The 72089-nt window shown below is 44.0% G+C and overlaps 1 protein-coding gene across 4 annotated transcripts; it reads right to left on the minus strand.

Moving 5' to 3' along the window:
- Nucleotides 1-26822: 26822 nt before the first annotated feature.
- KHDRBS1 (KH RNA binding domain containing, signal transduction associated 1) lies at nt 26823-59599 on the minus strand. Of its 4 annotated transcripts, none has more exons than XR_011319287.1 (11): nt 59212-59415; nt 45315-45442; nt 44349-44465; nt 44056-44202; nt 41915-42054; nt 38450-38645; nt 38233-38300; nt 37523-37581; nt 36678-36849; nt 30929-30963; nt 26823-27142 (listed from the first exon to the last, which is right to left on the minus strand). XR_011319287.1 is itself a non-coding variant. In XM_069757022.1 (9 exons), the coding sequence occupies exons 1-9, from the start codon at nt 59303-59305 to the stop codon at nt 36749-36751; spliced, it is 1026 nt and encodes a 341-aa protein (XP_069613123.1). In that variant the 5' UTR covers nt 59306-59599; the 3' UTR covers nt 36237-36748. The 4 variants fall into 4 exon arrangements, 2 of the variants coding, with proteins under 2 accessions (XP_069613123.1, XP_069613122.1); XR_011319288.1 differs by having other exon boundaries at nt 41915-42030; nt 59212-59414; XM_069757022.1 differs by lacking the exons at nt 26823-27142; nt 30929-30963 and having other exon boundaries at nt 36237-36849; nt 41915-42030; nt 59212-59599.
- Nucleotides 59600-72089: the final 12490 nt, after the last annotated feature.

The raw sequence follows: 72089 nt of genomic DNA on the forward strand, positions 1-72089 counted from the left end.
AGTTATTCAACCCATGCAGGTCCAACCAGTAAAGGAAAAAGAAGAGGAAATGTATCACACCTGTATAGGAGACTTTCCCAAAACCCTACTAACATACCATGGTGCAGTAGTGGTTCCCATGGTGGCCTTTTACCCAACACCGAACCCAATACCAGAAGTCCCAAGACAGGAAGAGGCTGACCCCGTACTACGGGAGGTTACAGGCCAGGAAGAACAGATTCCTGATCAGAGTAATCCCATTCACGGTGGACTTGCCAACTCCATAGTCGTGGAATTATCTTTAGCAGAGCAGGCAGATACTACATCCGCAGTAGACAGTAGTACACCACATGAAGAGACACCGCTATTACGTAGATCACAGCGTAGTACCCAGGGTCAATTACCGGCCAGGTATGCGGATTACCAACTATAAAACTATAGTCATTGTTATCATTCTGCAACGTTTAAGCCCAGTACCTACAGAGACTTGTCTGTATGAACTTATTGCATATTCTTGAACTTTTTATCAGCCCGGAGGCACTAAATCAAAGCTCCGGAAAGACTGCTTTTTGAACTTTGCTTTTTGCTCTTTTTGAACTTTCTTTAGACTTTATATTGGTAACTCCGTTGGAAAAATGGAACTAAATTCTTGGACACAAAGTGCAGTGCCTTTCCTAGTACCTTCAAGGATAGAACTGTATTAATGGACGCTATTTGGAGTGACTTTTTACAGAACTCTATTTTTGTTTCCTTGAGTGGTTTTTGTAACTTTTCATTTTTAAGACTCTGTACATATTAATTGTTATTTCAAAATGTTATCGTCCCACAGTCCCGGAGTACTGTTCTTAACTAAGGGGGAATGTGGCACCCCTAGGGGTATTTGCCACAAAAACAGTTACTGACACTGGATACAAATACTAAAATAGCAAGACTGCACTACCACCTCCGGCCAGAAGGGGGAGCTCCAGAGACTCCCCTTGATCTATTCTGGTCTGAGAGAAAAACTGGCAGTTGGGCTAAGGAGCTGAAAGTGAGAGGTCATACAGCTGAATTTCTAACAGCCCTATGACGGTTTCCAGGCCCAAATCACCGGCCTGAGGAGAAGAGGGATAGAGAAAAAGGACATTGTGAGAACCGGGTAGCATTAATCACTACCCAGAACAGGCGCAAAGATGGATACCGGATCCGTGGCTGTATTCATTACATATAATACAGCAACCGGAAAAACGTGAGGTGATATCAGCTTCACTAGGGTCGGACGCAGCAACAGACACAGAGTTCAGCGGTACTCCCGGAGGGGGTAAGCCGATAAAAGGACTCGGGTTGCCCGTCGAACCAGGACCCGGAGGGGACAGATTGGGCCGGCAGCCAGTTCACATACAGCAGCAGGGCCACACAGATATTGCGTACAATAAGAGGCGAAGACCCCGGCAGGGTCAAAGTAACTCAGAGTTCCCATACAGACTCCGGTGACAGGACTGGTTGTAAATCCTTTTTTGTTAAAGTAAACTGATTAAACGTTTCAGTGCCTCAGTCTTTCATTTGGACAATAGCCATCTATCCAGGATTGGGATCATCACCGCTGGGAGAACCTGCTGCTGATCAAGTAAGTGCCTGTTCCCTCACGATACCCTTTACACTGTGCATTGCCTGAGGCCACAGCACCGGGTCAAGCCACCCGTGACATCCCCCTCAAGAGACAGACCCCATTGGTCCGGTGCTGGGTACCCCGGTCTCTCGGGCGTCACACAACCACATCAGGTAGTGTAAGACAGATACAGGAGTATTATCCCTGGAAGCCCTCTGACTAGCTAGCTATGCTAAAATAATTGGCTGACCCTGAGAACAAACCTTTCCCATGTTACAAAGACAATATGATGGACGTATAAGTGCACCTGAGCAGACCTAGAGAGTTGGTGAGCCAAAATGATGGTCAGATGGTATTTATGTTATATTTGAACTTAATGAGATGTGTATCTTGTAAAAAAAAAAAAAAAAAAAGGGGGGGGGGGGGGGGGGGAGGGGATAGTGTCTCTAGCCCTGGCAGTTAGAATATCCTTATTTCACGCTGCTTCAGTATGTGGGTAATTTTTTTGTTGTTGTGTGCATAGACAGAGCAGGAAGCCATTGTTGCCACTGTTAGTTTTCGCAAGTATCTGGCAGATCTGAACTGTCGGGTTTCGGCCTCGAAACTTCGGTTCTGCTTTGGTCAAGTGATATTTTTGGGTCACTGTCTCCTTCAGGGTGCCAGACACCTCACAGAAGAAAGGAAAATAGCCGTCAGCTACAAAGGATGTGACTGAGCTCCAGCGTTTTCTTGGACTATGTACTTATTGTTGTCAGTGGATACTGGACGCATCCCGCATAATGCAACCTCTCTTCAAGGCCCTGAAAGACTGTTCAAGATATGGTGATGATTTTGGCAGATTCCACACCGGATACACTGTTACCATGGAAGATACTGTATTGCTCGGAGCTGCACTCCCTCCCTCCCTGTCAGCACAAGAAGCAGAACGTCAGGCTCTGTCTACTGCATGTGTTCTGGCCAAAGACAGGCGGGCTAATATATACGGACTCACAGTATGCATTTGGTATTGCTCATGATTTCGGAGCCCTATGGGCCAATCGAGGATTTGTTACTACCGCCGGGACTCAGTGAAGAATGCTGAAGCTGTTAAAGCCCTCATGGACTCAATCGAATTACCTACTCAGGTGGCCATTATCAAAGTTAAGGAGCACGGTACTATGGAACAGACCACAGACTGTTGGTAACGCCTTTGCGGATATGCAAGCAAAAGCTGCTGCTCTCCTGCCTGTTGAACAGCCCATACCAGCTATGGTGACCACACGCTCTCAGCGTAAACAGTTACAAGAAACACTGACTCTACAGGAACCTGATGATCTACGACAGACTGAGGTTTTCTGCCGGACCCCGCAAGACCGCTTAATGACGATGCAGAGAATGTCTCCAAAGGAAGAAATGAAGCAGTGGAAGCTGATGGAGCACGTATGGACAATGGTCGCTGGAAAAAGGACCAACTTGTGTGTCTCCCTAAGCAGATGTACCCTGCTATTGCCACATGGGGGCATGGGCCCACACATCGAGGTATCTGTCAGACCTGCAATCCCGGTCAACTTCAACGTGTACCCCCGAAGCATCTTGCTAAGCCCGACTATCCTTTCCAAAGGCTCCAGGTGGACCACATCACGTTGCCTAAGTCTGGAAGGTATGAATATTGTCTGGTGGTTGTCGATATGTTCTCCAGTTGGCCAGAAGTATTCCCCGTTACCAACGTGACTGCAAAGACTACAGCAAAGAAACTGGTGATGGAAGTTATATGCAGATATGGTGTTCCAGAAGTTGTTGAAAGTGACCAAGGCCCGGACTTTTCTTCTCATGTGTATCAGGAGGTTCTGACAATGCTTGGATCACTGTAGCCCTCCATACTCTCCACAATCCAGTGGGAAAGTTAAGAGGCTGAACGGCACGCTGAAGGGACAATTGACCAAAATGATGCAGGAGACTACGGCTCCATGGCCAGGGCTCTTACACGTTCGTACTACCCCTAAGGCAAAACATGGCCTGTCCCCATATGAGATATTGTTTGGTGCTAGGTTCTCAGTTGCAAATTTTCAGTCTCAGTAGTTGTCAGAAGAAACTTACCGTGCTGTTCAATATGTTATTCAGCTTAGTAAAAATGTTGCTAACACCCATGTTTTAGTTTCTTTTTCCCTTCCAGATTCAGCAGAAACCGATATTGGTCACAATTTGAAGCCTGGTGGTTTTATGGTCGTGAAAAGCTATGTCAGTAAAACTTGAAGGAAAGAGCACCTGGATCTACGCTTCACACTGCAAAAGAGACTGAACCAGCGCTTAGTCACAGTGGTGATCGAAGGAAAATGTTGCTGTTGTTTTTGGTCCTGAGGCTGGGGGCCATCTTCGCCCCTACCTTTCCGGCCCCTATTGTAAATAAGAATTCCGGTGCCACTATTCTCTGGGTAAATCTAACGGCCCCGATAAATATCTGGTGATTTGATTTCTGCAATGTAGTCAAGTGCCCCGAAACTCAACGGGTGGTAGAGGGAATCATCCAGTATTATATATGTGTTAGAAGTTTTCTCCATAGAAACACAAACAGCCCCAAGGAAAAATTTATGGTTAGAATGGGTAAGATACAATGTACGAGTCCAGAATATCTCTGTAGGATGTATTGCTTGTGCTGCAGCGAATACACATCTATACACACATGCATTGTTTTTTCCTGATGACAATACCACTGCCTGTGTTATGAATCTATTGAAGGGTCTAAAGCCCACTGATTGCTCAGATTATGTTCCACTAATTCATGAAGAACCCAAACTAAAGGTCCCAGGAGGCATAACTGTGTTAGCTGATAATTATACCTGCTATAATTCCCACGACACTACAGGTACACCAGTAGGGGTCTTCGAGACAGGTTTCTGCAAAGAGAACAGTTCCCTAGATACTGACTTGCTAGTTAATCATATACAGTACATGTACGACATTTATTGGTTATGTGGAGATGGTAAGCTCCGTCCTAGGTTGCCTAATGCCTGGACAGGTCAATGCACCCTTGTTAAACTAGCCAAGAAGTTCAAGATTTTACCTTGGGATCCAGAGACACCTGAGGAATATACCAGAAAGAGGAGAAGTCTCGATCAGCTCCACATGAGTTATAAAGAAAATCCATTGGTATATGTCGATGGCATTGGAGTGCCAAGGGGGGTGCCTGACCAATTTAAAGCCTAGAACCAGATCTATGCTGGCTTTGCTTCCATAATCCCACAGGTGCAGATTAATAAAAATGTTGATTGGATCAATTACATATATTACAGTGAACAAAGGTTTGTCAATTTTATCTGTGATGCCTTCCAGGGTATAGTTGAGGAGTTAGTCCCTAACACTAGAATGACCCTTCAAAACCGACTCGCCCTTGATATGATCTTAGCTGAGAAAGGAGGATTCTGTGGGATGGTGGGAGAGGAATGTTGTACCTATATCCCTCAGAACTCTGGGGTAAATGGAAAGACCATGATAGCCCTTAAAAAGATAAATGGGTTAGCAGCAGAATTAAAATCTAATGCTGGAGTAGACACATCTTTCTTTTCCGGTTGGTTGGGTGGGCTCAAAGGATTCCTTCAACAAGCTTGTCTAGTACTGATTGCTCTTCTTGTAGTTGGATCGATAATTCTCTGTTGTGTTATTCCCCTGTATAAAAAGGTTATCAATGAGGCAACTTCGACTGGCACCTTCCTCAACCAAGAAGTAGACCCACTAGAGTACGATGGCACTGATCCAGGGGAGATCCCTAAGCATGTCCCCCTCAAGAAGATAGACAATACCCCTTACTCTCAGATGATGCTAAGAGATTTAGTTTAGGGACAGCGGGAGAACTCCATGTGAAGCTAGTGAAGGGTTCAGCTGCCTGGAGGCCTCTCACAAGGGGAGAGCTTCTGAGGTGTCTGGATGAAGATATCCACCTCCCCTTTCCCCATCACATGGACAGTCTCGAAGGAACTTTCTTTTTAGGGAAAAACTTAGTGTTTAGGGGGGATTGTCAAGGTGAAAATATATGTCTTTATACACTTTTGTACTTTTATATATTCTTATGCTGTGAAACAATAAGTTTTTCCTACATGCTTGCTAATGTATATGTAATTGTATTTAAGATGGCTGCCAGTATTCACTTTTGCCTTAGTTTTTGTTCTTGCCAAGAATCTACTTTCGTTTCTGAAGCTAAAGTATCGTTTCTGGAGAAATGGAAAGTTAAAGTGACGTGGAGGAAGGAGGATCCATCATATGACGTCAGACCAACCAGAAGGACTGAATACTAGATACATTGCTTAAACCCTGCCTATCCCCGCCCTCTGCACACCTTCCCCCAATAGATCATATAATGTTGTGTATCAGGAAATAAAGTTCAGTTGCTGTGACGTTCCCACTACGTGTGGACACACGAGCATGCAATGAGTTTGAACCAGCATTGTGTCTGACTCATTCTTATCCGGTACCAACATGCTCTTAATCTGATTTGGAATGACTGGTGGATGAAGGGTATTGTCGTGACGACCCTGACACTTTTAACCCTTATAACTCCCTAACAAAAAAAAATTTTGGTTCCAAAATTGTGCTGATGTAAAGTAGACATGTGGGAAATGTTACTTATTAAGTATTTTGTGTGACATACCTCTGATGTAATTGCACAAAAATTCAAAGATGGAAAATTGCAAAATTTTCTAAATTTTCGCCAAATTTCCATTTTTTTCACAAATAAACGCAGGTAATATCAAAGAAATTTTACCAATATCATGAAGTACAATATGTCACGAGAAATCATTGTCAGAATCACCGGGATCCGTTGAAGCGTTCCAGAGTTATAACCTCATAAATGGACAGTGGTCAGAATTGTAAAAATTGGCCTAGTCCTTAACGTGCAAACCACCCTTGGGGGTAAAGGGGTTAAGCAGGCCACAGTTTTTAAGTAACATGGGAAATAAAAAAGATCTATACGCTGCCAAAAAGCATCAAATAGTACAATGCCTTGGTCAAGGGTTGAAAACATTAGATATTTCCCAAAAACTTAAGCGTGATCATCGTACTGTTAAGAGATTTGTGGCTGAATCTGAGCACAGATGTGTTCGTGCTGATAAAGGCATAATGAGGAAGGTTTCTGCCAGTTCATCGGATAAAGAGAGCAGCTGCTAAAAAGCCATTACAAACCAGCAAACATATTTGAAGCTGCTGGTGCCTCTGGAGTCCCTTGAACCTCAAGGTGTAGGATCCTTCAAAGGCTTGCTGTGGTGCATAAACCTACTATTCGGCCACCCCTAAACAGTGTTCACAAGCAGAAACGGTTGCAGTGGGCCCATACATACATGAAGACTAATTTTCAAACAGTCTTGTTTACTGTTGAGTGTCGAGCAACCCTGGATGGTCCAGATGGATGGAGTATTGAATGGTTGGTGGATGGCCGCCATGTTCCAACTAGGCTGTGACATCATCAAGGAGGTGGAAGAGTCATGTTTTGGGCCAGAACCATGGGGAAACAGCTGTTAGGGCCCTTTAAGGTTCCTGAAGGTGTGGGAATGACCTCTGCAAAGTATACAGAATTTCTTACTGACAACTTTCTTCCATGTGTAAAAAGCAGAAACGTGCCTTCAGGAGCAAAATAATCTTCATGCATGACAATGCACCATCTCATGCTGCAAAGAATACCTCTGAGTCATTGGCTGCTATGGGCATAAAAGGAGATAAACTCATGGTGTGGCCACCATCTTCCCCTGACCTCAACCCTATAGAGAACCTTTGGAGTATCATCAAGCAAAAGATCTAGGAGGGTGGGAGGCAGTCCACATCAAAACTGCAGCTCTGGGAGGCTATTCTGACTTCATGCAAAGAAATAAAAGCAGAAACTCTCCAAAAACTCAAGTTCAATGGTTGCAAGAATTGGGAGGGTGATGTCAAAGAAGGGTTCCTATGTTAACATGTAACTTGGCCTGTTAGGATGTTTTGGAGTTAAATAGCTTTTTTGTTCAGTGAATGTGACCTCCTAATGCTGAAAATTCCACAAATGAGCATTTTCAGTTCTTTAAAACATATCAAATGTTTAGAAATTCTACTGTGCCTAATAATTTGGAACAGTGCATTTTGAGTTTTTATTTATTTTGGAGATTATACTGTTATCAGGAGGTTTCTTCAATGAAATTCAATGTATAATCTAACGGGTGATGACTTATTAGACTGACTCACTTGCACCGACCATTTAGGAAAATCCGAGAAAAATTTAATTTGCATAATAATTTGGAACATAGTGTACACAGTATGCACACCACCCAAGATAATCTAATATAAAATATTAAAAATAGTTAAAAACAATGCAACACTCCACCACACCAATCCCGTTCCTGTGTAAACAATAGCAATACATAGTTATACAAACTAGAAAAGTTAATTAATGGCAACCAGAAGAAATATGTACATAAAGACATATAATAGTATGCGGATACTGAAATGCCAGACCGAGCACTGATCAAGTGGATGGTACAAAGCACCAAGGCAAAAGAGTGTAAACAAAAACCTTCAGCCAAATGATCAAACAGTATACAAAAGGGATATGGTAAAACCCTTTAGAAAGATGAATGTAAGGTGCTAAGGTGTAGGTGCAAGGTCCAACCCGTCAGGTCAGTAATTGCTGCTGGAGACAGAGCAAATCACCTATGAAAGCAATGCATGCTGGCGGCCAAACACAGGAGCGGAGGAGAGGACACCCAATGCGTATCGCTGTTACCGAGACAGCTTCATCAGGGGATGAGAGTGTGAGGCTGCCAATATCGTGTATAAATTCCTGTCGCTGTCCCAGTAACAGCGATAAAGTTTTCCTGTTTTACATTAGATTATCTTGGGTGGTGTACATAATGGATAGTGGCTTCTTTTTCTTCCCTTCTGCATTGTATTAGGACGGGCAGTTTTACACAGACAGGATGCCTTGTGTGCTCCTACCTTATGTCAGGGTCTAAATAGGCCTCTGGACCTGATCGACCCACGATTATTGTTTGATCTCTGGATGCCATGACTATCATTGGCATCACAGTCATAGCATGGAGGTGCTTTTTCTCCAATCCCATCTGAATGCAGCAGTTGCTATTAACCAGAGCATCTATATGGTCTAACAGCCATGATTTGGGCAGTCACTGGCCTTAACTGATGAGCTCTTGCCGCAGCAGCCAAGCTTAAATCTTTGGGTGATCATGCCACAGATCATGTGCCCACGATCACTACTGAAGCTCTGGAGAGGGACAGATGCAAATGCAAAGTGGGGTAATACAGTCTGGTAAAGGATAGGTATAAGCAATGGAAACCCTCAACTAAAGATGTCTGCAGGAAGAACACCTATAAAAGGCGTGGAAAGGCTGTGCTGCTGCCCCATGGCTGGAGAAAATGGTTCTTCCAGATGTATAATGGAAAAATGGAAGCTACAGATTAATAGGGAGGAGGGGGTATAAAGTTTGTGAATAAAATATAACTTGTTTTGTATTAAATACAAAATTAATCATATTTTAAGTATCACTTGCTCAGGTAAGGGTGTATATTGGACCACTGCTGCATAAGCGTTACAGTGGCATCCCTAGCAGACAAATCACTGTATCCCCTCAGGCTTGTAACCATTGCAATGCCAGTGAGTGTTTAGCTCAGACACCCATTCTATTATGGTCTCGTATGTCTAGTTTTGGTTATAATCAACCAAAATTCTAATTAACCACCCTTTCTCTACAAGTCATTACATTTAGATGACTCCTTACTACTATTATTTTTTTGCTACAACAAAGTCCTGACTTTTTACTTATAAGGGACATTGGTCAGGAACCCATTGATTTACCTTGATTTATATACTTACAACTTGGCATAACAGGCAGGACTTTAGTGGGTCACAGCGGCTTAATTTATACAGCAGCGATCCAATGTACCCTTGGTGGATGATTCTTTAATTTTCTTAATATATACTTACCTTGTAATGTCTTCACATTCTGTTCCGTCCAGATGTGTCCGGATACCAGAATTTAAAGCGGCAGAAGTTCACCAACCGCCATATTGGGACACCCAAGTGATGTGTCTCAATATGGAAACTGCTGGTGGTACCAGCCTCTTGCACGGTACCACCAGCAGAACACAGTCGCATCACACACACACTGTATACGCCGTATGCAGCTTCTTGCGCGGTACCACCAGCAGAACACCGTCACGAACACGCCGCCGCGATCAGCCGAATGATTCACTGACTGCCGCCATCTTTGTACAGGAGGAGTGCATGTGCAATTTTAATGTGCCCGCCGCTATCTGTCTGCACAAAGATGGCGGCGGTCTGATTTACTGCGCCTGCATGAATTCCGTGTCTACAGGCAGAGGAAGCCTATTACATTAAAGGGGTTTTCCCACAAATGAAAGTTCATTTTAAAAATGGTCTGCCTGACTGTACGGAGCATACCACATCCCCTGGGCAGGGGAGGACGCAAAAGACAATACTGACATTACAGCAGAGGTTCACAGAGGATTCATTTTGTCAGGTTTAACTCCTTCCTGACATGCGCCGTACTAGTACTGCTCTGCGGGAACGGAGTTCCCGCAAACCGCAGTACTAGTACGGCGGCACGATCGCGCGGCCTCACGATGAGCGCCGCGGCGATCGCGTGCAGGTGTCACCTGTATATGACAGCTGACACCCCGCAGCAATGCCCACGATCGGAGCTAGAGCCGATTGTGGGCATTTAACCCCTCTGATGCCGCTGTCAGTAGTAAAGCAACAGAGGGGCATCGCGCAGGGACGGGGGCTCCCTGCACTCTCCCAATGGAACAACGCAAAGCAATCGCGTTTTTTCGGTGTCCTGGAAGGAGTCCCAGGATCCAAGATGGCCACGGGGCTCCTTCCAGGTTCTGAATGAGGTGACTTGCCGGCGCCTGCTCTGAGCAGGTGCCGGAAGCCTCCTGCACTGCCTGTCAGATCGCTGATCTGACACAGTGCTATGCAAAGTGTCAGATCAGCGATCTGATCTAATATAGTGATGTTCCACCCTGGGACAATGTTAGAAAGTGAAAAAAAAATATATTTCCCAATAAATCCATTTATGTAAATAAATTAAAAAAACAATAAAAGTACACATATTTAGTATCGACGCGTCCGTAACGACCCGCTCTATAAAACTATCCCACTACACCATGTTCCAAATTATTATGCAAATGAAATTTTTCTCTGATTTTCCTAAATGGTCGGTGCAAATGACAGTCAGTCTAATAAAAGTCATCACCCGTTAGAGTATCGAATTTCATTTAAGAAACCACCCAATTAAAACAGTATAATCTCTAAAATGAATAAAAACTCAAAATGCACTGTTCCAAATTATTAGGCACAGTAGAATTTCTCAACATTTGATATGTTTTAAAGAACTGAAAATGCTGATTTGTGGAATTTGCAGCATTAGGAGGTCACATTGACTGAGCAAAACAGCTATTTAACTTCAAAACATCTGTCAGGCCAAGTTACATGTTCACATAGGAATCCTTCTTTGACCTCACCTTCACAATTCTTGCATCCATTGAACTTGTGTGTTTTTTGAGAGTTTGTGCTTGTATTTTTTTGCATGAAGTCAGAAGCCTCCCAGAGCTGTTGTTTTGATGTGGACTGCCTCCCACCCTCATAGATCTTTTGCTTGATGATACCCCAAAGGTTCTCGATAGGGTTGAGATCAGGGGAAGTTGGTGGCCACACCATGAGTTTATCTCCTTTTATGCCCATGGTAGCCAATGACTCAGAGGTAATCCTTGCAGCATGAGATGGTGCATTGTCATGCATGAAGATGATTTTGCTCCTGAAGGCACGTTTCTGCTTTTTATACCATGGAAGAAAGTTGTCAGTCAGAAACTCTATATTTTGCAGAGGTCAATTTCACACCTTCAGAAACTTAGAGGGCCCTATCAGCTGTCTCCCCATTATTCCGGCCCAAAACATGACTCCTCCACCTCCTTGCTGACGTCGCTGCCTTGCTGGGTCATTGTGGCCATCCACCAACCATCCACTACTCCATCCATGGTTACCTGATACTCATCAAAACAAGACTATTTCAAATTTAGTCTTCATGTATGTCTGGGCCCACTGCAACCATTTCTGCTTGTGAACACTGTTTAGGGGTGGCCGAATAGTAGGTTTATGCACCACAGCAAGCCTTTGAAGGATCCTACACCTTGAGGTTCGAGGGACTCCAGAGGCACCAGCAGCTTCAAATAACTGTTTGCTGCTTTGTAATGGTATTTTGGCAGCTGCTCTCTTAATCCAAAGATATTTATCTGGCAGAAACCTTCCTCATTATGCCTTTTTCTGCATGAACTCTGTCTGTGCTCTGTTTCAGTCACAAATCTCTTCACAGTATGATGATCACTCTTAGGCTATATTCACACTTTGCGGATTTTGCTGCGGATCCGCAGCGGATTTGACCGCTGCGAATCCGCAGCAGTTTCCCATGAGTTTACATTTCAATGTAAACCTATGGGAAACAAAAAACGCTGTGCACATGCTGCAGAAAAATCCGCGCGGAAACGCTGCGGATTACATTCCGCAGCATGTCACTTCTTTTCTGCGGATTTTCAGCTGCTCCAATAGAAAACTGCAGTTGAAAATCCGCAGAAGAAAACGCAGTAAAAACCGCGATAAATCCGCAGTAAAAACCGCGATGGGTTTTCACTGCGGATTTTGCAATTCCGCTGCGGAAAAATCCGCAGTGGAATCTGCAAAGTGTGCACATAGCCTTAAGCTTTCGTGAAATATCTAATGTTTTCATACCTTGTCCAAGGCATTGCACTATTAAACGCTTTTCAGCAGCAGAGAGATCCTTTTTATTTCTCATATTGCTTGTAACCTGTGGCCTGCTTAATAATGTGGAACATCATTTTTAAGTAGTTTTCCTTTAATTAGAATCACCTGGAAAACTAATTATCACATGTGTTTAAGATTAATTTCAGTGATCCATTGAGTCCTGAGGCACAATACCATCCAAGAGTTTATATGAAAAACAAAACAATTAAATCTTTATGACACTTAAATCCAATTTGCATAATAATTTGGAACACAGTGTAGTTAACCCCTTCAGTGAACACCGCAAAAAAAAAAAAGAAGCAAAACGCAGCACTTTATCATCATACCGGTTAACAAAAAGTGGAATAACGCGATCAAAACGACGGATATAAATTACAAATTACCATGGTACCGCTGAAAACGCCATTTGTCCCGCAAAAAAAAGCCACCATACATCATCATCAGCAGAAAAATAAAAAAGTTATAGCTCTCAGAATAAACCGATGCAAAAACAATTTTTTATATAAAATAGTTTTTATTGTGTAAAAGCGCCAAAACAAAAAAAAAATTATATAAATGAGGTATCGCTGTAATCGTACTGGCCTGAAGAATAAAGCCGCTTTATCAATTTTACCACACGTGGAACGGTATAAACGCCCCCCCTTAAAAGAAATTCAGGAATTGACATTTTTGTTCATTCTGCCTCCCAAAAATCGGAATAAAGCGATCAAAAAATTTCATGTGCCTGAAAATGGTACCAATACAAACGTCAACTCGTCCCGCAAAAAACAAGACCTCACATGACTCTGTGGGCCAAAATATGGATAAATTATAGCTCTCAAAAAGTGGTGATGCAAAAAAAGCGTCTTTTAGTGTGTGACGGCTGCCAATCAAAAATCCGCCAAAAAACGCTATAAAAGTAAATCAAACCCCCCTTCATCACCCCCTTAGTTAGGGAAAAGCCGGATTACTTACCGGTAATGCCCTTTTAATGAGCCACGACAGCACCCACAATGAGAGAGGGATCCGCCCATAGGAACAGGAAACCTACAGAGATAAAAGGGCGGTCCCCCTCTCCTCCTCAGTTGTTTTTCAGAGTACAAGAGGAACCGCCGTTGTTAAATTAGTATAAATATATCCACAATTTGTTTGTATGTTATCTATATTCACCCATGAGAATATCTTGTATAAATAACTATTAGGGTGGGAAGTGACAGGGTGCTGTCGTGGCTCATTAAAAGGGCATTACCGGTAAGTAATCCGGCTTTTTACCCTTCGCCACGACAGCACCCACAATGAGAGATTTTCAGAGAACCTTCACCTGGGTGGGATCACCGTACTAAGGACGGCTCTCCCGAATGCCAAGTCAGATGCAGAAGACAGATCAAGTCTATAATGTCTATAGAAAGTAGAAGGCGACGACCAGGTTGCGGCCTTACATATGTGCTCGATGGAGATGTCTTTATTCTTCGCCCACGAGGATGATACGGCTCGAGCTGAATGCGTCTTTACTCCCTCTGGAGGATCTTTGCCCTTTGACAAGTATGCAAGATGTAAAGCCTCTCTGATCCACCGGGACAAGGTAGCTTTTGTGACCCCGTGGCCTTTCCGGTGACCCTGAAAAGATACAAACAGAGCCCTACTCTGTCTGCAGGACTGGGTTCTCTCTATGTAGCTTAGGACTGCTCTTTTAACGTCTAACATATGCAGTTTCTCTTCCTCTGGATTTAGTGGATTATCGAAAAAGGAAGGTAAGAAAATTTCCTGAGATCTATGGTATTTTGTCGCTACTTTAGGGAGATACAATGGATCTGGTTTGAGAACCACCCTGTCCTGATATGTCATTAAGAATGGAGGGTCTATGGAGAGGGCTTGGATGTCTCCTACTCGTCTGGCCGATGTTAAGGCTATCAATAAAGCTACCTTGTATGTGACATTTTTTAGAGGGATAGAATCTAAGGGCTCAAAGGGAGGTCCAGTTAAGGTGTCTAGAACTAGATTCAAGTCCCAGGGTGGTAGACGTGGGACATGAACCGGAGTACATCGCTCACATGCCCTAACAAATCTTGCTATCCATCTATTACCCGCTACGTTAGCACTATAGAGGGCTCCTAGGGCAGACACTTGAACTCTCAAGGTATTAACAGATAATCCCATCTCATGACCTTTTTGTAAAAATTCAAGGATGGCTCTAATAGGAACCTTGTTAGAGAAGGGTTCCGTATGAAAGTTGAGAAACTTCCTCCATACTCTGCTATAAATAAGTCGTGGATCTCTTCCTACTTAATAATAATAATCTTTATTTTTATATAGCGCTAACATATTCCGCAGCGCTTTACAGTTTGCACACATTATCATCACTGTCCCCGATTGGGCTCACAATCTAGAATTCCTATCAGTATGTCTTTGGAATGTGGGAGGAAACCGGAGTGCCCGGAGGAAACCCACGCAAACACGGAGAGAACATACAAACTCTTTGCAGATGTTGTCCTGGGTGGGATTAGAACCCAGGACCCCAGCGCTGCAAGGCTGTAGTGCTAACCACTGCGCCACCGTGCTGCCCAAGGCAAGGCAAGATTGCCTTGTGCAGGCATGTACTACGGAGGACAGAGAATGAACTTCAATCCAATATTGCAGCCAGCATGCAGCCAGCGGGTAAGGAAAGGGTGAATCAAAAACCCCAAAATCCCGTCTCCATGGCTGAAGATTGTTCCCTCCAAATTCAGGTGACAGTGTCCCTTTAACAGTAAAGTATTAATTAGTTCTTGTGAGAACCCTCTTAATGTTAGTATTTGCCTTTCAAGTTCCACGCCGTGAGGTGGAGGCCCTTTACTTGTGGATGGTAGAATGGACCCTGAGACAGTAGGTCTGGTGTCATTGGCAGAATCCAGGGATCGCAGACTGACATCGCTTGAAGACAGGAGAACCAGGGCCTCTTTGGCCAAAAAGGTGCTATCAATATTACTCTTGCTTTCTCCTCCCTTATTTTTTTGATGACTAATGGGATTAGCATCATTGGTGGGAAAGCATATGCCAGATTGTAATTCCACGGATACTGGAGCGAGTCTATCATGTCTGGATTGTCTGCCACATTCAAGGAAGCGAATGCTCGTACCTGTCTGTTGTTCCTGGTTGCAAATAAATCTATCTGCGGAAGACCCCACATGTCCACTATGTTTTTGAATATTTGAGGGTTGAGGGTCCATTCTCCCTGGCATAGCGTGTGGCGACTTAGAAAGTCGGCCCTTGAATTTTCTATATCTCTGATGTGGAGAGCTGTGAGTGATAGAAAATTGAGCTCTGCTAAGTCAAAGATGTTTGCTGCTGAAGACATCAGACTTTTTGATCGAGTTCCGCCTTGATGATTTAAATATGCGACGACCGTCGTGTTGTCTGACAGGATTTTGATATGAGATCTTCGGAGCTGGGGAAGGAAAAAATTTAAGGCATAATGGACTGCGTTCAACTCTTTCCAGTTGGAGGACTGCTGGATCTCTGATGAATTCCAGCGACCTTGAGCTACATACTTATCCAGATGGGCTCCCCACCCTTCTGGTCCTGCGTCAGTAGTGACTAATTTAGATGGTGTTATTGACCATGAGACTCCTCTGGACAAATGGGTTATATTTAACCACCAGTGAAGTGACTGCAGCACATCTTTAGATAGAGTAATTTTCGTATTTAAATGACCATGGCAACGAGATTGCGCATGGAGTGTCTGGTGCTGTAGGGCTCTGGTATGGTATTGAGCCCATTGTACGGCAGGAATGCAGGAGGAAAGTGAGCCCAAGAGAGACATGGCATCTCTAAGGGACATTTGAGGTTTTGCCCTTGCCATAGAGATTTTTGAAATTATTGTTAATTTTTTGGATTCTGGTAAAAAGCATTTTTGACTTACAGAGTCCAAAACTAGTCCTAGGAAGGACTGACGGGTCTCCGGATGTAGTCTGGACTTTTTGAAGTTCACTATCCAACCCAAAGCCTGTAACGATGAAATAGTATTAGTCAATCGCTCTTACACTGAGAGGCTGAATTTCCAATTATTAAAAAATCATCTAGATGAGGTACAATTAGCGTCTCCTGATGACGCAAATAAGCCATCACCTCGAGCATAACTTTTGTAAAAACCCGAGGAGCCATGGACAGGCCGAACGGCATGGCTGTAAATTGAAAGTGACGGATCCGGCCTTGTAGGACTACCGCCACTCTGAGGTACTGTTGATGCTCCGCATAAATGGGAAAATGGTAGTACACATCCTTCAAATCTAGACCTGCCATAAAGCACCTAGGAAACAAAAGTTTAATCGTAGATCTTATTGATTCCATTTTAAACGTACGATTGTACAGAAAGGAATTTAGTCTTTTTAGATTAATTATAGTACGAAAAGTACCATCTGGTTTTGGAACCAGAAACAAAGGGGAATAAAATCCCCTCCCTTCCTGATTTTTTGGTACTTCTACGAGAACATTCTTAGCCAGAAGACTTAGAATTTCTAATTGAAGCGCTTTTTGCTGTTCCGGCGCCTTCAGTGATGTGATAATGAAAGTATCCTGCGGGAATTTAAAGAATTCTAATTTTAATCCGGATTTTACTAGGCGGAGAATCCACTGATTTGAAGTTACATGTTTCTTCATGGATGGTAAAAAAAACTTCAGTCTTCCACCCACCGGAATTTCATCATTGATGGTATCTGCCACGTTTAGATGTATCGGGATTACCGAATAAGGCACCTTTCGGTTTCTCCTTCGTTTCCCAACGCTCTCTTTGCGGCTCGTACGGCCTTCTCCTATTAAATGGCCGTCTCCTAAACGCTCTCCGATAAGAAGGAAGAAACTGTTTAGGGAATCCCTTCCTTCTTTCTCCTGCTTTATTAAGGAGGTCATCAAGAACTTTCCCAAACAGGAACTCACCCTGGCATGGGATTGTACATAATCTTGATTTAGATTGTGCATCGCCTTTCCATCCCTTTAACCAAAGGGCACGCCGGGCTGCATTGACAAGGCCCGCTGATCTTGCTGCCAGCCGCAAGGAGTCCACTGAAGCATCTGTTAAGAATGCTGTAGCGCTCTTAATTAAAGGAATTGCTTGCAAGATCTTTTCTCTTGCCACTTTACCCTTAATTTGCTGCTCCAGCTGGTCAATCCATACCAATAGTGACGTAGCTGTGCAAGTACCCGATATGGCGGGTTTAAAGGCCCCCGTGTTTGTCTCCCATGACCTTTTAAGAAGAGCTTCAGTCTTGCGGTCCAATGGGTCGAGTAAGATTCCTGCATCTTCCACAGGGAGGGACGATTGTTTTAAGGTGGATGCCACTGCTGCGTCCACTTTTGGCACCTTGGACCAGTTCTCTAACTCTTCGTCACTGAAGGGGTAACGCCTTTTTGAAGAGGAGGGAAGGAACCCTTTCCCTGCTTGTCCCATTCTTTTTTTACAAGATCTTTCACGGCGGAGACAACTGGGAAAGTTCGCCGTTTTTTGTGACCTATGTCTGCGAACATAATTTCCTGGGCCGATTTGACCCCCTTCGTGTCTGGACAACCCATGGTATTCCTTACTGATTTTATAAGGTTATTTATGCTGTCCAGCGGAAAACATGCTCCACTCTCATCCTCAGAAGAACCAGATGATGATTCAGAGGTGTTAAGAGGACCGGATTAACCCCTCTTCTGACTCTAAACTAGAAGGAAGGGGACGGCTTTTACTCCCATGTTTTTTCTGGGATTTCGATCCTAGAGACTGGATCTCTTGTCTAATTATGGCCCTGATGTTAGTGGTGGTAACTGCAGCCTCATCATTTAGGGTTTGCTGTATGCAATCTTTACACAACCTCTTTGGATATGAATCCGGCAAGGGTTGTATACACAGGGCACATTCTTTATGTTTTGTTTTACTGGTCCTTTTAGCCTATGGGGAGAGGGTAGAGAAGGAAGGGATCAACTTATAGGTAGAGGATTAAATACACTCACCCAGTGAAGCATTCATTGTACCGGTCTTGGAGGAGGGGACGCTGTGCGGCTTCTAAGTAGATCCGAATCTCTACTCATTCTAACATGAGTGTCAGACTCCATAACAGGGCGAACACTCTTCTTTCCTGCTGTGGACTTAGAGGCTTTACCGCTGCTGTCTTTTCCAGCGCTCACCTGCTCCACCGCTGGTGGATGCTCCTCATGCGTTGGGGACGACATTCCGAGCACAATCGCTCTGTGTCCCGGCTCCATTTTAAAAGGGTGGTGATCTCCGCGCTCCAGGCCGCGAACCGGAAGTGCTTTCACTACTTCCGGTTCAAGCAGGGCCGAGCGCACTTACCCGGAGACGCTGCCGCCGCCGGCCTCTAGAAGCGCCGCTCCTGCGTACTCCTCATGTTCCTGCGTCCTCCTCACCAAAGGCCGGGCTTAGCGCCCGGAACCTGCTGGGAACGTTATCAGACGAGGGGGGAGGCTGGATACAGTGGCTCCCCCGACGCTGCTACTGACGCCACAGCCCCTGCCGCTCACCAGGAGACCGAACAGGCGGGTGCATGGGTCAGGTATGATGGAGGTGCTCCAACCACCTCGTGCTGCAGGTTATCCAGGGATTTCCGATAGGAACAGGAAACCAACTGAGGAGGAGAGGGGGACCGCCCTTTTATCTCTGTAGGTTTCCTGTTCCTATGGGCGGATCCCTCTCTCATTGTGGGTGCTGTCGTGGCGAAGGGTAAAAAATAAAATTTAAAAGAAAGTATTTATTTCCATTTTCCCATTCAGGCTAGGGTTGGGATTACATTTACGGTTGGGATTAGGGGCGTGTTTGGGTTACGGTTTCAGTTAGAATTGGGGGGTTTCCACTGTTTAGGCACATCAGGGGCTCTCCAAACGCGACATGGCGTACGATCTCTATTCCAGCCAATTCTGCGTTGAAAAAGTAAAACAGTGCTCCTTCCCTTCCGAGCTCTCCCGTGCGCCCAAACAGGGGTTTACCCCAACATATGGAGTATCAGCGTACTCAGGACAAATTGTACAACAACTTTTGGGGTCCGTTTTCTCCTGTTACCCTTGGTAAAGTAAAACAAATTGGAGCTGAAGTAAATTTTTTGTGAAAAAAAGTTAAATGTTCATTTTTTTTAAACATTCCAAAAATTCCTGTAAAACACCTGAAGGGTTAATAAACTTCTTGAATGTGGTTTTGAGCACCTTGAGGGGTGCAGTTTTTAGAATGGTGTCACACCTGGTTATTTTCTATCATAGACCCCTCAAAATGACTTCAAATGTGATGTGGTCCCTAAAAAATCGTTGTGTTGTAAAAATGAGAAATTGCTGGTCAACTTTTAACCTTTATAACTCCCTAAAAAAAAAAATTTGGGGTTCCAAAATTGTGCTGATGTAAAGTAGACATGTGGGAAATGTTACTTATTAATTACTAGATGGCAGCCCGATTCTAAAGAATCGGGAGTCTAGAATCCATATATACTTTATTTATTCAAATGTAAGAATAATACAATTAATAAATAATAGTAAGAAAGAACAAAAATAATAGGCAGTATATGGAGAAAACACCAAACAAAAGTTCAAAATTGGTGTGAAAATGTCACTGAACCACTTCACAACTAAATATATATAGTTTTGGTAAATGGTATTATCATTTTTTTGACGAAATTCGGCAGGAGCTTGAAGAGCAACGTCACTGGGCCCGCCTCCACGCAGTAGAAACTTGCTGTGAGGTAAAAATTCAAAAATCACACCAAAATGGCGGGCGCAGTGTGTCACAGTACGGCACGTTTCTGATTGGTCGCTCGCAGCAGGCGGCAACCAATCAGACACTGGACACTGTTGACGTCACTTATCTCCGGACATTAGCTCCGGACATTAGCTCCGGACATTGCCACGGAAGTTGGCACAAATTGCAGGAAGTAGTATTCTAGGCAATTATATATTAGATTTTACATGACATCTCTGTGATTTAAGGGCATAAAAATTCAAAGTTGGAAAATTGCAAAATTTTCCCCAAATTTCCATTTTTTTCACAAATAAACGCAAGTTATATCGAAGAAATTTTACCACTATCATGAAGTACAATATGTCACGAGAAAACAATGTCAGAATCGCCAAGATCCGTTGAAGCGTTCCAGAGTTATAACCTCATAAAGGGACAGTGGTCAGAATTGTAAAAATTGGCCTGGTCATTAACGTGCAAACCACCCTTGGGGGTAAAGGGGTTAAGGACTACCGTAGAAGTCTCCCAAGATTTTTTCACTAGACTTTCAATTTTTCTGTCCATTGGGTCTTTTAATTGCGAGGAGTCTTCAAATGGAAGAGCCATTCTTTTAGCCACTCTTGGCACTTGTGAGTCATCCTTGGGGACATCCCATTTGGCTGAATCTTGTCTCCCTGCAACGAGAGGGGGAGAGAGTGTCAGAAATAATAAAGATCCCTTCTGTCTTCTATCTAAGGACCCCCGTCTCTGCAACACTTACTGTGGCAGGGGCAGCGTTGGGCTCTGCAGGCGCAGAGCAGGTATTGCCTTCCATGTCAGGAGTCTTACCTGCGACGTTTTCTGGCAGGTTTTTATGCTGGATAGCAGGCCCCTGCCCCCAGCGATGATCATTTCTCTCCTCCCCTCCATGGTCCCGGGTGGAGGAACGGCATCCTGCACAAAGAGCAGCCGGCGGAAGTGCTGCACTGAGCGGCAGAAGAAACCGAAAGTGACGAGCGCCATCACTTCCTGGACGCCGGCAGAGCACGCAGAGGGAGAGGAGACCGGAGAGCTCAGAGAGGACTCCGTTCGGGATCACTGGCCTGCTTTACCCTCTAGGGCAGGGGTGTCAAACTGCATTCCTTGAGGGCCGCAAACCATGCAGGTTTTCAAGATTTCCTTAGCTTTGCACAAGGTGCTGTAATCATTATGTGTGTAGGTGATTAAATCATCACCTGTGCAGTACATGGAAATCCTGAAAACATGACCTGTTTGCAGCCCTTGAGGAATGCAGTTTGACACCCCTGCTCTAGAGGGTGCGGGAAGGCCAGAAAATGGTCCCAAGGACAACGCAGAGCGGCGCGACGGGAGCAGCACACCAGGGGGAGGTGAGACACGACCCAAGCTGCCCGGCTTTAGTTAGGGAAAAACCCTAATCAGGTCCTGTAGTCGCCGGCCACCACAGCACACGGAACCTCTCTGTCCTATGGGGAACAGGAAAGGCACTGGTGAGTGGGAGGGCTTTTTAACCTCTCTGTATTTCCTGTTCCCCATTAGGGCAAAGAGGCAACCTCCGTATAAAGTCGTGGAAGGTGACTAGAGAAAAAAAAACGGTCTTGAGGGTTAGGTTTTTTTTATAGTCATTGAATTCAGGGGTTCAAATGGATTCTGAGTTAGACCTTTGAGAACGATGTTGAAGTCCCAGGGCAGGACTTTGCTATGGAGTCTGGGTTGCATCATGGATGTTGAAATCATAAAGCGTTGAATCCAGCGGTGGCTGGCTAAGTCCCTATCAAAAAAGCTGCTAAGGGCTGATTCTTGCACCTTGAGCGTGCTAGGAGTAAAGCCCATTTCTAATCCCTTCTGTAAGAAATCTAAGACCCGTGCAATATTGGGATGGCATTGGTCACTGGCTTTCTGCTTTTTTGGAGGGTCTGGATTACTTTATCCGAGAGACCTCTGGCTTTTAAGATTTTGGCCTCAGTAACCATGCCGCCAGGCTCAGTTTGTGTAGATCCGGATGTAGTAGGGGACCCTGGTGAAGGATGTCGACTTTATGAGGTAGAAGCCAGGGACCTTCTAGGGCCATATCCAGTAGGGCGCTGTACCAGCTCCTGCCGGGCCATAGTGGTGCGATTAGGATTGTGGCAACTCGGTCCGTCCTGATCTTCTGTAGCGTCTTTGCCAGCATGGGAATGGGTGGGAAGGCATATGCGAGGTTGAACCTCCACCGCTGTGAAAATGCGTCTATCCCTTGTGCTCCATCCGAGTGATAAAGGGAGAAGAATGTCTTTGTCTTTGCATTTTGTCCGTTGGCAAAGAGGTCCACTTCTGGGGTTCCCCACCTTGAGGTTAGGGACATGAACACGGTTTGGTCCAGGCACCACTCCCCTGGATGTATGTCTTTCCGGCTGAGATAGTCCGCCTGAGTATTGTCTACTCCTCGGAGGTGTACTGCAGTGACTGACAGGTTCTTTTCGGCCCAGGAAAAGATTCTTACAACTATCTCTTTTAGACCGGCATACCTTGTTCCTCCCTGGTGTCGTAGGTAGGCCACTGTGGTTATGTTGTCTGAATAAATTCGAACGTGGTGATTTTGGATCAACGCAGATGACTCTTTAAATCTTGTTCTATGGCTTTCAGTTCCCGTAGGTTCGAGGAACTGCTGCTGATGTCTGCTGGCCATCATCCCTGGAAGTGGTAACTGTCCACCACTGCACCCCAGCCCCGTTTGCTGGCATCTGAGCGGAGTGTCTTCAGGTGAAGCTGGTCCCAGCTCACCCCCTTTTGAAGATTTTGGTAATCCAACCACCAATTTAGAGCCGATTTTATGTGGCCGGGGAGAAAGATCCTTTGAGTCAAAGGGACCTGTCGCTTCCTGGAGAGTAGGACCACGTAGGTCTGCAGAGTTCGCGTGTGAGCCTGAGCCCAGGAGACTGCTTGGATGCATGCGGTCAGGGAACCTAGAGCACACAGACTCCCTGAGGGTTGGTGCTCGCTGGTGTCTGAATTTGGTTATTCTCTGGACAAGGTCGATCTCTGGATAGAAACGATGTTCTTTCTTTTGAGTCCAGAATAACCCCCAGAAACTTTCTCCTCGTGGAGGGACAGATTTGATTTCTCCAGATTCGGGATCCAGCTCAGGGATCTTAATATCTCCAGGGTCTTTGTCACGTCTGCCTCCAGATGGGAAGTAGATGGTGCCATGATGAGGAAGTCGTCCAAGTATGGGACTATACATATTCCCTGGCGACGGATGAAGACCATGGCTTCTGCCATGATTTTTGTAAAGACCCACGGAGCTGAATCGATGCCGAAGGGTAGGACGTTGAACTGGAAGTGTTTGATTTGCTGCTCCTGTGAGACTCGAATCTGAGGAATTTCCTGTGTTCTGGATGGATTGGCACATGGTAGTACGCATCCCTCAGATCCACCATCACCCAGTTCTGTCCGATGAGGGGAATCAATGATCTGATTGATTCCATCTTGAATCTTTTGTAGCGGACAGATTCATTCAATGGTTTTAAGTTTATAATGATCCTGTTTTTCCGACGGTTTTGTTACCAGAAAAAGACGTGAATAATGGACACGTCCTTCCTCCAGTTTTGGTACCTGGAAGATCACATTTGACTGGAGCAGATTTTGTAAATCTCTTAGTAAGAAGATTTGAGGGTGTGGGGTGTGTAGGGTGGTTATTTTCAAGTATTGTGGGGGAGGTCTCAAATTCTATTTTTAACCCATCTCGTATGGTACAAAGGACCCATTGATTTGTGGAGATGGACTGCCACTAGGTGAAAAAGAGACAACCCTCGACCAGAGCAGCGTCATTGCTTATCTAGGGTCTGTTGAGTCTGGGGGACAAGGATGTTAATGCCCTTGCCTTCTTTAGGGTAACTCCATCTCCTTGTTTTGCTCTTTCCCCTATAATCCTTTTGTGAAGATGGGTAACGGGGGGAGAGGCCAAAAAAAAACGTTTCCTGGGATTTCTCTGTTCAGGGAGCGATTTCTTTTTATCTGCTGCCTTATCCAGGATATCATGCAGGTTAGGACCAAAAACATGATGGCCCTGGAAGGGGATGCTGCATAACTTGGAGATGAAGTCACCCCAGGATTTTAGCCAGAGTGCTCTCCTGGATGAGTTGGAGAGGACGGCCCCTTTTGCGGCCACGTGGCCTGTGCCAAATGATCTTCGAACTAGCGTAACCAAATAAACAAGGATCTAGCTACACACGTGGAGGCTATGTTGGTTTTTAATAGATTTGTGGAGGTGTCCCAGGACTTTCTTAGCAGGCTCTCTATCTTTCGATCCATTGGATCTTTGAGCAACGAAGAGTCCTCAATAGGAAGGGCCGTTTTCTTAGTCACTCTGGACACCTGTACATCAACTTTTGGGGTTTCCCATAAGGAGTTCTCCATCCAAAGGGTAACGGTTTTTGAGTTCTGAGGGGATGTTAAGACCTTTTACAGGGAGACCCCATTCATGAAGAATTACATCCTGAATATTTTTATGTACAGGAAATCCCTTTTGATCTTTGGGTTTTAACCCTTCAAACATTTCGGCCTGTACAGTAAGTTTAATTTCTTCATCCTCCACCCCCATGGTGCCTCTTACTATACTGATTAAGACACATCCTCAGAATTGAAGAAATACGTTTTGTTCTCCCGACTTAGGGGTGGGGGTGGAAGTGGAACCCTCATTCTCCCAAACGTCCTCCGAACCCGAGGATTGAATCTCCCCTGAGTCAGACTCCACTGGGGCCCTTTTTCCTCTTTTTGGGAGTAGGTGGAAGAGGTACCGGAGTCTGGGAGAGGCTGGCCATAGAAGACTGGACCTCCTGCTTGATGAGGGTTTTTATGCCATCTAGGAGAGAGGGCTGCTCAGCGCATAGAAACTCATCTGTACAGGACTGGCAGAGCTTTTTCCCCATATGTAGTTGGGAGTCTGGTTGCACACACTTTGCATTTGGGGCTGGCCTTTCTAGGATCAGAGACCTTTTCTCCCTAAAAGAGAAAAAAAAAATGTCTTAAGCCGCTTGACAGTATATGTATATAATGGATAGCTGGTACTTACAATAGGAGGGAGTACTCTGGGGTTCTGCAGATGCAGAGCAAGGGCGTTTGTCACCGTCCATATCAGTCACGTCAGACAGGCCTTACCTGGTGGTCCCCCGCCCGGATCTTTTAAGGAGGATCATTAGTCGGAGTGTTCTGTGCTCCTCCTCATAGCCCAATTGGGGGGAGATCTTCCGAAAACACCCCGAAATGCTGCCCCGGACGATTAGGCCAAAACCCCGCAGCAGGCACGTGCGCTCCAACGTGGATTGCACAGGGACCGACCGGAAGTGACGTGCGCAGGAAGCTACGCGCCATGCTGAGACGCGTGCCCCAGCACGGACCGTCTGGGATGCCGCAGGAGGAGGTAGTCGGGAGGGGGGGGGGGGGGTTCGGGGGGTATACGGGAGGCCCCCGGCATGCACATCACTGCCCTGCTTTACCCCAAAAGGAGGCGCAGGAGAGATGGGAGAGTCCCGAGTCCTGAAGCCAGGAGACTGGAGAAGCACAAGAGGAGAGGCATGCCTCCAACCTCAGCTGCCTGGTTAGAGAAAGGTAAATGTGGAGCTCCGGTCGTCGGCCACGGCAGCCCCTTCAGATTCTCTTCATGCCCCATAGGGGACAGGAAAATATTGGTGGTTGCAGGAAAGGGAGGAGTATTTAACCTCTGTGTTCCTGTCCCCTATTAGGGTGGGGAAGACCACCTCCGAAGTGGCTGTCGTGGAAGGTGACTAGAGAAATGTATTATCTGTGATCTCCTGCTGTAATGCCAGTATTACACAGGTCAAAGAGACATGAGAGAAGACAGCAGATGGGGGAGAGAGAAAGCGCACAGGGGTGAGAGCACAGGGGGGAGACAGCTCAAACAGGACAGCACATGAGCGGAGAACAGCACAGGAAGGAGAAAGCAGACAAGGTGGGATAGCACATGGGGTGGACAGGTCAAAGAAGAGAGCACAGACAGGAGAAGTCAACACATGGGTGGGTGGCAGGGGGAAGATGCTCAACGCTGCAAAGCCTGCCCATAGTGACATTACCGCTATCGCATCGGGCCTCCATCTAGTATATTTATAATCATTTTATACAAGTTATATTTTATTTACAAACTTAATTCATCCCCTCCCACCTCAATCTATAGTCTTATAGTGGTGTACACTAATGTGAATAAATGTCCGATGACATTTGACAAACATTGCAAAAATGGAAGCTGATACATTTAGGCGGGATGCACTGCGGGAATTAAGAGCCTTAGAAATCCAAAACTTATTCATGCCAATGAATAAAATGAACGTTTAGAATACCAAGGCTTTTCATTCCCGCACAGCATCCCACCCAAACGTGTCAGCTTCCATTTTTTGCCATTGCACGATCACTGACATACGGGTACTTTTTTCTACAGGTAATACTGCAAGTGTAAGATGTAGCAGTATATTCAATGATTGAAAGTGTTCAAGGGATTTGTTAACCATGGTCAATCCTTTTTAATAGAAAGGTGTCTTAGACAAATGAGGTGTATGCTACCAGGACACAAGCAATCCTAAAATATGTATAATTTTCCTAAAGCCTACCAAGGCTTCATAGTGCCTACTGAAGTCAGTGGGCGGACAATATAATGCCGACATACTGGGTCTTTGGGAGCGAGTTGATCTTACCTGAATATTTACATTAAACCAACAGAACTCCCCCCACCACCATTTGCGGGCCACCTGTCTTTTATGTATCGGAAATGTAAACCGAATATTGAAGAGTTCAGACAAAGCGCTGATGTATATTTTTATTTCAGCATTCTAGATTGACATACAAAATATAAAAAATGCTTTGAAAGCCATGTTTGCGTAATGATTCATATTACATGAATCTACAGACAGTATGACATACATGGCTATAGTTTGACAACATACAAAAGGAGAGGAATTAGAAAGTGGCCATGAAGTGATATTCGTATTAAATCTGCACAATCATTTTAGAAGCCATGTGTGTTTAGTGAATGTCTCTTAAAAATGATGCAAGTTGCAGGTTTCCTCAAGGCTCTAAAGACAAAAGGAGGGAAACACTTCTGTTGGTGTCCACCTTGTCGCACCTAAAGAGAAAGCAAACTTCTATCAGCAGAGGCTATGGAGTGACAATACAATATGGCAAATCACTTACAATTCTTCAGCATAATACAGTGTACAGCAGCGTTCCCACTTGCATATTAATTCTGTGAGTGCATTACACTCGCACCAATGTTTTTCAGAGTCAGTTCTCATCTGATTTTTTTTCCTCAGCTGTAATCGTACCGAGAAGAAATAACGCAATATGCTGCAAGTGGCTGTACATCGGACGAGACACCAATGCAAGTCAATGCCCCCCAAGGCCCCCCCCAAAAAAAAAAAAAAAAAAAAAACAGGACGGCACATGCAGGGCTGTGGAATTGGGAGTTGGAAGTGGTGTCAGAAATTGAGGAATTGGAAGTTTGGCCTACTGACTCCACAGCCCTAGGGATAGTCTATTAAGATACTTATTTTCACCTTGTAGCCCATATAGCTTTCAAAGTATTTTTAAAAATTCTCCACCTACAAATTATTCTGTCATTGGTTCTCACATGAATCCAACCATTCAGTTGCGGGGTCTTGGCGACAAGTTATTCCACTATAGAATCTCCACTTTGTCCAAGCCTTGTTAAGTAGCTTGTGAACAAATCTTAATTCAAGCAACCGAGAACAAACTTATTTAAGCCAGAAGGAGAAAACAAAAAACCACATTGAATGAACTTGTGCAGTGTTTCCTTCCAAGTGTTTATATTCACCTGATGAAACCGCTGGTCAGTTGGGGGGTGGGGTGATGTGCCTGCTGTAATCAAACTGAGGTTACCAACAAATCAATACACTCTGGAGCAAACCAAGTGGGTCCAATAAACAAAGAATATATAGAGACTGATAGCCATCCAATAAGAAATACTAGCCCCAGATGGCACTCCAAGAGGTAATAGAAAAGAAAAAAAAAAATACAGATGCAGATAACAGTAGAGTAGGACAGCAAATTAATCAGACAGAGCCAGGTTAAGCTCCAGCCTGCAGCTTTTCCCTGGATGTCTGTGAAAGTGAAAGTAAAACCAGCAAGCTCCCTGAGCATGTGAAGTCACACTAACTTCTGGGCAGCACAAGAGCCAGGAAACTGACAGAGCCAGGTTAAGCTGTGAAAGTGACTTCCCTGAGGAAGAAGGCAGCTCTGCCTTTGAAACATGTTGGTCAGTTTCCTGGTCTGATTAATTTGCTGTCCTACTCTACAGTCATGGCCACAATGTTTGAGAATGACACCAAAATTATATTTTCACATGATCTGCTGCCCTCTGGTTTTTATTAGTGTTTGTCTGATGTTTATATCACATACAGAAATATAATTGCAATCATATTATGAGTACCAATAGGTTATATTGACAGTTAGAATGAGTTAATGCAGCAAGTCAATATTTGCAGTGTTGACCCTTCTTCAAGACCTCTGCAATTCTCCCTGGCATGCTCTCAATCAACTTCTGGACCAAATCCTGACTGATAGCAGTCCATTCTTGCATAATCAATGCTTGCATTTTGCCAGAATTTGTTGGTTTTTGTTTGTCCACCCGTCTCTTGATTGACCACAAGTTCTCAATGGGATTAAGATCTGGGGAGTTTCCAGGCCATGGACCCAAAATCTCTGTTTTGTTTCATGAGCCATTTAGTCATCACCTTTGCTTTATGGCAAGGTGCTCCTTCATGCTGGAAAAGGCATTGTTGGGCGCCAAACTGCTCTTGGACAGTTGGGAGAAGTTGCTCTTGGAGGACATTCTGGTACCATTCTTTATTCATGGCTGTGTTTTTAGGCAAGACTGCGAGTGAGCCGATTCCCTTGGCTGAGAAGCAACCCCACACATGAATGGTTTCAGGATGCTTTACAGTTGGCATGAGACAAGACTGGTGGTAGCGCTCACCTCTTCTCCGAATAAGCTGTTTTCCAGATGTCCCAAACAATCGAAAAGGCGATTTATCAGAGAAAATGACTTTGCCCCAGTCCTCAGCAGTCCACTCTTTGTACCTTTTGCAGAATATCAGTCCCTGATGTTTTTTCTGGAGAGAAGTCGCTTCTTTGAGCAATGCCTGGTTTCAAGGAGGGCAGCAAAGAGTCTCCGCTTCAGTGCGTGCAGAAGCACTCACCAGCCTGCTGCCATTCCGGAGCAAGCTCGGCACTGCTGGTAGTCCGATCCCGCAGCTGAAACAGTTTTAAGATACGGTCCTGGCGCTTGCTGGTCTTTCTTGGGTGCCCTGGAGCCTTTTTGACAACAATGGAAGCTCTCTCCTTGAAGTTCTTGATGATGCGATAGATTGTTGACTGAGGTGCAATCTTTGTAGCTGCGATACTCTTCCCTGTTAGGCCATTTTTGTGCAGTGCAATGATGGCTGCACGTGTTTCTTTAGAGATAACCATGGTTAACTGAAGAGAAACAATGATACCAAGCACCAGCCTCCTTTTAAAGTGTCCAGTGATGTCATTCTTACTTAATCATGACTGATTGATCGCCAGCCCTGTCCTCACCAACACCCACACCTGTGTTAATGGATCAATCACTAAAACGATGTTAGCTGCTCCTTTTAAGGCAGGACTGCAATGATGTTGAAATGTGTTTTGGGGGTTAAAGTTCATTTTCTGGGCAAATATTGACTTTGCAAGTACAGTAATTGCTGTTAAGCTGATCACTCTGACATTCAGGAGTATATGCAAATTGCCATTCGAAAAAATGAAGCAGTAGACTTTGGAAAAATTAATATTTGTCTCATTCTCAAAATTTTTGTCCATGACTGTACTGTTATCTGCAATTCACAGCAATATATCTGCCAGCTCACACAGGACACTCTCCACTGAACAGTAAGGGCTTCACTACCCATCTTATTATAAAGGGGATCTGAGTGCCAATAGTGTTGTCACCATCTGGGGCTAGTTATCTATTTGTTAACTGGACGGCTTCTACATTACTATATACATTTTTTGTTCATCAAATCTACTTAAGCTTTTTTTTCTTCTATTCTCTTGGAGTGCCATCTGGGGCTAGTATTTGTCTTATTGGACGACTACCAGTCTATATATTCTTTGTTTATTGGACCCACTTAGTTTGCTCTGTGATATTCTCTCCTGAAGCTCTGTCAGTTTATTATTATTAACAATTGTCTCTTTTTCTATAAGGACGACACCAACCCCTTATTGACCTTAGCAGTTGAGGGGATTCTAGTGGTGGTTTTCTGCTACATGGTCTGGTAGCGCTTGTGTGTTTCTCTTTTCAAATCAATATATTGTGACCAGACATTTTTAAAGAAGTTGTCCACTACTTGGACAACCCCTTCTCATGCCCCAATAAAATAACTTCTACTCTCCTCCCATGCCAGAGCCATTCCAGTGGTGTTAAGTTGCTCTCCCAGGGCTCCCATGTGATGTTGACACGTGAGCCCAATTAGTGCCAGCGTCAGTGTCCCCCATCTTCTGTCGAATTGAACATGAAGAGGAAGCGAGAGGAGCCACAGCCCGGACTACTTCATGTTCAATTCGTATGAAGGTGGAGATTGGATAGTGACGCCCTGGGACAAGTGCTGACACCACTGGAATGGTACCAGCACAGGAGGAGTGTATAAGCTTTATTTTGTTGGTAGCCAAATATTTAAATCAAGAATGGGTTGTTTTAGTAGTGGACAACCCCCTTAAAATGTTAGAGATACAGGGTTTGGGGGGTATGAGACAGGAATTTAAAGGAATAAAAAAATTCATAAATCACATTTAATCAATATTAGTTTTGCATGAAATACTTGTGTTTTTGAGAGCTCAGATTGAGGCAATATAGCAGCATTTCAGATGTACTTACTGGTAAACTGAACCTTTTACATTTTCAACCACCATCTGTAAAGCAAGATAGAGAAGTCAGATTTGCCAGCTTTAAAGGACAGTTCAAGTATATAAAAAAAAAAAATACTACCACCCATTCCCCCCCCAAAATAAAATAAAAGTCCCACAACACACAAGCAACAACTATAGGAGCAAGGGGGTTGAGTTTTGGTGGCTTTTTTTAAATAACTGAGCAGATTATTAAAAAGGTAGCAGATTTAAAGGCTATTGGCATTAAAGGCAACTTGGAAACCTTTTTAGGTCAACTTCTATTAAATGTAAAAAAAAAAAAAAAATATCTACAGTTTTTGATTTACATGGCTTTTAAAAGCTTTTTGATATTTTTGTACATAAAGTTCAATCTGCTTTCAGTTTATATGGGTATTAACACGAAGTATTTACAACCTGTACACTTTAACCAGCAGCGCCATAGTCAGAGTTTGATACAATCGCCTTCTTAGGCAGTTTCCCAGTTACAATGCACAGGACGTTTGTTTTAATACATTCACGTGCGGAGAGCAGTATTAGGGAATTCTGTTACCTGGTTTGCGAAGCATGATTTACACATCCTGAGTCTCTTGCAGGATTTTTCTTTTCTTTAAAAAGGTTAAGGAACCTTGGCATTTGTACGATGTCCACAGCCCATGGGAACTGTCCAGTCTTTTTTCCGTTAGACTACAAATACAAGTTTATTTTGTCTCTCTATTTTGTGTGTATGTACAAGGCTTGCACCATGCACCCAAACATCAACCCTGCCATAGGAATTAGCACTCCTTGGAAGGATAGAACGGACCTCAAAAAACGGGAAAACCATTTATATGTAAAGCCTTAAAAAATAAGTTCATTACAACTAAGTATTGTTTTGTATATTTTACTAAAAAGCTGATTAATGGAAAGTGACATTCCTTAAAGCGGACCAGTCACTAAATCAAAGAGGTATTCCAGCAGCCATAAGTTATGGACCCACCATGGAAATCCATTCTAATTGAAAATACAGCACCTTTCTACATCCATGGCAACAAGGATACAAAGAGCCGAGTACAGAGATTGACTCGCTGACCTAGTCAACTGCTCTTGCCAGGGCTTGCAGCAAGGGTCAGCATTGACAAACGGGGGGAGTCCAGGCAGTAGGACCACACTCAGCCAAAATGTATCACCTTTCCAGTGCATAGGCGAGTTATGGAGACCACAATACCCCTTCAAGAGCAGCATTTTACAAGTGTCTCTGGGGCCAGATATCAACACTATGTAGTTTATATAAAATCGAGAAAATGCAAAAAAAAAAATGATATATTATGGCCTTTTTCTACTCAAGAATTACGGTACTGTATAAGCAGGGGTGTCAAACTGCATTCCTGGAGGGCTGCAAACAGGTCATGTTTTCAGGATTTCCTTGTACTGCACAGGTGATAATTTAATCACCTACACACAATGATTGCAGCACCGTGTGCAATGCTAAGGAAATCTTGAAAACACGCATGGTTTGCAGCCCTCGAGGAATGCAGTTTGACACCCCTGGTATAAGGCATGTATGGTTTAGCAATCGAATACAGCGCTTTTCATATGGAAAAATGTTATTTTCTGGTGATATCTGGTACCACAGTGTACCGCTACATTTAGTATGCTGCCAACAACTAGAACAGTTATGGATAGTGACATCCATTTTAAGTCTGGTATTTTTACATTTTAACCGTCTACCAGCAACAATGTCAAATTTTATAGTTTCAAGACTAAATGGCAAATAAAAAATCTTATAATATAGGATTTTAATTTTTAGGTGCAAAGTATGAAAAGTCATGGGTCTCTTTCTAGATAAGGGGAGCCTGTTTGACAGCAGTATCCATCTTTTTAGGTTTAAACATTATTACCAACGGGATCCAGTCTTTTTTAAAATCACTAAAACTAAGAACAAGGTCAGTTTATTGTAACGCAATGCATATTTCCACAGAATCGTTTAGTCTCTAAGATCTAAAAGAGGAGATTAAGAACCATGTGTTATAGAAAGCACAATAAAAGGCCTTTTGCAAAACTACTAAAGCCATATGCCCGATTAGGTTATATATTCAATGTTGTATCCAAATCTCACATGCACCAGCAGCTTTCTTTGTGGTCAGTCATGCACAGCGCTTTGCCCATCTTATGTATGTTAACAAAAAGAGTTTCAAGTTTAATAAATTGTCTACTGATGCCATCAGGTGGAAAAGAATTGTAAAAATAAACAGCTTTTTATCGAGCCGCAGAGGACACACTTTCAGTTACACACATTTTTAATTGTACATATCACCCGCAGTTATTTATAAAAGGGCATAGACTGAAAGCAATATTAATAGGTCTCAATTTCCATTTAAACCTCAATTGACCCCATTAAAGGGAATAAGCTCAGCTTTTTCAGGTTTCCCCATCTGAAGGCAGCATGAGGACACTTACATCAGCATCTTTCCCCCATCTCACTCTACCCCTCCACCAGACCTATCCATCAATGTCAATGGCTGCTCACTTTCCCCAGTCCCACACGCCCGGTGCCTTGGGGTGATCCTTGACTCTGCCCTCTTTCAAGCCACATATCCAAGCCCTTGCCTCCTCCTGCCGTCTCAAACTCAAAAATATTTCCCGGATCTGTGCTTTCCTTGACCGCGACACCGCTAAAACGCTAGTGCATGCCCTTATCTCCCGCCTTGACTACTGCAGCCTCCTACTCTCTGGACTCCCCTCTAGCACTCTGGCACCACTCCAATCCATCCAATACACTCTGTTGCCCGACTAATCTACCTGTCTCCCCGCTATTCCCCAGCCTCTCCCTTATGTCAAGCCCTTCACTGGCTTCCTATCGCCCAGACTCCAGTTCAAAACCCTCACAATGACATACAAAGCCATCCACAACCTTTCTCCTCCATACATCTGTGACATGGTCTCCCGATACCTACCTACACGCAACCTCCGATCCTCTCAAGACCTCCTTCTCTACTCCCCTCTCATCTCTTCTTCCCACAACCGCATCCAAGACTTCCCGTGCTTCCCCCATTCTCTGGAACTCTCTACCCCAACACAGACTCTCGCCTACCATAGAAACCTTCAAAGAGAACCTGAAGACTCACCTCTTCCGACAAGCCTACAGCCTGCAGTGATCCTGAAGTTACTGAACCACCGCGCAACCTGCCCTACCCTCTCCTAGTGTTTCATCACCCATCCCCTGCAGACTGAGCCCTCGCGGGCAGGGTCCTCCCTCCTTATGTACCCGTGTGCCTTATTTGCTCATGTTTAATGTATTTGTCTATATTTGCCCCGTATCCACATGTAAAGCGCCATGGAATAAATGGCGCTATAAAAATGTATAATAATAATAATAATCTATGAGCCCAAACCAGGAGAGGAACAATCAGAGGGGAAAAGAATAATAAATACTGAAGTGGTGACTTGTTTTTATCACCCACTCCTGGTTTAGGATTATATAACGGACCAAAATACTGAGCATGCGAATGTGGCCTTACAATGAATTTCCTTCATCTCACAATTATATTAGAAAATTGATATCTTAAAAAGGGAAGGATTTTGGTACCTAATCTTTTAACAGCATTACATTGGGGCAGAGACCATGATTCCAGTGGTGTGTCAGTTATAGGGCAGCTTAGGACAACCTGGCCTGCTATCAGAAAGTCAGATTTCATCCCCGCCACTTACTGTGCAGAAGCAGAAAAACCCTTTAAAATGTTTCTCAATCTAAGGCCTCATTCACACATCCATGTTGGACGTTTCTTCCAAGGGTCCAACACCTACTCATTAGAATCTATGGTGCTATTCACGTTTCTGCCTTTTCACTGACATGTCAATGTTTTCCAGTATCAGATGAAAAAAGGTCTATGGGACCACGAAAACCACATACAAGACACAGATGGTTTTAAAAGGAACAGTCAGCACAGAATGACTTCACACCAAGTACCGCAGCTTGGTGCACAAAGATGTGGCCAATAATTTAACTATACCGACCCATTATCTCCAACCCCTTCCTCTGAGAGACCGCTCCAGCATGTGGGAAGAGGTATTTAAACGATTGGCCCCACCATGAAGTACAGAGCACCTACCTTTTGTTTGAAGAGTCATTCTGTGCTGAAAGACACTTTAAAGCAATCCCATTTTTTTTTTTTTTTAACTGAGTATGTGCATGTTATGTAGTGCGAGCATTATACTTCTCTACCAGTGCTCTACTCCGCTTCTCCATGAAGTCACCACAATTCAGACTAGCCAGCTCGCCATGCATGAGCCAGAAGTTTATGGAGCAGAGTTATGATGCTTCATAGACTTTCATAATGCAAGTCTTGTGGCTTTTATAATGTAAGTTTCTGAAAAAGGAGTGATCACAGAAGAGGAACGGAATAGGATAGCAGCAGTAGGGAGTATATTACTAAACCTAGTATATAACATGCACATATACAAACACCCAAAAAAAAAAAATGGGAGTGCTTCTTCAAACAAATGCGTGAATAAGGTCTAAAGCGTATTTGACATCACTGCACCAGGATAATTCTGAGCAAACGTTTGTATGCCAGAAATGCTACTCCAGTCAATTACTAGAGTATAATTTCAGGCACAGCACTCCAAGTTCATTAGTGTGCACCCCTTAATGAGTTTGGCACCTACTTCTGTAAGACTGGCATTGCACGAGTGTGTGATACAGTGATGCACCACTCATGATGAATAAGCCCAGGACGTCCATTTAAGCCATGACAGCAAGGCTTAATCCATGTTTAGTTATAAATAATCTTAATCTATAAAACACTTCATTTTAGTTCGGAGACAAATCCATAAAAAATTATTAGTTTTTTGTTTTTTGTTTTTTTTGGGGGGGGGGGGGGGGGAATCAGGACTGTTAAATGCCACTTGGCTGAAGGTAATTTAAAAGTCATTTATTCCTCCAAAAATGGTATTAAATTTACTGTGACAAAGTAACATTTCTCATTTCAACATAAAGGTAAATGCTACAACATGAATCTGACTATTCATTGAAAACAGGTAATGGGTCTTCCTACACCAAGTTGTTTTTTTTTTTTAATGCAGATTTTTTTTTTCCTTTAGTAGAAACAAATGACCAGTAATTCTCATTAGTCCCTGAGAAGTTTTGGAATTCGGGACGCTGCACCAGCTTCATAAAAAAACAAACAATGGTTACAACACTGAAGAGTTCAGAAGGCTAGACAACGTTGGTCAAAGCCATGAGCCATGGTGTTTTTTTTTTTTTCCAAACTTTATATTTTACACCCTATTTGAGTAAAAGTGAATTAAGACAAAACAAGTGGATTTGTCCATAAGGTTTAATAACATAAAAGTGGAGTATAATTACAAAGTCAACTGCTTGGATTTGTTTTTTTTATATTTTTTAAACAGCAAACAATATTACAGCTAGGTACGGTTTAGCTAAAATAAAAAAATGGAATATTGAAATGCAGCTTAGTTCAGGACAGAATCTACAGCTAACACTAAACTTGTTAGAAACCTTCATTTTCAAAACACTTACACTATTTAACTCCTGTTACATGAAAAGCATTTACGTTTTAAAGGTTTTTTTTTATTCTTTTGTGTTTTTGTTAACAATGAAAATAAAATGGGTTTAAGTATCCTTAAATGGATATTTGGTTTTCACCAATTTTAAAAGCAGATCTATGAAAGGGAGATCAGGTTAGATTAAGGATCTATGAAGGGGAGAGGAAAGGAGTCACAGAGCACAGAGAATTTACTTGTGTTGTGGGATAAGGAACAGGAAGTCCTTGGACACAAGATATCAGCAATAAATGGATGAGAAGCAGCCTTAGAAGCGTCTGTATGGGTGGTCTCTGTAGGCGCTGCCTTTTGCAGCATGAGAAGATGGGACTTTCAGGGAGGGTCGAGAACCATTCCAATTATCTTGTCCTACAATAAATAGATTTGGCATAATTTTACGAAAATTTTACAGAAACATTTCAATTTAATTTTTACACAAAAAAAGAAACCTCCTCCCCAGAAGTCAGCTGACTTGAGTCCTTAAAAGTTATCCCCATTTCTCTGGACAAAACTACAACATGTAAGGCTACTTTCACACTAGCGTCGGAATCTCCCCGTCGCAATGCGTCGGGCAGAGATTCCGACGCTAGCGTTTAACGCATTGCACAACGGAGGCAGCGGATGCATTTCTCCGGCACATCCGCTGCCCCATTGTACGGTGCGGGGAGGTGGGGGCGGAGTTCCGGCCGCGCATGCACGGTCGGAAAAAGCGGTCCGTCAGGAGAAAAACGTTACATGTAACTTTTTTTGTGCCGACGGTCCGCCAAAGCACGACGCATCCGTCGCACGACGGAAGCGACGTGTGGCAATCCGTCGCAATGCGTCGTCAATACAAGTCTATTGGGAAAAAACGCATCCTGCAAGCACTTTTGCAGGATGCGTTTTTTTCTGCAAAACGACGCATTGTGACGGATTGCAGTTAACGCTAGTGTGAAAGTAGCCTAAAAACCAAGCGACACTAAAGGTTTGTATTTTTGCGTTTCTTTTTATTATTTACCTTTTTAATAGATGATTCATCTTTGAAACAAGTGACCAGACTTACCATAGGATTCATAAGACTCCAGGCTTTCTCCGTGCCCATAGTCGTAATACTCTGTATCCCTAAACAGAAAGACAAGATATTTGATATATTAAGGGATTGATGCACTTTCCAAGCAGCTTTACAACTCTACAGAGAGGGGGGGACTCAACACCTAGATTTATAAAATCACTGCTGTATCAGCCGATTACTAGTAGACTACTTGACCTTTTGCCATGTAATCTTATCACACCCACACCACTGTGGCAGCTTTCTGCCTATGTACAGTGCACACAAAGCTGCCAATCAGTGGTGTGGGAGGGGTTATACAGAGCTCAGCAGTCAGAGCTGCAGAAGAAAAAACAGCTTTAAAACAAAATTGCAGAAACAAGTAAGTGATACACTGCGATGGCATTAGGGTCTCTGCTCCTACATCATGCTGTTCTGAGACAGTGGGTAGCAAAAACCCAGTGACAAATAGTTTCTCAATCTCAGATATGGTGTTGCACATGTTTTAGCTTTTTACCAGTGCAACATATATTTATTATACTCCGGTGCTAATCGCGTCTGCTTCTTCATGGACTGTCTGTGCAAAACTCATGGAGCCATGTTTAGTTAAACATACCAAAATTTAACTTAATCTTCATTTCAAAACAGGTCTTGTAATAAGGAATGATAACATTTAATGCATAAATATGATAAAAGCGTCATTGGCTTGTAATAAGCTTAATTACCCTGGGCTTTGACTGTAGTAACTGTCATAAGCATCATAGCTTTGCTCTGCATAGAGATCATCATAGCCCTGCAAAAGAAGGTAGCAGATATAAGATTGCACCAAGTACTAGTCTCTGTACCAAGTTCCATGTCTTCCCCTCTACAAAATGGTTTTAGCAGCCACTGCTACATAATGCATAAATGCCACAGTTGGTGCCAGTTCAGTCATCTACTTACATAGTCATCATAAGACTCAGGTACAGGTGGTGGCAGAGAAATCCTCTGAATTGAGGCAGCTCGAGCCCTAGCAGAAGATGCTCCCCTGGTTGCAGCTGAAGGTGCCACACTTCGGCTGACACTGGCACCACGTGCAATGGCTCCTCTACCTGGAACCCCTCGTGGAACGAGAGGACGTATTGCACCAGCTCTGCCTCTAAAATGATATAAAAAACAAAAAACATTTAATTAAACAAAATCAAATTCATTACAAATGCTTCCTGTTTTGGGGGTACCCTGCTGCTGGTTTTTGAGGCTACATGTTTAGTGGACATGCCCAAGGATGATATAGTTTGGGTATTATGCACGGTTTTAACAAAGCAATTTCTCTATCCCTACCACTTTGGTTACTCAGATTTTGTATGAGTTTTTGCTGTTTTCAGTGCAAAAGTCTTTGTTGGTCATAACCAGTGAATCCATCATTTTACTAGGTGGTCTGTAACAAAGTAATACACTCCTGCCCAAGCCAGCTTACTGACGACCAAAATGTTAATGTCAGGTGTCACTGTGGAAAGAACTTTGGAATGATTCCACATATCACAAAGTTTCAGACATTGTACTAAAGGATTGTGATGAATTTAGGCTGATATATTTTGGCACTCGTGAAAATTAAAAATTCACAAGTTACAAATGGTTTTAAAAGGGCATAAATAAAAATCAGGCATACAACACAAAATAGTTAAAAGGGGCTTAGTACAAGTCTGCAGTCACTGACTTGTAGTAATCCTCACATAGCGCGCAGTGGCAGATTCTGATACCAGGAGAGGATGGGATGTGATTATGATTGGGAGTATTCTGCCTTTTCTTTTCCTTTAACCCCTTTCTGACCTCGGACGGGATAGTACGTTTAAGGTCAGAAGCCCCGCTTTGATGCGGGCTCTGGCGGTGAGCCCGCATCAAAGCCGGGACACGTCAGCTGCTTTGAACAGCTGACATGTGCCTGTAATAGGCGCGGGCAGAATCGCGATCTGCCCGCACCTATTAACTAGTTAAATGCCGCTGTCAAACGCAGACAGCAGCATTTAATACCGCATCCGGCCGGGCGGCCAGAAATGTGCTCATCGCCGACCCCCGTCACATGATCGGAGGTCGGCGATGCTTCAGTATTGTAACCATAGAGGTCCTTGAGACCTCTATGGTTACTGATCACCGGTAGCTGTGAGCACCACCCTGTGGCCGGCGCTCACAGCACCTGATTTTCTGCTACATAGCAGTGAACATCAGATCGCTGCTATGTAGCAGAGCCGATCGTGTTGTGCCAGCTTCTAGCCTCCCATGGAGGCTATTGAAGCATGGCAAAAGTAAAAAAAAAAAAAAAAGTTAAAAAGTGGAAAAAAATATATAAAAGTTTAAATACCCCCCTTTCGCCCGAATCAAAATAAATCAATTAAAAAAAAAAAAAAATCAAATCTACACATATTTGGTATCGCCGCGTTCAGAATTGCCCGATCAATTTAAAATGCAATAATGGGCGATCAAAAGCTATCATTAAAAACGCCAGCTCGGCACGCAAAAAATAAGTCCTCAACCGACCCCAGATCATGAAAAATGGAGACGCTACGAGTATCGGAAAATGGGGCAATTTTTTTTTAAGCAAAGTTTGGAATTTTTTTTCACCACTTAGGTAAAAAATAACCTAACCATGTTAGGCGTCTATGAACTCGTACTGACCTGGAGAATCATAATGTCAGGTCAGTTTTAGCATTTAGTGAACATAGCAAAAAAGCCAAACAAAACAAGTGTGGGACTGCATTTTTTTGCAATTTCACCGCACTTGGAATTTGTTTCTTGTTTTCTAGTACACGAAATGCTAAAACCAATGATGTCGTTCAAAAGTACAACTTGTCCCGCAAAAAATAAGCCCTCACATGGCCAAATTGACGGAAAAATAAAAAAGTTATGGCTCTGGGAAGGAGGGGAGTGAAAAACGAAAAAATCCCAAGGTCATGAAGGTGTTAAAAACCCTTTTGGGTGAGTATTAGGGTATGTGCACACGATGCAGAGTTAGTGCAGAAAAATCTGCTGCAGTTCTGCACTAAATCTGCATCTCCTGGCAGAATCTGCAGGTGCGTTTATGCGTTTTTGATGCGTTTTTTGAGCACAAATCTGCACGAAAAACGCACCTGCAGATTTCTATTATGGAGGGGTGCAGAAACGCTGCAGAACTGCACAAAAGAAGTGACAGGCACTTCTTTGAAAACTGCAGCGTTTCTGCGCAGATTTTTCTGCACAGCTTTTTTTTTTCCCATTGATTTACATTGTACTGTGATCACAGTGCAGTTCTGCAGCGTTTCTGCTGCAGAAAAATCTGCAGCAGTTCTGCACTAAATCTGCATCGTGTGCACATACCCTTAATATCTCGGCCCCAGTACATAAGTTGTGCTTCCAGATTACTGTTATATAGTGACTCGTATATAAAAATTACATTTTATTTCTGATGAGCAAATATACTCGGACACACGAGCGTGCTCGGGAAATCTCGAGTAACGAGTATTTTTTAGTGCTCGGAAATTTAGTTTTTCTTGCCGCAGCTGAATGATTTACATCTACCAGCATAAGTACATGTGGGGGTTGCCTGGTTGCTAGGGAATCCCCACATGTACTTATGATGGCTAATAGCTGTAAATCATTCAGCTGCGGCAAGAAAATCTCCGAGCACTAAAAAAATACTCAGAGACCTTTAACCTGCTTAATTGATAGATTAACTAGGGAATATCCTATGCAGCCTTTTGGAACAGTTGTTTAATTACTTTTGGTCCCTTTAAAAAGGAGGCAGCTATATATTAAATGGCTTTAATTCCTAAATTATTACTCCAATTCAGATGTGAACACACTCAAGCTGAGTCTGCATTTCAGTTCCATATTGATTTATATAAAACTTTATCTTCAATATGTTTTGTTAAAAATGCGAAGATTTTTTACTGTAAATCAGGTTAAGGTAGAAAAAAAAAAAGTTAATGGGAGGGCTTTTTAAAGGGAACATGTCACAAGGAAAATGAAGTCCTGTCTGAAGGCACCATGTTCTAGATCAAGGGGAGCAGAATGGATTCATGTATACCGTAGTTTTGCGGGAAAAGATTCCGTATAACCACTGTTTTAATCAAGCAATCCTCTGCTCTGTCTGGGATTTTGGGTCCAGGGAGTGGGCCAGTCAGAGGCAGCCATCTCTCTGGGCACATTTGTACAAAAATAATTCCATAGTACCGAAAACGTCAAGAGCAAAGAGGTAAATGACTAAAACAGGTTATACAGATTTTTTCTTCACTATACAGAAATCTGCTGGTTGTAGAATAAACATTTTCATGGCGACAGGTTCTCTAACTAGGTTACATTGTCGTCTCACTGCACTGTATGGAGTGGGTAATCAAAACAAGAGCTTTGGTAAAAAGCTGCATCAAGGCACAAAGTAAATTCATTATACATTACCTTGCTGTAGCAGATACAGCCGATGGTAATCCTCTACCACGCGATGGTCCACCCCTTCCTCCACGTGCAGTCTCTGGTGGGGCTCCATTCAGATATGACAACTCCAAGAACTGCTCCTGACAAACATCATCCATCATATCCTGTGAGCAAACGTGAACATATACTTGGGGGTTCGACGATTAAACTAAGCTACTTTAAAGAAAGGATAAACCAGATCCGTTCTCTCATTTTCATTATCTGCTCCACTGTGGGAAATTTGCATTTTCAGTTCTGGAATGACCACTTGTTTATACAGATCATAACTTTCCAAAGCAAAAAGTACCGAGGACTGTCCAATATACTTAAAGCGTACCCATGATAAATGTCCAGAAACCACCACATTCATCTGAGTAACACAAACACTATACACATGGGGGAGGGAAGTCAAGCAACATATCTACACTGTGCAGAATTATTAGGCAAGTTGTATTTTGATCACGATACTTTTTATACATGTTGTCCTACTCCAAGCTGTTCAGGCTTGAGAGCCAGCTACCAATTAAGTAAATCAGGTGATGTGCATCTCTAATGAGGAGGGGTGTTGTCTAATGACATCAAAACCCTATATAAGGTGTGCTTAATTAGGCAACTTCCTTTCCTTTGGCAAAATGGGTCAGAAGAGAATTGACGGGCTCTGAAAAGTCCAAAATTGTCTTGTAGAGGGATGCAGCAGTCTTGAAATTGCCAAACTTTTGAAACGTAATCACCGAACAATCAAGCGTTTCATGGCAAATAGCCAACAGGGTCGCAAGAAGCATGTTGGGCAAAAAAGGCACAAAATAACTGCCCATGAATTGAGGAAAATCAAGCGTGAAGCTGCCAAGATGCCATTTGCCACCAGTTTTGCCATATTTCAGAGTTGCAACGTTACTGAAGTAACAAAAAGCACAAGGTGTGCGATACTCAGGGACATGGCCAAGGTAAGAAAGGCTGAAAAACGACCACATCTGAACAAGAAACATAAGATAAAACGTCAAGACTGGGCCAAGAAATATCTTAAGACTGACTTTTCAAAGGTTTTATGGACTGATTAAATGAGTGACTCTTGATGGGCCAGATGCTGGATCAGTAAAGGGCAGAGAGCTTGACTCAGACACCAGCAAGGTGGAGGTGGGGTACTGGTATGGGCTGGTATCAAAGATGAACTTGTGGGACCTTTTCGGGTTGAGGATGGAGTGAAGTTCAACTCCCAGACCTACTGCCAGTTTCGGGAAAGCAACTTCTTCAAGCAGTGGTACAGGAAGAAGTCGGTATCGTTCAAGAAAAACATGATTTTCATGCAGGACAATGCTCTATCACATGCCACCAACTACTCCACAGCGTGGCTGGCCAGTAAAGGTCTCAAAGAAGAAAAAAAAATAATGACATGGCCCCCTTGTTCACCTGATCTGAACCCGATAGAGAACATGTGGTCCCTCATAAAATGTGAGATCTACAGGGAGGGAAAACAGTCCACCTCTCGGAACAGTGTCTGGGAGGCTGTGGTGGCTGCTGCACTCAATGTTGATCATAAACAGATCAAGCAACTGACAGAATCTATGGATGGAAGGCTGCTGAGTGTCAAAGAAAGGTGGCTATATTGGTCACTAATTTTGGGGGTTTTGTTTTTGCATGTCAGAAATGTTTATTTCTAAATTTTGTGCAGTTATATTGGTTTACCTGGTGAAAATAAACAAGTGAGATGGGAATATATTTGGTTTTTATTAAGTTGCCTAATAATTCTGCACAATAGTTACCTACACAAACTGATATCCTCATAAGAGCCAAATCTATAAAAAAAAAAAAAAAAAAAAAAAAACAGCTCCAACTTCCAAAAATATTAAGCGTTGATATTTATGAGTCTTTTGGGTTGATTGAGAACATAGTTGTTGATCAATAATAAAAATAATCCTCTAAAATACAACTTGTTTAATAATTCTGCACACAGTGTAATGAACACATTTAAAAACCTTTAAGAAATTAAGATGGACTACAAGAATGGCTTGTATTAAAAAGATAAGTTTTAGAAAGCTTGCAATAGCTTTGTCATTGAACGCAGCTTGTCTTACTACATTATCAGGAATTAATCACTGCTACAAGAGGCAGCAGTAAAGTCTACATACCGGGACCAAGAACTTCTTGACCTCTTCCATAGCATGTGCCATTCGGTTATATGCTTCACAAGGTGGGCCAAAAACCTCAATGAAGACATGAAGGTCCATGTTTAAATGATTATATTTTGGGTCTCCTCCTTTCCGCAGTTCTTCCTCCTAAAAAAAAAAAAAAAAAAAAAAAAAATGAAATTGATGAGTTAATTTGAAAAAAAAAATTAAACACGAGGCCAACCAATGATATCCCATCAGATTAACTTTCGATCATGACTAGCATTTATGACAAAAAAAAAAAGATAAGTTACCTTGGCCTTATCCCTCATCGAGCCTTTGCCTAGAACAGAAATTTTAGCTCCAGTCTCCTCCTGCAGCCTCTTGATGGTATTACCTTGTGGACCCAAAATCTTCCCAACAAAGTTAAACTGAGAACAGAAAAAGTCAATATAAATCATTATCACAGTAAGGAAATGAAAACAAAATAATGCTGCAGCTACAGATGAAATGTGAAGTTATATTAGATCAGCAATGCCCACGTGCTGTCTACAGCCTTGGAGCCATTCAACAAAGACCTTAAAAGGGAATTGGTCAACCTTTTTTATAGTTTGCACTAGTGTCGCGGGCAGCCCTTGAACACATTTGCCTCCCAGTGATCTTCAGCAAAATGGCCGTGCATGCGCAGATTGAGGTTATCGGCTGGTCACTGAGATGAGGTCTGAATCTGCGCATGCACAGCCATCGATGTCATTTTGCTTAAGACTGTCAGGAGATGCGTGCAAGGGTGGCACAAACTTTAAAAACAGGATGCTCATACAAACACAGAAGGGCCGAGGCAGAGACGAAAAATGTAGCTACAGTCATGCCCCTATGCACAAAAAGAATATTGCACCAAAACGTCCAACATGAATTAAAGAGGCACCAGGCTGCAGATTTCATCCGTACAAGGAAGCTATTAAATCAGTATAACAGCACCATTATAGCCATACCTTTACTTGAACATACCAAGTCTCGATGACAGATTCTCTTTAAGAGAGAACGCTTAACTGAAAGTTGCTGCCACCCAACTCGTCCACCCAAGAGTCATGGTCAGCAGGAGATGTTGCCTCCATTTCAACAAAAACAGGCACTGCAGGAGCAGCCTCAAGGATGGGCTGTAACCACTACTAGGAATTGCTCATTAAGCATTAGTGATATGTATAGAAATTATTTGTGAATAGATACATTTAAATAGACTAATCCTTGTAAAGCAAAATCCAAGAAGCCCCATCACTCACTTTGGGGTATAATTTGACAGGAATCAAAATCCGCTCCTTCAGTTTCATATTCTTGTGTGAAAACAAATCCAGATAGGTGTCATCTTCATCCTTTTTTCCATCACCTCCTTTCTTCAGCCTTTCAATTTCTGAAAGTAAAAACAATTCTTAACTACCAACTACAGGAAGAGAGTGCAGACATCCTACCTCTTAAAAGATTTAAACCACTTCATGCTGAACAGAAAGTGAACGCAATGGACAACTGCAAGACACACAACAGCCTAAAAGAGTACCTATGACCTATCGGGGGCAGCTCCATTTAAAAAGGAGTCAGCAAGACTTCACCACCCTGACTGTGCATAGAGCCCCTTCAAAGACCAGGCCAGTCTGTTCCTCGGATTACTGGGAAATCAGTGTTTGCATTTATATGCAAATGAGGCTGTAGATCTGAAGCCTGTCACTCCAGCTCTATTCCGTGCACAGTGCTGCCACCTCCTGCTTGGCTGATAGCCAGTCTACATACTACAGCATAGAGGCCATGTAACAGATGTTGTAGCCATTTCAAAGAAAAGCCCAACATGGACATCCAAATAGTTTTGTAAGCAAAATCCTGCTGATAAGATTGCTACCAAAGCCCAGTGGTTTTAATAATTAGCAGGAAAAGGGATGACATTTTCATAATGACCCCAGAAGGTCCCAACAGTGATGGATCCAACACTAAGGGTATGTGTCCACGGGCCGGATTACATCCAGATTAGCTGCAGATTGAACGCTACGTACAACCCGCAGCGTCCAGATGTTACAGCATGGTGGAGGGGATTTTATGAAATCCCGTCTCCACTATGCGTGTGAACACATCCAGCAGCCCTGCGTTTATGGACATGCGGCGCGTCTTTTTAGAACGCAGCATGTTTGTTTACCGTCGCCACAAGGTAAATCACAGGGCCCTATGTATGAGGTGTGGAGATTCCAGATGTGTGCAATGAACACATCTGGAATAACCACACATACAGAAGGGGCAGCGCTTTGGGCGGAGCGGGTTATCAGCTCCGTCCAAAGCGCCTTCATTACGGAACATGGACACCCTTGGGGGCTCTCAAAAACAGTGAGATTTCTCCATCGCTTCACTGGGGGACACAGGAAACCATGGGTGTATGCTGCTGCCACTAGGAGGCTGACACTATGCACAGAAAGTGTACTACCACGTTGAGACTGAGTATGGTGTGAACTGCCACCCTGTATCCTCATGTCTAGCTGGCAGGACCAAAACCCTAACACATGAGTGTTTAGGTGATCCTAACATTGGTCCTGGTCCCTGTCTCCTACCCACTGTGCTTCAGAAGACATGGACATCCCACATCCTAGAGGCTCGGACGTTCAATGAAGGTCTCGCGTCCGGATGGAGAGGTACACTTCCCTTTCTGTCTGGTTCCAGTCCAGAAGTGTCAGAGGAGAAGATTAGGATAAAGAAGAAAAACAAAGGATGAAGATAATGAAGAGATTGATTTAAGGTACCGTCACACTAAACGATATCGCTAGCGATCCGTGACATTGCAGCATCCTGGCTAGCGATATCGTTCAGTTTGACACGCAGCAGCGATCAGGATCCTGCTGTGATGTCGTTGGTCGCTGCAGAAAGTCCAGCACTTTATTTCGTCGCTGGACTCTCTGCAGACATCGCTGAATCGGCGTCACACTGGTAACCAGGGTAAACATCGGGTTACTAAGCGCAGGGCCGCGCTTAGTAACCCGATGTTTACCCTGGTTACCAGTGTAAAAGTAAAAAAACAAACACTACATACTTACCTTCCGCTGTCTGTCCCCTGCTGTGCTTCTCTGCACTGGCTGTGAGCGCCGGCCAGCCGGAAAGCACAGCGGTGACGTCACCGCTCTGCTTTCCGGCCGCTGTGCTCACAGTCAGTGCAGGAAAGCAGAGCGCCGGGGACAGACAGCGGAAGGTACTGTAAGTATGTAGTGTGTTTTTTTTACTTTTACGCTGGTAACCAGCGGCCCTGCGCTTAGTAACCCGATGTTTACCCTGGTTACCGGCATCGTTGGTCGCTGGAGAGCTGTCTGTGTGACATCTCTCCAGCGACACTGCAGCGATCCGGATCGTTGTCGGTATCGCTGCAGCGTCGCCTAGTGTGACGGTACCTTAAGATGGAAGATGACAATAGGATGGATGAGTTTACTGCCCTGTCCCGTAATTTTTATTCAGGGTTTGTAGTTAAGAGGGGCTTTTTTTTTTTTTTTTAAATAGTTAGACTGTTTAGGTGTATATGGGGCCTATTTCCTCCTTCATTCTGGCGATTGGTGGAACAGGTTTACCCGACAGGCAATCTGGGCCTCCACACCACCTTCCCCTGTCTCTGGGACCTCTGCTAAATTTAGGCACCAGCTTCAGGGCTGCCCAATCCTGCAGTTAGCTCAGCCCCCTTCTATGCATATTCGGGCAGACTTTCGCCCACCCATCGGTGGCATGCATCCTCTTACTGTTTCCGGTGGTTAGCTCAACCCCCTCATCTTTGTTGTGTCTGGCTCCTGTCCATAGCAGTCATCCATGCTTTGTTTCGGTGGTTAGCTTTGCCGACTTCCAGCCTCACCGAACAGGCTTTTGCAGCAACGCCCCCTCCTCTCTGCACACGTACTCACCTATGCGGGTCCTCCTCTTCCTCCCTGTGGACGTCATTTACCAGAATCTGGACCCGGAAGGTGGCATCTCTCTTCAGGGAACGCCATCTCCATGATCAGCCTGCAGCCTTGGTTGTCTTCTGCAGCCTGGAAGCAGACCTCAGGACCTGCATCTTCTGTGATTAAACTCTGCAGACTGACTCAGCGAGGATCTTTGTCCCCTAACCTTCTGGAATTAGTGGGTCTGCTTTTTATCATGCCTAATCCTAAAGGAGAGAATGCTCACCGTCCTGCTTCTTCCTCCTCTGCTCTTGTCAGGCTCTTTGTTCCACATGTAATTGCAAACTCCCTTCAGGTCAGTCCTCTGTCAGAGCTCCAGCAGCCCCCTGCCCCCACCTGCCCCAGGAGAGAATGGCACCCCTAACCCAGTGTGGGCTACCTCTCAGTCTGTGGCGGACCTCACCAGGGTGTCGCAAATTCTGTGTCCGTTCTTGATTGCTTGTTCCACCCTCCGCAATTGCTAGTGGATCACAGGACTCACCGGCTGTAGCTACCAACATGGCCCGTAAGATCTAGGCAGTGCCATTTTAGGTCTCACTCCCGCTCTCCTCCCGGCAGACAGCATCTTCCTAGTCTTCCACCCACCCCAGTCAGGTGAAGCGGTTTCAGACATACCGCCAGAGGATGACTCCGACCTGGATTCTGACCAGGTCTCTAATATGAGAGACAGTCCAGATCCTCTTTGTGGGGGTGGGGTGTCAACCAGACCTTTAACATTAAGGATACCGCTATGGAGCCTGCATGACAGGCAGTTTTGTTTAGACGGTCGAGACCAGCTCACAAAGTCTTTGCACTTCATGGGGAGTTTGGGAAGGTACTTTTCAAGGAATGGAAAAACCCGACCAGATGCTTCCAAAAGAGGAAAGCAACTCTGCTTCCTATATCCCCATGCCCCTGAGCTCACTGCGAACTGGAGAGCTTCTCCGACTGTCCACCAACACGATCCTCCCTCCCAAGAATGGGGGATTCCAATGACAGGATCATAAAGTCCTTCGCAAAGTCTGCCTATGAAGCAGCCGCTCTACATTGTGCCCTGCTTTTGCCACCACCTGGGTGTCAAAGTCCATAGCTGCATGGGCTAAACACAGTCTTTCTGGAGCCCAAACGGAGGAATTGGCTGACCTCACGACCCAGATTTCTCATGCAGGGGAGTACATGGAATCCACCTCCCTTGATGCTGCTTCATATGTTTCAGCAATTTTGTGGCCACCCAACGAACTATTTGGCTTAAGGCGTGGCAGGCGGACTTATATTCAAAAAAGTCCCTTACCAACTTGCGTTTCCCGGGCTCCTGTCCATTTAGCTCCAAGTTAAACCAAATTATTAAGGAGGCCACCGGAGGAACAAGCTCTCCTTCCTCAGTCCAAACCTCGCCGGTCTCTCTAAAGCATAAGCTTTGGTCCTTTTGCAGTTTCTCCGATGGAGGATTTCTCTTGCCAAGAGATGCCACAGGCTCGCCAGGACAGAAAAAGGGCTTCCTTTGAACCAGCCCCTCCTGGCATACCTGTAACACGCAGGATAGATCCACCAGGTCTAGATCTGGCAGATTTTCCTCTGCGCGACTCCTGATTCCAGGGATTGTCCCAGGCTGGGTGGCCGCCTCCAGTTTTTCAGAGACGTCTGGCTCACCTTGGTGCAGGATGCATGGGTCATGGAGGTCGAATCATCAGGCTACAAAATAGATTTTGTTTTGCGGCCTCAAGATAGATTCTTCGAATCCCATCCAAGAGATGATTCTCTGGTCCTAGGATTCTTCATGACCATTGCCTCCCTTCTCAGTTCAGGTATCACTATACCAGTCCCAGACCAGAAACGTGTCACATGATTTTATTGAAACCCATTTGTTGTGTTGAAGGACAGCAGGGATCGACCCATCCTAGATCTAAAGTTACTGAACAAAATGGTCTGTCTGCAACATTTCAGGATGGAGTCCATTCTTTCAGTAACTGCTTCCGTGGAGTCGCAGGAGTTCATGTGCTCCATAGATATCCAGGACGCCAATCTCTATGTCCCTATCTTCCCAGGGCATCAGATTTCTGAGTTTTGAGTATCGTCAGGACAGTTTTCAGTTCATCACCCCGCTGTTCGGGCTCACAACAATTTCGAGGTTTTTTTCACAAAAATGGCAGCGGTAATGGCCATTCTGCAGATCAGAAGTCTAGAGCTCATCCCATACCTCGACATTCAAGGATCAGTCCTTTAACCAGGCACAGAAAAGTCTGTCCATCATTTGACACCCTGTCCTGATTCGGATGACTAATCAACAGGGCAAAGTCTTGCCTTGTCCCGATTCAGCGCCTCATTTTTCTAGGCATGCTCTTCAACATCTGTCAGACAAGTGTTTTTCTTCCGAAGAGCGCAATCCTCCAGCAGGGGTTCATTCTTTGCAGGGTCCTCGGCTTCCATCCTTCCACTCAACCATGAGTGTCTTGGGAAGGATAGTGGCAGCAATTCCTTTAGCTCAATTGCACTCAAGACCACTTCAGCAGGCCATCTTATCACAGTGGAACAAGTTTGTTCTCTCTGGATCATACGGATTGGCTCTCCTCACAAGTCAAGCACTCTCAGTTGATGGCCGTCATCTTCCAGGGTCAGTCATGGCTTCCTGTTCCTTGGCAGGTGGTGACGATGACAGCCTTCTCGGCTGGGGTGCGGTCTTTTCGCCACATGACAGTTTCTCCACCAATCAACATCCTCAAGATAAGGGCCATTCTTCTTTCCCCCCCGCCATTGGGAAAGACTTCTCAGGGGTCTGCCAATTCGATTACAGTAAGACAATGTCACGGCGGTGGCATATCAATCACCAGGGAGGAACCCTGAGTCTTTTGGCTATGGCCTAGGTATCCACAATTATCCTCTAGACCAGGGCTCCCCAACCTGTAGCTCGGGAGTCACATGTGGCTCGCGGCCCCATGAATTGTGGCTCACGACTGTGCCAGTTTGATGCATTAGGTCCAGGTCTAGCAAAAAGGTATAAAGAGCACATCTTAAAATGGTGAATTTTGTTAGTAGCCCTGCACAGAATTGCAGATCTGGATGCACATTTACTGGTCTTAGGGGTTTAGAGATGTTTTAGGTATGGTACGCTGGAGGTTTGTACTACCTGTTAGAAGAGGTGCTCAAAGCTGGATGTGACAGTGTGTTGGGAAAATACCCCTGGATCTCAGTGTACTGCTGTGGAGTGATTTCTGTGGAAAAGCTTTGGTTATCATTATGCCTGTAATGGGGGCTTTGGTTGACACTACTTTGAAGGAGGTGGGAGCTGGATGTGACCCTCAGTGCTGAATGTGGCTCGCGACCCTCTCTCTAAGCTGAATGTGGCTCTCAAGGTCAGAAAGGTTGGGGACCAATGCTCTAGACAGGTGACAGGTCTGGTAATATCTGCAGCGCATATCTCTGGCTGGACAAATGGGCCACCGACTTTCTCAGCCACTAGGGTCTTGAGATGGGAGAGTGGTCTCTACATCAGGAAGTCCTCCATCAGATTTGACTTCGATGGGTCGCTCTGGATGTAGACTTCATGGCATCTTGCCTGAACATCAAGGTTCCACGTTCGTTTCCAGGTACTGCAATCCTCTCGCGGTGGGCGCCAGCGCTCTGGCAATATCATGGTCACAGTTTGTTCTTCCCTATCCGTTTCCTCCTCCTTCTTCCCAGGCTGTTGAAGATCAAGGTGGAAGGGGTGCTGGTCATTCTGATAGCACCGGAGTGGCCAAGGAGGTCGTGGTTTGCAGAGATCGTCAGTCTTCTCACAGACACCCCTTGGTGGCTCCCAGACAGACCAGATCTTCTGTCCAAAGAGCCGTTCTGCATCTAAAATTCTCGGTCGCTTGATTTAATGGAGTGACTGTTTAAACTGCAGTTCTAACAGCAACTGGGTTTTCAAGTTGGGTGATTCAGACCACGATTTCTATTTTGTCTTGGAAGGAGGTATTTGTGGCCATCACCTCCATTAGGAACGTTTTGGAATTGGCAGCTCTTTCCTGTCTCCCCCCCCCCCCCCCCCCCTCCTTTCTGGTTCTTCACCAGGACAAGGTGGTTTTGTGGCTTCTACCTTCCTTCACAAGATGATGTCCACATTACACCTAAATGAGGATATTGTCCTTCCTTTGCTCGGCTTAGACTCTCCTCTGGAGTGTTCATTGAACAGGTTACAACTGGTCAGGGCAGTGTGGGTCTATCTGACAAAGACTGGCCCCTTTAGGAAGGCAGACTGTCATTCCAGAGAGTGCACATAGAGGCATTCCAGCCTCCAAGGCTACGATTGCTAGCTGGATGCGGACAGCAGTTTTGGAGGCATATCAATTTTGGAGGCATACGGTGTCTCCCCCTGGGATTAAGGCACACTACATGGGCAGTGGGCGCCTCCTGGGCGGTACACCACAGGGCATCACCCTGAAACTCTGCAAAGCAGCAACCTGGTCCTCAATTCACAGGGTCCATAACCTACGCTTCAGTGGACACCAGCCTAGGTAGAAGGATATTGCAGGCGGCAGTGGTGACTTTTCCGACCTGAACGAATTTCTGCTGTTCCTTCCCCAAGGACGTCCCATGGTTTCATGTGTCCACCAAGGAAGTAATAGACTGTTTCTCAGAGCCTTCATTGGGTGGACACAGCACCCTCCCATGTTTAACAGCTTTAATTACTGTGCTATATTGCTACAGTTTGAGTTGTGTGTTTGTTTCCTTTACCTGTTGTTGCTCATACAGCTTTCTCACTGATTAATCTAGTGCCAGTCGGTGGGGTGTACACGGACTAGGAAGAGTTAATTTTTTGTGCATAGTGTCAGCAGCATAAACCCATGGTTTCCGGTGTCTCCCAATGAAGGCTCCAAGAAACAGATTTTAAGGAGAGTAACCAAAAATCCTGTTTTCGCATTAATCCAGAGCTGCTGCAGTATTCACTAAGCCAACAATTATTGTGGTTACGGCTTAGTAAGGCTCAGCAGTGCTGGATTAATATGAAGACGAAGATATCACTTTCACTGCAAGAGTACCACAGAGCATTGTTGGATTAAATCACCCAGACGTTTGGGCTTATCACTGAATGAGGCTGGCAGACTTACTCTGAGCTTGTGACAGTTACCTCTGACTTCTGGTCAGTCAGAAGTTGGTCACAAGATGGCGGCACAGAATACAGCGCTGGAAACAGCTGAAGACAGCAGATGGCGAGTATAAATTAGGGTCAGGGAACTTACAGTAGTGGCATCACTTTAGTGCTTAAAGAGAAACAAAAAATGCTGGAGTGGTTCTTTAAGAAGCACCAGGAAAGCATCAATAGAAGTGTGGGAGGCACATTTAGATCCTTCTGTTATAAAGCTGCCCAAAAAAGAAAAATCACTGCTTTTATTCTTACCTAAACTTGTAGCAGCAGGTCAAAATTACTTGAGTTTCTCACCACCCTTTTGCCCAATACAAACAAACGTTAAAAACCCTAAGGCGGGTAGTGTTTATACATAGTACAGAAAACTGCCGTGAAAAATCAACCATGGAGCCTAGACAATTATGGAATAGACAACAGCAAAGTTTACCATAACATAAGGGACTAATTGAACAGCAAATATTAAAAGTCAACAGCAGATGTAATACTGTAATAATGCTGAAAAATCAAACAATTCCACATTTAAAAGTAATACCCCAAGGTAACACATTGTTGCTCAGCAACAAAGCAACATGGAGCCAATTTATTACTGGAGCCCTTGGTCGCATATTCCATCCCCATCAGCACAATGAAAAGATGACTAAACCTGGAACCCATCAGCTTATTCATAGTAGATGATCCATCGGCAACATGAATCAGACACTGGCTGTGTTATAGAACAGATAAGATGTAGCGGCACCAGGGAACCTGCAGTATTTGAGTTGGTTATGCGACCAGTTATTAAAGCCGAGCGGTGTATTGAACGGTAGCAGATGTTCAGCAAAAAAAAATTATTAATAGTCCTTTATTCCATACTATGGGACATGGACAGGCTGTGCAGCATTGCAAGGAATGCAGGGAGAAAGGGACAGGACTGCTGTTTTGCACTAGTACAACGCAGGTTATTGCAGCCATGCAAGTCTTACTCTTGAAAACCTATAGCAGCCAAGGATAGAGAGTCAGATGATGCGGGCAGCTTCTCCCTGACCCACAAGACTCTTTGTATGTGTATAAGGAAAGACCTGTCAATTTGACCGCTGATCAGGACAGCCACCAGGGGCCTGCCTTGGACTAATCATCTGAGCTGCATAATCCTTGGCTGGCATGCCATAGCAGTCCAAGGAAAGCATACAAGGGTATAATAAAACCAGTGTCATTGTTCATGCTGCTCATGGTTCAGGAAGCATCAGTTGACAGATTCCCTTGAAAAGTCCATCGGCATTCAGAGCTGTGGACTGGTTTTGTGTTTGTTTTATTGCTGTGGCAGTGGAAAAGATCTAGAGGGAATGTACACTATTTTTTAATCTTTATGCTTCGGGTTATTTTTGCATCTTTTATTTTGAAAGACATGGTAAATGGTTGTCATGTTAACTACTTGGCAAGCATCCAGCCTGTACTTCAAAAGAGGTAAGCACAACCTTTGAAAGCACATTCAGCTTAATGCAGTTTTCAGTGCAGACTGTGCCAAAATCCAACAAAACTCAAATCGTCTTTCCATAAGCTTCCTATCCATTTTAATGTGAAAACAGCTATATTGCACTTGATTTTTGCGCGGCTTTTAAGACATAATAGCAAGTCACGTAAATTTGGTGCCAATTAAAACAGCCTGTTACTAATTTCAGCCACAAAAATCTACATCACAACTACGTGAACACACCCTAAGAGTTGTCTACAAGCCCATTGCAGTCACTGAATATCCTAAAGCAGATGACCCTACAGTGCAAGGATTAAGTGAAATTACACATTTGGCTCCGCAGATTTAATACAGTGAGATCTGACATTTGGTAAATACCATGATATATTTAATGTCAAATTATAACTAAGCCGCCCTTTTTATTACAGCTTTTATAAGGTCATTTGTCACCAGCCAATCCCAGTGTAACCAGAATATGTTATGCCAACAGTGATCAAAACGTTACTCAAATAATCTCATGCAATTTACTATTCATACACCCATCTGCAATACAGTATACAGCAAGTAAGAGTAAATCTATATAATATATACACACAAATTCCTCTGAGGCATGAAACCAGGCTACACATGCTGGCAGACCTCAGACAAAGAACAGCTGCTCCAGGGAGGAGGGGGATCACTGAGGCTCAGGCAGCTTCCACACACAAAGCAGCCCTGTGTGCAGAGCGGCCATTCAGACTAGAGATGTGGGCTGGTAGGAACCAAATCAACAAACCACAACTGGAGACAGATGTGCACTGGGTACTTGTGACACCATGAACATGGCACAAAGGGACTGGGCTAAAAAGACCCTGATCCGATCAGTTTACAGAAAGTAAGGGTAACAGATACTCAATCTTTTCTAAATGTCAGAACCACATAGCCAACCTAAGCCAAAACAGTTACCAAGATTTATGCTTACATGCCTGTGTTCATTACTGAAGAACTGGGTCAATAGATGAGGGACCTTCCTGGACCCACCATTAAATTACGTACTTCATTTTGTAAAACCCAAGATTCACACTATCCCCCCACGCCCATGTATGCCATGGCTAAGATGGCACAACGATCAGATGCCACTGTGTGCTGCTGGGCTCCTCCTTCCCTCAGACAAGCCAAAGTATTAAGAGCGCAGCAGCCCAATAGTGGCCACTGACTCGCTGCAGGGCTCACATGACAAATACCCAGCACCAACATCTCTGGAACAGAGTAGGAGGAGAGGATCTGTTAGGTGTAACAAGCAGTGAAGTAGCTATCCAGCCATATTACTGACTTGCTAATTGGAAAAACTAAAAGTCACCAGCAAGGTCCCTCATTCACCAGTGTACTAGCCAGATAATCCTCATAGGAGCTTTTAATCAGGGTCTCAGGGGCCAGTTAGCCCTGGTCCAGAGAATCATGCCCAGAACAGGCAACACTGGCCATAAGTGACAGCCATGTAAGTGCACCTTACATCTGTATGCTTCCTACAGGGGCTTACATTATTTGTAGGTCCTCGAGTCTGCATTCAGAGCAGAAGTGCATGATTTAGGGGGTTGTGCAGAACTTCTAAAGTGTGCTTAAGGCACAGAATCTTGTGTCGTACACAGGCAAGTGAAAAACTGATGGGATCACTAGAGCAGAAGAAGCACTACAGTAAGGCTATATTCACACTTTGCGGATCCGCAGCAGTTTCCCATGAGTTTACATTTCAATGTAAACCTATGGGAAACAAAAAACGCTGTGCACATGCTGCAGAAAAATCCGCGCGGAAACGCTGCGGATTACATTCCGCAGCATGTCACTTCTTTTCTGCGGATTTTCAGCTGCTCCAATAGAAAACTGCAGTTGAAAATCCGCAGAAGAAAACGCAGTAAAAACCGCGATAAATCCGCAGTGAAAACGCGCTGCGGTTTTCACTGCGGATTTTGGAATTCTGCTGCGGAAAAATCCGCAGTGGAATCTGCAAAGTGTGAACATAGCCTTAGGAGTTTAGACTGATCAGGGCAGAAGAAAACTGATTTGGGCAAAAAAATCATTTTAGTTTCTTATTTTAACTTGTGCTGTCAGTTTGTAAATAAAAAGTGAAATAAATATTCCAATATTTAGTTACTATCAAAGATTACTTGGGGAATAAAAAAGAAAAGACAACATTTAATAGATTGCGCCCATATTGGCTGAGCCCTTCTCTCTAAGGCTAGGTTCACATTGCGTTAATGCAGCCCGCTCAACGCATACATTAAACGGACTGCGTTAACGCAAGTGCCGAAAAAGATTACGTTTATGCGATGGCGCTAGCGCAGATGCTTTATCTGTACTAGCGGTGATGGACCCGAAAACGCTGCAGACTGCGTCCTAGGGTCCGTCACAGAATGACGCACATCGCTAATGCATGCTGATTATGACGTGTTAGCGATGCGCTACATAATGGCAGTTAATGGGTGCACTAACGCATCCGTTACATAGCGTTAGTGCCGCTGTGTAACGGATGCAGTCAGCGCATTGCCATTAACGCAATGTGAACCTAGCCTAAGGCACTTTCAATAGAGGTGGACCCTGGCCAATAAAGTTTGTAGATCTAGGCCCAAGAGAGGAGACTTAAAAGGGACTGTCACCTGAATTTGGAGGGAACAATCTTTAGCCATAGGGGCGGGGTTTTCGGGTGTTTGATTCACCCTTTCCTTACCCGTTGGCTGCATGTTGGCTGCAATATTGGATTGAAGTTCATTCTCTGTCCTCCGTAGTACATGCCTGCACAAAGCAATCTTGCCTTGCGCAGGCGTGTACTATGGAGGACAGAGAATGAACTTCAATCCAATATTGCAGCCAGCGGGTAAGGAAAGGGTGAATCAAACACCCGAAAACCCCGCCGCTATGGCTGAAGATTGTTCCCTCCAAATTCAGGTGACAGAGTCCCTTTAATTTAGGTTACCATCTAAAAAGGTCACCCTGTCACTGGCAGTTGGGCTCACACCATTTGATCAAAATGACAAAACTCATGGTATAGCCAATATAGCACTAATGCATGATGCAGTTTCAATGTTCAGTGATAAGCCACCGAGTACTGCTACATTTGCTTGTATGCTATACATAGATCATGGATACAAAACTGAAAATTGTAGTCAGAGGCCAACCCAAGCGACGCGCAGGTCAGAACTCCGCGGCCCAGGTTGTTGCTGGGTGGCCAATACATTTCACTTGAATGATAAAGCGCAGAACTCCGCCACTAAGCAGCGGGCAGGCTCCTGTGTTCTGCCCCACACAATTTAGCTCATGGTGCTGTAGTTTTAGCCGATTTGTAGAGGTGCTGGGTGTCACGCCACCAACTAGCTCATATGGGTGAGCAATCATACAGCTGGGTCAATATTTCACTGATATCACCTTCAAGGACACTTTGTACATTAATAAGCAGACATGTCCCATTTATCCACGTCTACCTCTACCCAATAACTAGCACTGATCGACTACATACACAAGTTAATCGATGAGGTTTAATTACCTCTTTACAAGATCACTGTCACTTCCCCCGTACAGCGTCATGTTGTGTCACTACATTTGATCACCCGATGAACCAACAGTTTGCTCCTCAACACTGGCTGATAATTGGGAATCCTGAGCTTTCCTACAAACACTTATTCACAGTCTTCTACCATTTGTCATAGATACTGTGGGCATGTTGGCATAATGGGGTATTTTAACAAATGGATCAGACTCAACCGTGACCCTATGACTAGCGGATTCTCTGCCAATCATGAAACAAACATTGTTATGGCCAAAACATAACACATCACCCTAACTAGGCATGTGCAGACGGGGAAGGTCTTACTAAACCCAACTCGGACTGGTTAGTCACTCAGCCACATCTGGGTCCCATAACTACAGCAGCGAGACTACAACTCCGGGAGCTCAGGAAGCAACGGCATCAAGCCCCCCACTGGACAAGCCATCCCAGGTGGCGAGGAGCTAATCGTGGGGTCCTGCAAACTAGAGACCACCCGTGCAATCAGTAGGAAGAGGGATGGAGGATTTCCCATCTACTAAAAGAATCACTCACGGCCCTTTCTTGTAAGACGTGTGGACACAGTCACGTGATCCTCGACTATGGCTGTAAGAAGAGGGCTGAGAATGGGGGAAGGGGTCATTGTCTATAGGAGTGATCAACTGAAGGAGAATCAGAGCCCAACTGTGGAACGTTAAAGGGTTAAAAATATATACACATAATTTGGGCTTCATTAGAAGTTTATTCAGCAGTTGCTGTCTTATAGCCAACTACTGATTTTGGACTACAGACATTAACATTTAACTCAAAGACAGAGATTATATATATAGATATATAGATAGAGAGAGATACACACATATATATATATATATATATATATATATATATATATATATATATATATTACACACACCCATACACATACATACATATACACATATATTAAATTCTATACCACATATGAAGAAAAATCCCCTCACCGACAAAAAAAAAAAGCGGCCGAGCCCTCACAGGTTGGCGCCTGCTAGCGAGCCCAGCATGGCCGAGGTTGTGTAACCGCCATGTTCCCGGACGGGCCCCGCCACAGGCCGCGCTCTCCCGCAGTGTTCCCGCCCGCCCCACTCACTGCGCAGCCACGTCCTCCCGGGATACTAACCGCTCGCCAGGAGACTCATCGCGTGTGTGAAGGACGGGTCCAGGCTGTCCTTCTCCGCCATCAGCTCGGGCAGGTACTTGGCCTCGGACTCCATGGTTCTCTTAGTGTCTGACCACACACGAATCTATTTGTGAAACAGGCCGAGCGCTCCCTTCTCTCCAGATAAAAGCAGCGAGGGTGAACCGCCCAGCGGAAGTGACGTCAGGAAACGCCTAGGCTAGAGGAGGGAGAGCGTCACTAGGGTTCACTCAGAGCGCGAACACTCCTGTCTCCAGTGCAGGCGCCATTATGTGTGGGACAACTGCACCTGCTTCCGTGCTGTTTGAACGCATTTGGTCTCCAGTCTGTTGCCAAGGAGCAATAGAGACAATTTCTGCACCATTTGTACAAGAGGTAGCCCCCTAGCGTCACAGAAAAGAGCTGCTTCCGCTCCAGTAGATGGTCGCTGCTGGAGACCCTGTACCACGTGCTACGGCATTGTCTGAAGTGGAGCCTGCGCCGTGTCAGGATTGAGGCCCTGCTGCATGAAATGCCACAATCGCACAAGCTATAGGAGGACTGTTAAGGCCATGTTCACACTAGCAGTATTTGGTCAGTATTTGTAAGCAAAAACCAGGAGTGGGTGATAAATACAGAAGTGGTGCATATGTTTCTATTATACTTTTCTCTGATTGTTCCTCTCCTGGTTTTGGCTTACAAATACTGATGTAAAATACTGACCAAATACTGAATGTGTGAATGTGGTCTTATATGTATTCACTCATCAATAAAACATACCGTGCCTGCAAGTCACACCCTGTGTGAGGGACACTTACACCATAGATGGATCCCATTCATTAAAGGGAACCTGTCACTCCCAAAATCGATGGTGAGGTAAGCCCACCTGCATCAGGGGCTTATCTACAGCATTCTGTAATGCTGTAGATAAGCCCCCGATGTATCCTGAAAGATGAGAAAAAGAGGTTAGATTATTTATATAGCACCATTGATTCCATGGTGCTGTACATGAGAAGTAACTGTAACTGTAATACAAGTTACAGATATCACATACAGTAAACAAACTAACAATGACGGACTGATACAGAGGAGCGAGGACCCTGCCCTTGTGGGCTTACATTCTACAGGATGGTGGGGATGGAGACAGTAGGTCGAGGGTTGCAGCAGCTCCGGTGTTGGTGATGCAGTATCTCCGGTAGTGATCAGGAGGCAGCGGGCTTTCATGAAGAGATGGGTTTTCAGATTCTGTCTGAAGGATCTGAATGTGGTTTACTCACCCAGGGGCGGTCCGGGGCCTCCCATCTTCTTTCGATGACGTCCTCTTCTTGTCTTCACACTCCGGGGCAGGCATACTTTTTCTGCCCTGTTGAGGGCAGAGCAAAGTACTGCAGTGCGCAGGCGTCGGGCCTCTCTGACCTTTCCCGGCACCTGCGCACTGCAGTACTTTGCTCTGCCCTCAACAGGGAGATAAAGTACGCATGCGCCGGAGCCACGGCATAAAGAAGAGGACGACATCGTAAGAAGATGGGAGGCCCCAGACCGCGATGCCCATCGTACCGGACCACCCGCCCAGGAGAGTATAATTTAACCTGTTTTTCTCATCTTTCAGGATACATAGGGGGCTTATCTACAGCATTACAGAATGTTGTAGATAAACCACTGATGCAGGTGGCCAAAGCTTATAGGGCCAAAATGATGTGACAGATTCCCTTTAAGGTGGGTTTGACAGCTTTCTGTTGTAAAATACCTTGAAATGTCAGAATTATTTGCGCAACTCCTAGTGACAACTTATGGCGTTTTTACACTAGTTTCGGCTAGCTTAACCGAAGAGTGTGGACCTGGGGCAGGATGTGGCGAGGCACTCCAGTCTGCATCAAAAGTTACACTACTTTATCAGCATAATTTATGCCAGAAATGTACTGAAGTAACACAGAGGAGGCGCACACCAATTGTAAGATGCATCTCATTCATTAAAATAGAAGCACGTCTTGTTGGATTCTGCGCATCCTACTCCAGCAATGCATTGTTTAAGACTGGAGTACACAACCATGTCAGGCTTAATGAATCAGGCCCATAGCTTTTAACTCCCTTTCTTCCCCGAGCCAGTTTTCACCTTCTCGACCAAGCCAAATTTTACAATTCTGACCAGTGTCAGTTTAAGGCCGGGGTCACACTTGCAAGTTCAATGCAAGAAATTCGCACCAATACCTGGCACTGCCGCCGGCACTCGGGACCGGAGCGGGTGGCTGCATAAAAATATATGCAGCTGCACACTCCGGTCCCAAGTGTCAGCGGCAGTGCCAGGTATTGATGCAAGAGACTCGCATTGAACTCACAAGTGTGACCCTGGCCTTGAAAGTAATAACTCTTGAATGCTTCAATGGATACCCCTGATTCTGAGCACCTCACCTTCATATTAGGCCAGTCTCACACGTCCAGATAATTCCGGTACCGGAAAAATGGTACCAGAATTATCCGTCTCCGTGTGCTTATGTTGAACATCAGTGTGGCACACGTGCGGCAGCCTTGTGCCGCCCGTGTGCCGACTGAGGACCACACGGACCGTGCAGGAGACAGTGCCAGAGTTAAGCGCTGTCCCCTGCGTGCGGTGCTGAAGCCGGTATTCATCCCTTCTTCCCAGCAGCGTTTGCTGGAAAGAAGGAATGAATAATTTTTTTTTTTTTTAAATAAAGTTGCCGGTAATCTGCCCCCTCCCACCCCCTGTGCGCCCCCCGCTGGCATTAAAATACTTAGCTCCCTCGGCGCTTACATCCTCTCAGCGTCGCAGCTCTTCCTGTATGAGCGGTCACGTGGTGCCGCTTATTACAGTAATGAATATGCGGCTCCACCCCTATGGGAGGTGGAGCCGCATATTCATCACTGTAATGTGCGGTACCACGTGACCGCTCATACAGGACAAGCAGCGATGCTGAGAGGATGTAAGCGCCGAGGGAGCTGGGTAAGTATTTTAATGCCAACGGGGGGGCGCACAGGGGGTGGGAGGTGGCAGATTACCGGCAACTTCATTTTAAAAAGAAAAAAAAAAGATAATTCATTCCTTCTTGCCAGCAAACGCTGCTGGAGAGAATAAATGAATGGGGTTTCAGCACCACACGCGGGGGGGGGGGCAGCGCTTATAGTAGCGCTGTCTCCTGCACGGCACACAGACTGCACACGGACAACATCCGTGTGTGGTACGTGTTTTACATGGACCCATTGACTTTAATGGGTCCGTGTAATCCGTGCGCTCCCACGAACACTGACATGTCTCCGTGTTTTCCAAATGGACACACGGTCCGTGAAAACACGCTGACATGTGCAGAGACACATTGATTTTAATGTGTCTACGTGAGTCAGTGTCAGGAAACTGTCACCTCACGTACTGGAGCCACTGACGTGTGAAACCAGCCTTAAACTGTGTAATTGTTTTAGCAGTGCAGTGGTTAATAAACTCAGTTGAGATCTCCTGGAAGCTTTCCTGCATTAAGGCTCTCAGCTGTGCACTATTAGCCACTCCATCTCCTATATAAACTGGGTGCTGGCTAGCACTCACTGTCGAGTAGCTTATGCTGCATGGATGGGTCATTGGTGCTTGTTATTGGTGATGGTGTTTGATGGATTTATCTGTCATTGTTGCTAAGTTTTCAGTGTGTGATAATTCCCTTTTTTCTTGTACTTTAACATCATCCTTCATTCCCTAATGTTTTCCTCTGTTGTTTGTGTGAGTATATTTGTATGTTTTGTTTTTTTTTGTTATCCCTGTTCGTATTACCTTGATAGTCTGGTTGGTGTATTACAGTACACTACTACTCCCCTCTTCCCTTTGTGGGTGAAGGGTACAGACTGAGGGCAAATTCAAGAGCTAAAGCAAGGTATGTGGCCTGGCCTCTTCACCATCAGAAGTAATCCAGGGAACAGGGTGAGCTAGGGCACCCCTAGTGTTAGGGACATGGATACAGCCCCTGGTCCCGGGACACTCGACAACAGAGTTGTTCTTTTAGGGACCACAATACATTTGAAGTGACTTTGGGAGTCCTAGTACAAAATACCCAAAAGTGACACCATTCTAAAGACTGCACCCCTTAACCCCCTAGTGACTGAGCCACATTTTTAAAATCTGACCAGTGTCACTTTATGTGGTAATAACTCTGGAACGCTTCAACAAATCCCAGTAGTTTTGAGATTTATTTTTTTCATGACGCATTATACTTTATGATAATGGTAAATTTAGGTCGATATGTTTTTTGTTTATTTAAAAAAAATATCAGACAATTGAGAAAAATGTTGCAAAATTAGCAATTTTTAAATTTTGAATGATTGTCCCTTTAATCCAGATAGTCATAGCATAGTATTAACAAATAACATTTCACACATGTCTGCTTTACATCAGCACTATTAATAAAATGTTATTTTATTTTGTTAGCATTTTAGGTGGTTTAAAAATGTAGCAGCAATTTTTCATTTTTTCAAGGAAATTTATAACATTTATTTTTTTAGGTACCATGTTTAAAGTGCCTTTAGGGGTCCCATATCATTGGGAAACCCCCCAAAGTTATACCATTTTAAAAACAGCACCCCTTGACATATTGAAAACTGCAGTCAGGTAGTTTATTAACCCTTCAGGTGATTTTCCGGAAATAATGCAAAGTGGCATGACAGAATGAAAATGTGTATTTTTACCACCTAAATGCTGCTAACTTCTGAACAGGTTACAGCAACCGTCAGACCCTAAGGCCGCTATTTGGTCATGAATTGCCATGGCAAACATCAGGACCACACAATCATGATCTGAGGGCACCAATTGGGATAAAGAGGAAGCCCCCACACTCTGTTAACCATTTATATGATGTAGTCACTATTGACAGCGGCAGCTAAGGAGTTAAAGACATATGGACGGTGCAAACACTGATTGTGGCTAATGCAGCAAGTTGTCAGCTATGGTGGACAGCCGACAGATGCTGGATTGTCACTTGTATGGGGAGGCTATTCTCTTATATCTCAGGTCAGCTAAAAGACTTATTGGTAGTCATTAAGGGGTTAAAGTCATTAAAACCACATTTAAGAAGTTTGGGGTGGGAGAGTTAAATACCCTTTATACTTGTAGGCTAATGCTGTGTCCCCTTATTAGTTTTGTTATAGGACAGGCCTACAAAAGTACTGAATAAAACAAAGAATAATGAATATGCAGTTTGCAGAGCCAAATTGCTGTCGTCTTTTTAAAAGTTGTGCCAACTTTGTATTGAGAAGAAAGTGGCAGAGGAATCTTCATCCCTTACGAAGAACATAAAAGCAATCGTGAAAACAGAGGTCAGGAATTCACTTAAAGACTTAAAAATAAGACCCCTTATGTTCCTGCTGAGAAGCTGGATGCAAGCTCCCACGAGAACTTGGAAGATGGGGAATTAGAAGGGTTTTATTAGGATGTCTCATCTTCATCCTCCTCCTCAGATGATAATGATGGTCGTCTTTGTTTCCTGGCAGAGTGCACAGACAAATTAGTTAAGACAGTTAGGGCTACACTGAAAATTTAGGACGTTTAGAACCCTAGAACCATGAAAGATGTGATGTTTGGGGGTTTGGAGGTGAGGAATCAGAAATGCTTTCCGGTACATAAGAAAATATCCTCCCTGACTAAGAAGGAATGGAAGAAGCCTGATAAAAGAGGTTTCATTCCAAAAGAAGTTAAAAGAAAATCCCTACTTAACCGGATATTTGCGAGTGTTGGGAAAAGGCCCCCAAAATTAAAGGGAACCTGTCACCCCGTTTTTTGAGATTGAGCTATAAATACTGTTAAATAGGGCCTGCGCTGTGTGTTCCTATAGTGTATGTAGTGTACCCCGATTCCCCACCTATGCTGAGAAATAACTTACCAAAGTCGCCGTTTTCACCTGTCAATCAGGCTGGTCAGGTCGGGAGGGCGTGGTGACATCGCTGGTTCTTCCTCAGCTTTACGTTGGTGGCGTAGTGGCGAACAAGCAGCGCGCGATCTGCGCTGTCATCCCTTTCGTCGGTGGGGGCGGCCATCTTCCTGGGGCCGCGCGTGCGCAGATCGAGTGCTCTGCTGCACGGGGCTTCAGGAAAATGGCCGCGGGATGCCGTGCGTGCGCATTAGAGATCGCGGCGGCCATTTTCCCAAAGCCGAGTTTGCATCTCGGCTGCAAACTCGGCTTTGGGAAAATGGCCGCCGCGATCTCTAATGCGCACGCACGGCATCCCGCGGCCATTTTCCTGAAGCCCCGTGCAGCAGAGCACTCGATCTGCGCACGCGCGGCCCCAGGAAGATGGCCGCCCCCACCGACGAAAGGGATGACAGCGCAGATCGCGCGCTGCTTGTTCACCACTACGCCACTACGCCACCAACGTAAAGCTGAGGAAGAACCAGCGATGTCACCACGCCCTCCCGACCTGACCAGCCTGATTGACAGGCGAAAACGGCGACTTTGGTAAGTTATTTCTCAGCATAGGTGGGGAATTGGGGTACACTACATACACTATAGGAACACACAGCGCAGGCCCTATTTAACAGTATTTATAGCTCAATCTCAAAAAACGGGGTGACAGGTTCCCTTTAAGGTCGCCATTTCACGTGTATTCTGAAAATCGGCTTTGCCCTTAATAACCCAGGACTCCTAAAGGACCCCTTAGATAAAAAGGCAGAAGGTTTCCTCAAAAGGGCATGGGAGTTGAGGGCAGCAGTAATTAAGCCCGATATTGATGCGACATGCTCAATAAGATTGTTGATTGCATGGTTAGATCAGCTGCATTCTCAGATTAAAAATAAATGTCCGCGGGATCACATTTTAGACAGTTTCCAGACCATGCTGATTTTCTAACAGACGCCTACACAAATGCAGTAAGGCTTATGGCCCACTCGGTTATATGAGTTGGCTCCATGGGAACTTTGGTTGAAGAATTGGACAGGGGCTCTTCAGTCAAAAAGTAAACCTACATTTTTTAACTAGTTTTTTTGAGACTTATATAGCAACGAACTGTACTCCAGAAGGTGCAATACCCTATGGATGAACAATATCTATAAATATTTGAGCAAGTTTCATGAGGGTTATATACCAACAAAATGTACTCCAGACCACAGAATAGTCTATAGATGAACCATATAATACCAATAAATTTTTTAACAAGTTTTTAGAGGCTCATGGGGCAACAAAATCTACCCAATAATATGTAAAGTTTATGGATGAGTAACATAATGCCGATACATTTTTTAACAAGTTGCTTGAGGGTTATACACCAACGAAATGTACTCCAGACCATAGAATAGTCTATAGGTAAGCAGAATAATACCAATCAATTTCTGAGCAAGTTTTTTGAGGCTTATATAGCAATGAATCTGCCTAAGAATATGTAAAAGTCTATGGATGAGCAATATATTATACCGATCAATTTTTTAACAAGTTTGAGGCTTATATAGCAACAAAATCTACCCAAAAATCTGTAAAAGTCTATGAGCAACATAATGCCGATACATTTTTTAACAAGTTTCATGAGGGTTATATACTAATGAAATGTACTCCAGACCGCGGAACAGTCTATAGGTGAGCAATATAATACCAATAAATATTTTAACAATTTTTTTTTAGGCTTATATAGCAAAAAAAATCTACCCAATAATATGTAAAAGTCTATGTACAATATAATTATACAGACCAATTTTTTAAGAAGCTTTTGAGGGTTATATAGCAACAAAATCCACCTAAGAATATATAAATGTCTATGGATGAGTAACATAATGCCGATACATTTTTTAACAAGTTTCTTGAGGGTTATACACCAACGAAATGTACTCCAGACCACGCAATAGTCTATGGGTAAGAAACATAATACTGATACATTTTTTAACAAGTTTAATGAGATATATACCAATATACCAACAAAATGTACTCCAGACCATGGAATAATCTATAAGTAAGGTCGGGGTCACACTAGCGTATAACACGGGCGAGTGCTATGCGAGAAAACATCGCATAGCACTCGGGCCAGTGTTAATCTATGGGGCAGATCACATCTGCGATTATTTTCTCATGCCGAATCGGCATGTGAGAACAATCGCAGCATGCTGTGATTGGCACTGAGACTCAGCTGGGTCTCCGCTCACTCGCACCCATATAAGTCTATGTGTGCGAGTGACACAGCGCACATCACTCAAATATCATCCGAGTGCTGTGCAATATACGCCGGCAATGGAGGAGGTGGAGAAATTAGTTTCTCCGCCTCCTCTGCAACTGTGCTCTGATCCTCTTTGTCCGAGAGGCACAGACGCATGACACTCGGCTCCCGCACGCAGCAGAGCAGGAGCCGAGAGTCAATAGCATATCACATCCAATGCTTTCGCATCGGATGCCATACGCAAGTATAACCCCGGCCTAAGCAATATAATACCGATCAATTTTTTTCACAAGTTTTTTTAGGCTTTTATAGCAATGAAATCTACCCAAGAATATGTAAAAGTCTATGGATGAGCAACATAATGCCGATAAATTTTTGAACAAATTTCTTGAGGTTGATATACCAATGAAATGTACTCCAGACCACGGAATAGTCTATGTATGAGCAACATCATACCAATAAATTTTTGAACAAGCTTCATGAGAGTTATATACCAAAGAAATGTACTCCAGACCATGGAATAGTCTATATAGTTTTTTGAGGCTTTTATAGCAACAAATCTGCCTAAAACATGTAAAAGTCTATGGACGAGCAATATAATACCCATACATTTTTTAACAAGTTTTTTGAGGGTTACATACCAATGAAATGAACTACAGACCACCGAATAGTCTAAGGGTGAGCAATGTAATACCAATACATTTTTTAACAAGTTTTTTGAGGCTTATATAGTAACGAACTGTACTCCAGACCAAGGAATAGTCTATGGATGAACAATATAATACCGTTAAAATTTTGAATACATTTTATTAAGGCTTATATAGCAGCAAAAATGTACCCAAGAAGATGTAATACCCTATGTGTGAGCAATATAATACCGATAAATTTTGAACAAATTTTTTGAGGGTTACATACCTTACAAACAAAATGTTCTCCAGACCACGGAATAGTCTATGAGTGAGCAATATAATACCGATATATTTTTTAACGCCTTTTTGAGGCTTTTATAGCAACAAAATGTAATTAAGATGATGTAATACCCTATGAGTGAGCAATATGATATTGAAAATTTTTGAAAGTTTTTTGAAGCTTATATTGCAACAACATCTACCCAAGAATATGTAAAAATGTATGGATGAGCAATATTTTATACCGATCAATTTTTGAACAAGTTTTTTTAGGCTTATATAGCAATGAAATCTACCCAAGAATATGTAAAAGTCTATGGATGAGCAACATAATGCCGATAAATTTTTGAACAAATTTCTTGAGGTTGATATACCAATGAAATGTACTCCAGACCACGGAATAGTCTATGTATGAGCAACATCATACCAATAAATTTTTAAACAAGCTTCATGAGAGTTATATACCAAAGAAATGTACTCCAGACCATGGAATAGTCTATATAGTTTTTTGAGGCTTTTATAGCAACAAATCTGCCTAAAACATGTAAAAGTCTATGGACGAGCAATATAATACCCATACATTTTTTAACAAGTTTTTTGAGGGTTACATACCAATGAAATGAACTACAGACCACCGAATAGTCTAAGGGTGAGCAATGTAATACCAATACATTTTTTAACAAGTTTTTTGAGGCTTATATAGTAACGAACTGTACTCCAGACCAAGGAATAGTCTATGGATGAACAATATAATACCGTTAAAATTTTGAATACATTTTATTAAGGCTTATATAGCAGCAAAAATGTACCCAAGAAGATGTAATACCCTATGTGTGAGCAATATAATACCGATAAATTTTGAACAAATTTTTTGAGGGTTACATACCTTACAAACAAAATGTTCTCCAGACCACGGAATAGTCTATGAGTGAGCAATATAATACCGATATATTTTTTAACGCCTTTTTGAGGCTTTTATAGCAACAAAATGTAATTAAGATGATGTAATACCCTATGAGTGAGCAATATGATATTGAAAATTTTTGAAAGTTTTTTGAAGCTTATATTGCAACAACATCTACCCAAGAATATGTAAAAATGTATGGATGAGCAATATTTTATACCGATCAATTTTTGAACAAGTTTTTTTAGGCTTATATAGCAATGAAATCTACCCAAGAATATGTAAAAGTCTATGGATGAGCAACATTATACCGATACATTTTTGAACAAGTTTCATGAGGGTTATATACTAACGAAATGTTCTCCAGACCGCGGAATAGTCTATAGGTGTTGTGAATTCTGCTCTTGGGCTCCCTCCGGTGGTTGTAAGTGGCACTTTTGTGAGTTCTGCTCTTGGGCTCCCTCCGGTGGTTTTAAGTGGAATGGCTGCTCCTTGGATTTAGCAGTCAGCAGCTGCTTCCACTGATTGTCTATTCTGCTCGGCTATTTAGCCTGGCTCTTTCCTTCAGCCAGTGCCACTTGTCTATGGTTCCTGGTTGGATTCACATCTCTGCTTGGATTTCCCTGATATCCTGACCAGTTCAGCAAAGATAAGTCCTTGCTTTGCTCTTTTCTGTCCACATGTTGTGGACTTAATTGTTCTGTACATTCTATGTTTTTGTCCAGCTTGTCAGTATGGATTTATTCAGTTAAGCTGGAAGCTCTGGGAAACAGATTTACCCTCCATACCTTTAGTCAGGTGTGGAGATTTTTGTAAACTCTGTGTGGATTTTTCTAGTTTTTAGTTTCAATGAGTTTTATTTTTATCAGCATAATGATTTTACAACAAATTCCCTCATAAGGGGGATCAATAGACTTCTATATAAATCAAGAAATGGAAATATATATAAACCAATATAAACATAACATCAGTGGACAGATTATGACAAGACAAGTACACGGGGAAATTCGGGGTGGGGAATAAGGTTTTGTGCTATTTTTCATAACCAAGTACAGTACAGTCACAAGACAAGGCAAAGTTTTTCAAAACTATAAATTCATCCTCCTCCCCCCACCTCCCACTGAAAGCTCCCAAGTCCCCACGCCCCAGTCCCCCAACCATCAAAAGGAAAAAAAAAAAGAAAAAAATTCCTCTTCTCTCCCTTTCTCCTTCTCCCTTTTTCCCCTCAAGTTATTGTTTCAATGGAGTATCACATAGATAATCACAGGGTCTGGTCTAGGTTCAAATTCGTGTTGAGATCCATCCATGGCCTCCAGACCTGGTAAAAGGTGTCCCACAAATCTTCTCTTGTTGCGTGGATACGTTCATACAGTAAGAATGAATTCATCTTGTCTCTGACTATTTGCATAGAGAGGGAGGGGGACCTCCAGTTGGTAGCTATATGAAGCTTAGCAGCCATGCATAGTTGGTTAGTCAATCTGTGGAACCGATTGGTGAAGCCCGGGCATTTGGCGCCCAAGAGAAAGGTAGCCGGGTTGAGCCGCACCGACCTCTCATACATTTGCTCAATCAGCAACCCAACCTCCCGCCACAGTGCCGTGACAACTGTTATGGCTGGCAATCAGGCAACACAGCGTGCAGTAATCAGCGCACATACAGAGATCTGGCAATAACCAAAAACAATAGGACGAGCTCTGAGACGTGGAATCTCTGTAGACTGCAGTACCTGATCTATCCTCACACAACTATAAGCAGCAGTGGATTGCGCCTATCACTACCTATGCAACTCGGCACTGCCTGAGGAGCTGACTAGCCTGAAGATAGAAATACAAGCCTGACTTACCTCAGAGAAATACCCCAAAGGAATAGGCAGCCCCCCACATATAATGACTGTTAGCAAGATGAAAAGACAAACGTAGGAATGAAATAGATTCAGCAAAGTGAGGCCCGATATTCTAGACAGAGCGAGGATAGCAAAGAGAACTATGCAGTCTACAAAAAACCCTAAAACGAAAACCACGCAAAGGGGCAAAAAGACCCACCGTGCCGAACTAACAGCACGGCGGTGCACCCCTTTGCTTCTCAGAGCTTCCAGCAAAAGTTAATAGCAAGCTGGACAGAAAAAACAGAAAACAAACTAGAAGCACTTATCTAGCAGAGCAGCAGGCCCAAGGAAAGATGCAGTAGCTAAGATCCAACACTGGAACATTGACAAGGAGCAAGGAAGACAGACTCAGGTGGAGCTAAATAGCAAGGCAGCCAACGAGCTCACCAAAACACCTGGGGGAGGAAGCCCAGAGACTGCAATACCACTTGTGACCACAGAAGTGAACTCAGCCACAGAATTCACAACAGTACCCCCCCCTTGAGGAAGGGTCACCGAACCCTCACCAGAACCCCCAGGCCGACCAGGATGAGCCACATGAAAGGCACGAACAAGATCTGGGGCATGGACATCAGAGGCAAAAACCCAGGAATTATCTTCCTGAGCATAACCCTTCCATTTGACCAGATACTGGAGTTTCCGTCTAGAGACACGAGAATCCAAAATCTTCTCCACAATATACTCCAATTCCCCCTCCACCAAAACAGGGGCAGGAGGCTCCACAGATGGAACCATAGGTGCCACGTATCTCCTCAACAACGACCTATGGAATACATTATGTATGGAAAAGGAGTCTGGGAGGGTCAAACGAAAAGACACCGGATTGAGAATCTCAGAAATCCTATACGGACCAATAAAACGAGGTTTAAATTTAGGAGAGGAAACCTTCATAGGAATATGACGAGAAGATAACCAAACCAGATCCCCAACACGAAGTCGGGGTCCCACACGGCGTCTCCGATTAGCGAAAAGCTGAGCCTTCTCCTGGGACAAGGTCAAATTGTCCACTACCTGAGTCCAGATCTGCTGCAACCTGTCCACCACAGAATCCACACCAGGA

Source organism: Ranitomeya imitator, chromosome 3 (genome assembly GCF_032444005.1).
Source record: "Ranitomeya imitator isolate aRanImi1 chromosome 3, aRanImi1.pri, whole genome shotgun sequence".
Taxonomy (NCBI): domain Eukaryota; kingdom Metazoa; phylum Chordata; class Amphibia; order Anura; family Dendrobatidae; genus Ranitomeya; species Ranitomeya imitator.

Coding starts and splice junctions, on each gene's coding strand:
- KHDRBS1 (XM_069757021.1), bottom strand. CDS start 59,305: ATGGAGTCCGAGGCCAAGTACCTGCCCGAGCTGATGGCGGAGAAGGAC. Junction 45,443..59,211: donor GATGAGTCTCCTGGCGAGCG/GTTAGTATCCCG, acceptor TTTTACTTTCAG/AAATTGAAAGGCTGAAGAAA. Junction 42,055..44,055: donor TCAAGAAGTTCTTGGTCCCG/GTATGTAGACTT, acceptor GTTTGCTCACAG/GATATGATGGATGATGTTTG.